Raw genomic sequence first — 61727 nt, 5'->3', positions numbered from 1 at the left:
CCAAGATTCTTCAGCTATTAGGATGAATCTGAGAACGGAGAGCTTGTGAAACCAAAGAACCTCCATGAAAAAGAGGTCTAAAGGAAAACAGAGATCTGCCTTCAACTGCTCCTCAAAAACCATGATGGTGTCACTAGCAGAAATAAAGTTGTTAGCATGGATGTGGGGAGGAGGAGCAAAGATTCAGAAAGGATCCCAAGGAATGTGATAAGTGTCATACAAACGATCCACATTGCTATCTGAAAGGATGAACAGGATATCACTAAAGGAGCCACCCTTGTTCTCGGAGATCTCCTTCAAGGGAAAAATGGGGGTTGGCACTTAGATGGAGCCGTCCGAGGAAGAGCTGGAAACCCCGCCAAGAGAGGAAGAGATGTTCTTATCCATATCAAAAGGACAACATAGATTAACGTAAATTAAAAAAGGGCTTAAATTGAAAGGGGAGTCACAGAATTAATTTATTTGAAAAAAGAAGTTGCAGAAAAACGCAAAAAGTAATGCTTAAAAAAGATAATGGACTCTTATAAAAGTGGTTTTGATAGCAGGCGATAAATATGACACGACAAACTGTGCAACAATGCCAAAAGGTTCCGTAGACGAAGTGACGTAAATAGTAAGAGCCAATCTTGAAGAGCCACGTGTCTCAGACCTCGATAAAAGATGTCCCCTTCAAATCTGAAGAGTCGAAAACTAGCGGGGGACTTCTGATGTTACATAACATTCGCCAAAAAAAAGTTATGAACTGTCACCATAAGATAAGGGTCATGTGGTAAGGATCTTATAAGTGGAAAACTCGATCTCACTATAAGAGAAGGAGACTCGAACACTTTGACACCTGGAATATCATCAAGACTCACCCCCGATAAGTCGAGTCTTGGTACAGAGTTACATTATTAGACATATTTCCATTTCACCAGAGATCGTGGGACTATCAACTTAATTCACTGACGATGTCCATTATCGAGCAGTTGACAACATCACTATTGAATTTTCAAAAAATATTATATTTATTTTCATTCTTTTACAGTATAAAAAGAGAACGATCTCAAAAATAAAAGTACGCTATTCTTTTACATAAAAACCGTAAGCAATTTATTGTATTCTCTTCTATTCATGATACCAACTTAAGCGTTAAAGTGACTAACGTGGGCACCCACCACCACCTCACACTACCTACCACCTCACACTACCTACCACCTCACACTTCCTTCCTTACAGGTTCTAGCAAATCACAAAACAATTCTATTTTAATTACATCATCAATCTAATCTCAGCAACATCATAAAGTTATTATTTTTAAAATAGTTTTTTAATTAAAAAAATATATTTTTTTGTTAACTATTTTTTTAAATATTTTAAATATAAAAATTTATTAAAAAAATTTCAATAAAATATTTTCTATAAAATAAATGAAGTGGAAAGATCTTTGATCTTAAAATGTGGATGTATACTTTCAAAGGCCCTTAATTTAATTTTTATTTTATTATTTTAATATTAAATATAATATATTAAAATTTAATAAATATAAAAATATTAATTTATAGCACTCTCAGACTTAGTCTGATGGTAAGTGCATCCGGTTAAATCTGATAGATCTCAGGTTTGAATCCCCATCCCCATTTCAAAAAAAAAAAAATATTAATTTATAAAAAAATTAAATATTTATTTATAAAGAATTGTAATATATAAAGATTAATTTTTGAAAACATATGGGTGAATTATAATCAAAAAGCTATTTAAATAATAAAATCAAACTTTGAAATCAAACTTAGAAATATAAGAATTAAATTATATGTTTTATTAAATTTTAATAATTAAAATATAATTTATTTTAATTAAAAATTATTTTTAATTAATTTGTAAATGCCGTATTATTAATGATATTTGAGAGTAAATCTTATTTTACCAATAGAGTAAATCTTATTAAATGTGTAATTACGACGAACTACTTAGAATTTATTTTCAGTTATTAGGTTTTATATGTATAAATTTATACAAAAAGTCTGAATAGTAATTCGTCGATGGATTTTTATTTTTAAATAATAAAATTTATATTATGAAATATATAATAATTAAAATATAATTATATATAAAAATTTAATAAATTTTTTTAAATCAATTAAAAAAATTATAATTTGATATTATCACTTGTATATTTATATCAAATCAATAGAATTCGATTATTATAGATTTTTTTATTGATATTAATTCAAATTGGTTAATTTTATAGCGTGTGCCAATTAAAATGTTAGTTAATGGAAATTTTAATTATGTTGGGTTAACTAAATGCATATGCCTTCCTCAATTAAAATTTTTTAAATACAATAAATCTCAAATTCGAATATCTCCGAAATATTCGCTTTAAAAATAAAGAAATTTGTTAATTATATTTGACTTTTATATTAATTATATAAAAAAATAATAAATTAATAAATAAAATACTTATAAAAACCTAATAAGTTTCCTATTATATATTTGAACATAATTGGATTAGGGTATGGCTCAATCCGCGTGGATTTTCAAATAGATAAGCTTATTAAATTCAAATAAAGAAACACAAATTGGGTGCAAAATTCCAAAAGCAAGAACCAAGAGGTAACTAAAGGTCAGTAGGCCACAGCCAGTATCGGACGCGGTTTGATCTCAAGGTCTCGAAATCAAACTCCACGGTTGGATTGATTTCGATTGCATCTTGTTTTGAGTGAATTTAATGAATGAATTTTCTCCAATTTTTTTAATGAAAAAAGTCTAATTATAAATTTTTAAAAACATAAATTTAATAATAAAAAATTTGATCGAGTACATTTTAAATAAATTTTAATCGTTTTTGAATTTGATTCATGTATCGAAAATATGAATCAGGTCTGGATTGAGACAAGGCGTCCACTTTGCACACAGCTGTGATCTCGATTCTGCCCACACTACCGTTACCCATCAATTTGTTTTCTTTAAATATTTAAAACGTTTGGCTGAAACAACTTGCTTCATGTCGTATCAGAGAGGTAGACGAAGGAAAAATTTCGAGAACTTAACTCTTCAGAAAATAAGGACGTAATTATATAATAATAATAATAATAATAATAATAACAACAATAACAATAATAATAATAATTTGTTATTATTATTACTTTTTACATCAACCAAACCATGATTATTTTTATCCACAATCATCAGGCTTTCTTCACCCTTATGACAAAAAAAAAAAAGATTTCTTCACCCGATCCTCAAAGTTTACCATCTAAGCTTTGCAGGGAAATACTGAAACAGAAATTTTAAGTATTTCAATTCAATGAATGAAAACTGAAGAAGAACCAGGAAATGAACAAAGGGTATGCAGAAACTAATTAAAGCTCACCTTCTCGATGAGAGATTGATAATATGGCTTCACTGCATCAACATCTACGAGAACCTTACTCTTGCTGTAGAGGTCGTACTTGCTGCAAATCATTTCATTTTTTTACATAAGAATGTTAGTTAATGAAAATTATTAAATCACAAATAAAATAAGAAAAGGTTTAAGGAAAAGAAATCAAGTGAAGTGGGGAAGAAAATTAAGTTTACTTGAAGACATGGAGCCACTTCAAATTCTCCTCATCACCCTTGTTCATCAGGTGTGTGTATGCTCCTGCCTTGTGCAAAGCTGGATTATCACAGGCAATGAAATTTTTAGTATTTTAAATAATAGTTAGAATTCAATGTAATTGTGATCTAAAAGAAATCAAAGCAACAGTGCTTACGATAGAAAGAATGATATCGGACAATGAACAATGCAGCTGGTGGTAGAGTGGTTCCATTTTCCTTGGCCACCTGCAGATATGAAAAGATATTTTTAATTATTTTCTAATCAATAATTTCATATTTTGTAACCCAAAAAAAAAAAAAACATATTTAAGTCTCATATATTTGTGTAAAAATAGTACCAAGTACATATAGTCATCATGCCCCCATGAGATCATCACATTGTCCAGCCCACACCCTTCCTTGTAAATTCCATTCTTGGTGCCGTAAGCAGGATTTTTTGCATCTGGATTCTCCTTGAAATACTGCAAAAGTTTCAAGATTTTTTCTAACATTGTTTACAGAATAATTATATCAAATTAACTAAAGTTTGATCCGAAGATATACCTTGTGATGAACATTGGACTCATCAAAAGCACAGCCAAGAGGGAATGTATCTCCTGCAATATAGAAATTAATTGAATATCAAACAACTACCCAGATAAAAAAAGCCAGAGCAGTCACAAGTTTTTACAGCCAATCTACAGTACTCACCTACAACAGCCCATTGAGGAAGTTCTCCAAACTTGGGAAGAAGAAGAACCTTTCCAAGATCTGATACCCCATGAAAAAAATCAAACTTAATTAATTATATTTGATTCCACTGTCAGAATCAAAGACCAAATACAATTTGTTTCTTTGCATATATTTGCACTAACGTGTAATATCAATATACCGTGAATAAGAGCAGTCAAGTGCAGCCAATCTTCGTCAGGATAATCTTTTCTAATAGCTTCAGCTGATTGCAATAAATGCTGAATTTGAGGCTCATCAAGATCAGGGTCACTATCGTCTACAACTTCGTTAAGGAGCTCACAGCATTCCCAAATGCTCATAACAGCTTTATCAAGCTTACTGTATTCCTCTCTCATCTTCTTGACCTGCATTACAAATATTAACAACGTTTCACAAATTAGTGATTTGAAAACTGAATGAGTCCATAACTCTACCCAAACAATCACGTTTCTTGAAATTTTGCTTACAAAATCATAGGTTTGGTTGATGTGTTGTTGTCTATAGAATTCTTCGACGGTCTTTTGCCTTTCACTTTCAGCATGATAATCCCTGCAAAGCGTTTTTGCACCATTCAAAGTCAGATTTCCCTCGATGAGAACAAATCCATCTAATATTATCAAAGAAATTCCAGGAAAATTTAGGACCTGAAAGATTTTCCAAAGGAATTGATTTCTGGTGCATCAAATCTATCAGGAACCTGAAATCCACCATCTAAAACCAACTCCTTCACATCATGCTGGTGTTTCTGGTCCTCCACTCGTATTCCTAATCATCACAGAAATCAAACACTAATTTAAACGAACAATAAAGAAAAACAAAAGTGATTAACAATGAGAAATTATGAGAAAAAGATCAAATTACCAAGCTCAGGCTGGTTGATGAGAATCGTCATCCTGAAGAAGCAAAAGAATGAGGAGACAGAGGAACCCAAAAATAATAATAAAAAAAAAAAAGATCGACGAAGAATAGCAAAGAATGGCTGTGGCAAGAATCCTTGTAGGACAGCCTTATTTATATTCCCCTAGAACAAGTCCTTCCTTGAGAATTGGAAGGTTTTGAGTCCTTATCAGAAAATTTTAAGGTTTTCAATTTCCTTTTCCAATCAAAATTTAATCCGAAAGACGCGCTCCATTCTTAATATCCAAACACGTGACGCTATGTGCCTCTCTCTTCAGCCAATCATCTATTTCCACGTACGAAATTGATCAATCAATAATCACAAAGTGAAATGATTATCTTAAACTAGTAGTAATTATACAGTAAACCGATTGTAATATGTTAGAGATAAACAATTACATAAATATAGCACAGTAATATATTAGTAAATTTTAAAAAAATGATAATTAATTAATTAATTTTTTTAAAAAAATAACCACTTTTATATAATTATCTATTTTTTATTAATAGATAATTTTACCTGATACCACTATTTTACCCTATAATTTTTTCTATATTAGATAAGCCATTGGCTGATTATATGGTATTATGATGGAATTTTACTAAAATTGAAAAATTTACTAAATTTTCTCCAAACTTTCAGAATTTTGCATGTGAGGCTATGGGTTTGTACTTAATTGTACTCGAAACACATGAAAAGGGCTAAACCCTAAATCTGAAAGAGCACTGAGTCAGCTTTACGTGGATATCATATCTAAATTTTCTGCATACAACTGGGCTTCAGGTCCTACTCATGACGCAGCATCTAGTCATGACCAACCAGCACTTTGACTTTCCATTATTGGCTCGTTTTGCAAACACACAGCTGACATGTGATCTTTAATCCATCAACCCTTCAGATTAAATCACACAACAAAAACTTGGGTTAAGGGGGATGATAATGGACGGTTAGATGTTGCCACGTCATCAGCTTGGTAAATTTTTGTAGTTGGATAGATATGAGCAAGTTGGTGACTTGAGAGGGATCCAGCGCAGATATTTTGTTTGTATAATGTTAATATTTGAAGCCGCCGGCAAGAGTGATAGTGTTTTAAATATATAGGAAAGTAAAAAAGAAGAAAAAAAATTTATTTGGTTATATTTATTTTCATTTAAAAGTTTATGGTTAAATTTATATTATTAATCGTCATAATTTTCAGATATGGTTAAAAATATTATCATAATAAATAAAATATAATTATTAATTAAAAATATATAAAATAATTTTATTTATTTTATAATTAGTGTATAAAAATTATATTTCGTAATATAATTTTTATACATAATTTTTAAAAATTATTATTATTTATTAATAATTGATATTATAAAATATTATTTTATATAAATTGAATTATAATTTTAAAATAAAAAATTAATATAATACTTTTTTTCTTATATGTAAATAATCAAATTTGCTCTCGCTTTATAATGCAATTAAAAATATTAAAATTTATTTTTTATTTAATTATTTTTAAATTATTATTAAAAATTAAATAAATTAAATAAATTAAATAAAATATAACTCATTTGTATTTTACCATTTAAAATTTTGATAAATAATAATTTTATTTAAAATTTAATAATAATTTAGGAAGTAAATTTAAAATAATTATAATATTAATTTTAAATCTATGTTCAGAATAAATTTGACCTTGGGGAGTTAATATTCTTGGTGGCAACCGACAATTGTTGTCTACTTTAAGTTATAGGATATTCTTTTTCGTGATAACAGCCAATAAAAACGGAAGAAACACTGAGAAAACGTGGAATTGAAGAGTTTGTCATTTAAAAGACGTGATTTAAAAATGAATTCTTGAGTATTTTATGAAGTTATTTTTTAACAATTTAAATATTTTATTAAGATGTGTTCAAAATTAACTTAATTTATTAAAATAAAGTGAATTATGTTTTTATGTTATTAAAAAATTATTTTATTTATAACTTTTAACATATTTAAAATTTATTAATTTATAAGCAAATCCATTATTCTATTTATAATATTTAATTATAAATAAGTTTAAATGTCAAATCAAATAATCTCATGTGTCGCTAAATTTTGTTTTTCTTTTTTAGCTCTAATCGAAAAATCAAACTAAATTTTGTATAGTTGAAATTAATTTGAATATCATGAATGGGCTTTTATTGATTATGGGTCCTTGCCATGAAAACTAATTGCATATGTACACCTTACAATTATGCAAATTGCTATGTAGCTACCTAATTAATATCAGGGCATGAATAATCTCGACGAGGTCCAATATTTAAAAAATTTGCCGTTAATTTTCCATATAATTACTAAAGATATTTGAATTCATTATATTTAATTTATAATAAAATTTGGATATGTATGTATTTTATATTTTTAGTAAAATTAGTTTATATAGCATGATTAAATTGTTTCAAGAAAAAAGAAAATTCATATAAATAATTAAATTTATATTTAGGCAATTATTATCTAAACATGTAAAATTATATGAATTCAATATAATCATACACTATAATTTTATATATACTATAATAAATATTAAAATTAGTGGTAAATATTTTTAAATTAAAATAATTGAAAATTTAAATTAAAAAGAATATATTAACAGAAAGTATGGTTGAATTGAGCAAAACAGATTGAGTTGGATTTATTAACAACATTTCTAGAATTATAATCTCTATTCATATTTCTATTAAAAACTAATAAAAACACCCATTTAAATATAAAAATTTTAAATTAATAAAAAAATATTTTAATTAAAATAATATTTAAATTAAAAACAGATATAGAAATTTAAAAAAATATATTTTTTTTCTTCTTGTGATTAACCTTCAGCATCCGATCCAGACAAGTACTGTACAAGTAGATGGGTGTGATAACTCTATTTAAAATTTTTGTTCATTAATATGGAGTTTCTATGCTAAAATTACTTTTTGTGTTAATTTTTTAAAGTTTAATATTTTTTGTGATTAAATTTTATAAATTTTTTAGGAAAGGTGTAATTTTATAATTTTAAGAATGTTAAATTTTCATTATTAATTGTATTTTAAAATTATTTTTATTAATATATTAAGAATAAGATTTATTTTGATCCTATAATCATATTCAATAATTTTTAAAATTTATTTTATAGGTTTATTATTTGTTATTATTTTCAAGAAAAGATCTTTATTATATATATTAGTTACAAAATATTAAAAATTAATTTAAAATTATATTTCACATCATTTAATTTTAAGAATATAAAATAATAAAATGGTTATAATTATTACTTTCAATATGCATTTTCTAAATGGCTTTTTTTTTATAAAATTTTTAATCATATAGTTAATTGTACACTTTTTAAATAAAATAACAATTAGATAAATTTTAGAAAGTAAATTAATTTGAAATTAAATTAAAATAAAATAAATTAATACACATAACCTATTAATAAAACTAAAAAAAAAAAAATACTTTTTAACATTATAAATTTTAAATAGGAAATAATATCATATATATGGAATGTTGCATACAACACGGATTTGACCTTATCCATTTAATTTGTGATTCATATATTTAGATAGGAATTATTTAATATTAATAGGTCCAAAAATAAATATTACCTTTTTTAAATAACAATAAAAATATATTAAAATTACTCATTTTTATGTATAAATTTAATTAGTGATTCATATGCTAATACAATACAAATTTTATATTTCTATATAATTTTTTATTACTATAATTATATTCTTAAAATGTCAATCATTCAAAAAGTCATATTTTAATTTTATTTTTTAAATATATAAAATACTTATTTTATTTACTTAGTTTTTACTGTAGAGTGTAAAAAAAAAAAAAATTTCTCCCAACGGATATTTACTCAATTCAAGATAATCAATCTAGCTTAAATTTAAGGCAATGAGAAAATATATTATAATTTAAATAAGACAGAAAATAAGCAAATAAGGATGCTATGAGCTAGGGCGAGCAGTATTCGGTTCAAATTGAAAAAATCAATTGAATCGAATCGATTTTATATATTTCGGTTCGGTTCGATTTTTAATTTCAAAAATTTTGGTTATTTCGGTTCGGTTCGATTTTGATCAGAAAAAACTAAAAAAACCGAACCGATTAGTAATAATAATATGTTTTTTCAATAATATATAGAAATTAAATCATATTAAAATTAAAATATTTTAATTAAATTTTAAAATATTAAAAATAAAGTGTAAAAAATAAAAAAATTATTAAAAATCGAAACCGATCAAACCGAACCGAACCGAATCAGACCGGTTCGGTTCGATTCGGTTTCTGACCAAAATCGGTTCGGTTCGGTTTTCATAAACACTCAAATTTCGATTTTCGGTTTATTCGATTCGGTTCGGTTTTGAACCGAACCGACCGAATGCTCACCCTAGTATGAGCTATCTTGTGGGCCTGTGGTTTTCATATTGGAGCAGTGGACTCATTATTTCATCAACCTGGGCCCAGCCCACTACACTCTCCGTGTAGACTATCTGGTGAGGAAACCATAGAGCCTTTAGCAAAAAGTTCAGAGAAAAGTTTATATTTTAATATTAATAGGAGTTTAAGACTTCGTTGGATATGGTTTTGTGGTTGAAAATTTTGAAGGCATCTTCTAGTAAGCTGTTTCCGGCTTCTTGAAATGTGGTGGCTCGCCTACACTTGTAGAAGCTCTTGCTTTGCATTAGTATTTACTTTTTGCGACGAAATACTCACCCTTTAATGATTGTATTATGTTAGACTCTCTTTTTATGGTTCAAACTCTCTGTTATCTATTTTTTATTTTTCTAAATTGAGTGTAGTATTACAGATTGTAAACTTTTGTTAGATCGTAAAACTGATGTTTTTGTTCTTTGAATTTATCGATAGACAATTTTAGTTGCTTATATTTTAACTTGAGACTCTACTTACCATATTCGATTGTCTATTTGAAACACTATTTCATATAGTTTACTGCTATTTTATTAATATAAGCTTCTTTTCTTACTTTTAAAAAAAAATATTTAATAGTATAATTATTAAGAAAAATATATTAGATAAAATTATTATAAGGTCACAAAAATAATTTTATATCACTAACATGTGGATTCCTCCTCTTCTAACCGCCATAAGGTGTGGAATATAGCTAACATAGTGAATGATGCTAAACACTCATTTGCAGTACCAATATTGAAAATAGAAAATAAACTTTGATACCGAACATAATAACTCAGAAAATAATTAGTTAAAACAGAAAATAACTAGCTAAAAATAAGAATAATAACTCAGAAAAATAGAATATATGATTCTGCATAAAAATATCAAATCTGCAGTTATAAAAACAAAGATCAATAATTGTATTCTTGAACAAATCCATCCCAAAAGTTTCAAAATAACACAATAAAAAAGAGAAAATCAAACTTCATACTTCATATTGATAAAATACAGAGCTCTTTTTCTTCTTTTTTTTCTAATTTTATAGCAACACTTTTACAGAAATACACAGAGTCTCTTTTTCTGATAGCTAATTCTTCCTTTTCACACGCAAAGAAGAAATCTTTACACAGTAAGAAATCCCATCAGCAAATCTTCCTTAAGTCATGAAAATCTCGTCAACTCCAACAACCAAGAATCGTCATGTTTAGCAACGATTCATTATTTACATATGCAACTTTAACTAGTTTCACATTCAGAAGCAAACTTGGCTTGGACTGCACATCCATAACCAGATACTTCTATGCATGCCTATGTAAATAAGACAGCAATCGGACTTCCGACACTATATCCATCAGTCACCCACTTCAGGTATCCCTCGGCAAAAGATATACTAACGTTCCCTCTTTTGCTGAATGTTACAGAGTATGTAGCCTTCTGGTTCAGCCTACTGAAACGAATCGTACGAGGTGTTACCTTAACAAGTACACCTTCAGGAGAAGAGATATCAATGGAGTAAACTGAGTTGGGCCGGCCAACATTCGTAACCTTTCTTGTATATTTCTGCAGAGTAGATCCCAATAAGATAGAAAATGAAGGGTAATTCAGCTGAGATTCAGGAATGCTTGATTTATTTGAGCACTTCACTTTTTGCTGCACTATAATTCTCACTTGTTTGTCTGAATAACCAAGACCACATAAGTAAGGAATGTAATCATTTGGTTTGAGATCATAAACAAGGCCAGGATCATTTGCTCTTGATGGGTTCACATGGCCTGCACCCATGTCAAAGAAATTAGCTGGACGAAGCTTGATTGGTTCAGAAATGGGCTCGCCTCCAAGGTTACGCAAATTAGCAGTAGTCATGATGGCAGATTTTACAGCAGCAGGTGACCAGTTTGGATGGGCACTTTTGAGAAGAGCTGCAATGCCGCTAAGATGAGGACAAGACATTGAGGTACCAGAGATCATACCAAATTTGGTAATAAGATCAACTGAAACTGGATAAGCAGCTAAAATGTTCTGACCAGGTCCTATAATGTCAGGTTTTAAGATCCCAGGACTTGCAATGCTAGGACCTCTGGACGAAAACCAGGCTACTTGAGGAGCAGTTGGTACGCCAGTTACAGTTCCTTTAAACAGGATTGTAGCAGTTGGCGACGATGTTGAGTTTATATAAGCTTTAATTGCTGATCCTGCTGCGTAACTCACATGAGATGCAGGAAGTACATGATGATCAGGTTGGATATAAAAGCCTTCAATCTCATCATTCATTATGATTATGGCAGCGCCTCTATTTCTTTTGACCTCTTTGCCTTTTGAAATTGTTTCAGATCCTCCTTCACACAACACTACCTTTCCTTTAACATCAACTTTTCTCAGTGATCCTTTTTCGCAGGATGCAGATGAAGCATTACCACTTGCTCCCGCATAAACAAGTGGCAGCTGTGATGAATGAAAATCTTTTGGCTGAAAAAGGGATTCACCATTTAGTTCTTTATTGTTTCCAAGCAACACAGTTGCTCTTATTTCTCTGTCATGAGTGCTTGCTCCTACAGTTAGAATCCATGGTGCTTCATTCGATAAAGTACGATAAACAGGCCCATCGTTGCCTGCTGAACAGCTGACAAATATCCCTTTTTGAATGGCTGCATAGGCTCCAATTGCAATTGCATCATCATAGAAAGGATGAGAATTATAACCAATAGATAGTGAAAGTACATCAACTCCATCATCGATGGCAGCGTCCATTGCAGCCAATACCTCAGCTTCGCCGGTCTTATTGTCTCTGCCGGAAACTTTGTACATTGCCAAGTGGGCCAACGGTGCCATGCCAATTGCAGTGCCATTAGCTTGCCCAAACAAACTGGCACCTTTAACAGGACTCCCAGCTGCTGTGCCTGAAGTGTGGGTTCCATGCTTGTCTCTGTCAAACATGTCATTACTGGTGCCATCGAAGTTTCTCAGACCAATGAGCTTGTTGTTGCACAGAGTTGCATTGAACTCACATTTCCCTTTCCATTTTGCTGGTGGAGGAGGCATTCCTTCACCACTAAATGAAGGATGATCAGGAGCTATTCCACTGTCCACAACTCCAATAATTACTCCTTCGCCATAATTTGAAGATTTCCAAAATCCTAAATTTTGCTGAAGACCCAAGAAGCTAGGCGTACGAGTTGTGTGCAGAGGCACCATCCTTTGAGGCCGAAATAACAGCAACTCTTCCCTCATTTCCATTGCCTTTGCTTCATCTGCTGTAAGTTTTGCAGCAAACCCAGTAGCCACATGACGATAATGGTGAATCAAACGTGGTTTATCTGAAGTGTCAGCTGCCAAAAATGATCGATACCAGCTTTCTAAATCTTTGGACTCTGTGAACAAATTTCCTTCTGGTTTCTTTAAGAGGACAATATAAGTCTCCAAGTCACCTTCTTCATTCACATATGCAGTACTGGTTGAAGAGGAGCTAAACATGAAAGTTAGAATAAAGAGAGACATGAACAACATGGTTGGCAACATTTTGCATCTTCTGTTTTCCATATTAATGGAAGGAGTAGAAATGCTGGAGATTTTGGTGAGCTTCGACAACCATGTCCAAGTATAATATATAGCCAACTTGGACACAAATTAAAGAGAAAGAGCACTTCTGCAGAAGTCGTAATGGGTTGTTAGATTTCTCTTTCACGCGTTTCTCTAATACTGCCAGTCCATATCAAAGATGAGCAGAAATTGAAATTTCTTTGGAAATTGTCGATCACTATGTTGTCTCTATAGTGCGAAGTTCTTTTCATATGGTGTGATCGCTTTAATTTGTTCAAATTTAATAAATTAAAATTACATTTTTATTAAATCTAATTCCACTTAAATTATAATTAATTTAATATAATTATTAAATTTAAATTTATTAAATATATACTTTGCTCTTAATATATATATATATTGTGTTAGTAAATACTTTAATCTTTTAAATGTAAATATTGCATTCACACCCTAAGTGTAATCTGTGGCAGCTGAATTATGGAACTCGATAACCAGTAACCACTCAATGGACAAAAATAATTAATAATGATACTCAGCCATCAGCCTCAATCTCATTTCCAAAACGCAAGTGCTTTATATCTTAACTTTAAAACTTGCTCCACAACTTTTTTTTAATTCTCTGAAGGAGAAGAATTCAAAAAAAAAAAAAAAGGTTAAACTCTTGACTTTATCATTCTAGGATATACAATGCTAACTTCTCAAAAACGCTCTAACAGACACCTGCATTATCGAAAAAGATGACTCAAGCTCAAATTAGCTATCTTTCCTTCATTCAAAAAATCAACGACGACTTTAGAATCCATCTCAAGCAAGCCGCAACTCATTACCCGGAGCTTGTACTTCATCGACCATAGAACTAAAAATACCCAATCTGACATAATAACCCTTCTTCCAATGTTAAGATCATATTAAGGAAAACTCTCTTATACAACATCTATAAGAAGATAAGTGTTAAGATTGTTCAGTAATATTATCGGAGTTCCGGTTAAAAAAATATTTTTATATTAACCATGATTTTATAAAGATATATTTAATAATTAATAATAAAACTTTTTAAAAAAATACATTTATATAATTTGAGAGATTCCATATTATATCTCCCATAAAAGTTCACTGAGGAAAGCATTTTATATCGACCACTAAGCTCGATTTTTCAAAAAGTGAAACACAGTAAGTGCGCACGAGAAAATTCATAGCACTAACATTTTAAAAGGGCAGAACAGTTAAAAGCACAGAACCACATAAAGAATATCTTCTTCTTCTTTCTTTTCATTTGCAAATTTATTTAATGAAGTATACATAAATCTTGATAAAAATATTTAATTTACAATTATTTATAATTTTAAAGTGTTACTATTAGTAATTTGATATTTTTATTTTTTAAGCGAGATTAAGAGTTGATTTCTATAAATATAATAAATATATTTATTGAAAATATTTTACTTTTAACAAATTGATAAAAAAAAATGCATAAACTTTTTGTTCAGTGTTGGATTGGTGGGACCACAAATGTGAGGACACTAGCCCTTCAAAAAACATGCCTCAAATTCCTTGCGGCCTGTCAGTTTTGTTGTTGAAATAATGCAAATAGGGTTTGCGAGTCTAGTTAATTTTAAGGAAGAGGCTTCCCACTTTCTCAAAGGAAACCATCTTCTGTGGACAAGTTGAATCACTCAAGGTCTCAAGCTCAAGCTGCTCCACTCCCCACTTAAACTTCCATCATCACTAGTATAGATTGCTCAACAAATTGGTTGAGTTTGGAAGTTGACAGAACCCAAAAATGCACACAATTCATAAGCAATTTCATCCTTCTTTCATGAATATAAATTTTGATGCTGCAATGAATAAGAGCAAGAAAATGGGAGAAGTGACAGCCTTTGCATGAGACCGTAAGCCCAATCCTCTGGGCTGGTGCTGCAGATGCTGTTAGGGTATGGATGAATAAGCAAATTGGATGATGGCCACCTCCCATGCAGCATGCAGGGGAAGAGAATTACTCCCACGTACTGCAGCCAGCAGCCCAAGGGCAGGTACCTTCCCACAACGGCAGCCGCTGGATAGACTCTTACATGAGGCTTGGGCCTCGACCCAATCTAGTTGGACCGGATGGGACATTCTAAATCTAAAGTGTTATTTCTCCTTTTTGAATAACTGTGTTTTGGATAGTCCATTTTGATGAATTATTGTTTATTAAAAATTAAATTATATTTAAATTTATTAAGTTTAAAATTTTTTATTGATTTATTGTAAAACAGCCGTGTAGATTTTTGTCATACATATAATTAATATGGATGAATACATGGTTTCTAATATTTGATTGTCAATCTATAGTTTGAATATGCAAATATTTGAAAATTCTAATGTAGATTTTTCAATTTTATTATATTGGTTTGGAACCATGAATTAGTTATGAAATAATTTTTTTTTCTGAAAATAGATATTCCCAACTTAAATTGTGAGCATAATGAATATTTAAATACTTAATCAATATAGTAATAGGGAAGGTCTTAAAAAACTTTTATCTTGAAAAAATTGCAGAAATAAAACTGAGAGGCAGCTAAGGATAATTTGTTACATGAAAAAAAAAAAAAAAAAAAAAAAACAAACATGAGATTCCATTTAATGAACTTGAACGTACAGAAATTATAATCGAAACGCTAAACTTTCCATTTAATATAATTTATTTTATAAAAAATAATTTTGATAAATTTTAATAAAATCAGCATAATTTTATTATTTTAAAAATAAAAATTTATAAATTAAAAAATATTTTTTTTTCATTCTAAATAAAAATTTTAATATAAAAAAATTAAATTAATTAAATTCTTATGAAATTTTTTATTTTAAATAAACAAAGGTAACATTCTGCTTAATTATAAATTTAAAAAAAATTACAATAATATATATATATAATAAATTTTCATTATAATATATATATATATATATTATAATGAAAATTTTACAATAATATATATAATATTTTATTATAATTAGGGCTGTGCAATCGGTCGGTTCGGTTTCAAATCGAACCAAACCGATAAAATCGAAAATCGAAATGTTAAAATTTTAAGAATCGAAAAAACTGATTATGAAGATATAATCGAATCGAATCGAACCGATAAAAATCGGTTCGATTCGATTCGATTCAAACCGAAATCTACTGGGTTGGGCTTGGGGCCGAAAGAGATGGAGGGTTGGGGTGCTGGGTTAGGTACGAGAGGCTTGAGGGGCTTGGGCCTAGCCACTAAATCAATTTTTCGATTTGATCAGTTATTTAACATGTTTAAACCGAACCGAACCGAAAATTGAATAATTTTAAATATAATAACCGAACTAAATCGATTATTTCAAAAAATTAAAATCAACCGGTTCGATTCGATTTTTCGATTTAGACCAAAATATGCTATCCCCTAAATATAATTATTGACGTTAATGGGTTTCATATAATTAGAGTATCAGATAAAATATCGGAGACTGCAGTCTGTAGGTTGGCACGTTTTAGAATGTTGAAAATGAAAACTGAGAAAATGGGAGAGAGTGAGAATTCAAACTGACCATTCAACGAAGGCAAATTAATTATAAATTAAAGCATGTGGATGAACTTCAATGAACCATCATGCATTGGAAGTTTCTTTTTGACCATCGAATGCCCAAAAATTCTTTGCAACACGATTATTCTTTGCAAAACCCACAGTAAGTTGTAAAAAAATTTAACTATTATTATAAAGAGTATATATTTTATATTTATTTAATTATTTCTATAAACAAATTTAAATTATAGAAATCCAATAATACATACGAAACACATGGATAAACAAATTCTATTCTCCAAAGTAATAATACTGCCTGTCGTCCATAACTTTGTAAAAAAATCAAAACTCCCATCCTTCAAAGTTTGGCCATTATTATATTATTCAATATTTTCCTAGTAAATTAATTAAAGTTTCATTAGTCTACGATTTGAATTCAATCTACTTTAAAATTTTAATATTTTTTATAAAACACCTCAATTCAAACTAATTCAAATAATTTTTAAATTTATTTTTTATTTGATCTAAAATAATTAACGTAATTTTTAAATTCATTTTTTATTTAATCTAAAATAGTTAATGCAAGTTATTTAGTTGTTTCGTGTCAGTTATTATATACAATTTCGATTTACCGTAAATTGTCGATATGGATCCTTTCCTGAAGAGACAACCGAATATTACATTCTTCACTGTTAAATTTGCGATATTCTCATCGCAACTAAATTAGATACAACTGAATCGGATATCATTATTAAATCAAAACTGAATTTTTGGGTATTGTGATTCACTAGTACCTCGAGCGTCTCTATCTTCAGTTATCATTATTAAATCAAAACTGAATTTTTGGGTATTGTGATTCACTAGTATCTCGAGCGTCTCTATCTCATTTCACACGGATAGTGCTCTTTTTTTGCAAGTCCACTAACTCTGTATAATTTTTCTGATATAAGGTGATTCTAATACTAATTGAAATAATTCGATCTAAACTGATCCAAATAATTTTTTGAGCAACTTTTCACTTAATCCAAAATAATTAGTTCAAATTATTTAATAATTTAGTGTTAACTATTACAGATAATTTCGATTCGTGTGGATGTTATATCCTTTCCCATTTATTCACTTAATATACTAAGTTACGAGATTTTACTAATTTGAATTTTACATATAGACTATTCATTATAAATGTGAAATTTGAACCTGCTCACTTCCACTTATGACAACCTCATGATATTAAAAAATGAATTAAAAAAATAAATCATTATGATTAATATTAAAATAAAAAAAATTACAACACAATTATTATATATATAATGATTTTATTATAAATATTATGATAAATAATCAATATTTAATAGTTATATAAAATGAATCTTAAGGCTTTCTACATAAATTGGCAAAACATTTTATATAGTCATGTTAATGATTTAACCTTCATGTGTTATGCATGGGACTTCACGTCCACTTACAAAATGAGGTTAATTTCAAATTAATGTGACATCAACCTAATTAATTAGCCATACAAATTTGAAACTTTTTTATCAAAGTATACAGTGGAAATCTATATTAACGGATAAAAAATTATGAGTCCCACTCATCAAAGCTTCCAAATTAAGGAAGCTTTATCAACATTCAACGTACAAAATGAGATGATAGATCTCTTCACTTTTAATAAGGTTGTTTCCCACTCAAATTCTAAATATAAATATAAAACGTTTTAAAAGGAAGTGTTTTAGCCTAAATCAAATTAAATATTCAATCAATTTATTATTTAGTTTTTGAATTTAATTGATATGTTAGATCGTATTAATCTACTAAATACTGAGTAAGAATATCAATTCACTCAAATAACTTTATAGTAAATGTGATTTTTAATTAAAAATCAATTAAGGTTAGAGCGAAGAAAATAATAAAGGACATCAGCTCGTTCGTCGAATCTTATATTGCTATATAGATATTATGAGATCAATTCTATCAACAAGTCTAAATACTGAATAAATGTTAAAAATTCAATTCTTAAATATCAAAAAGATTAGACTAGTAAAAAATAAATCTTATATACTCTTGAATTTAAATTCTATCAAAACTAAATCCATTGAGTAACATATATAATTCTATTAATATTTCGAACAGCAAACCCATCCAACTTATTATTTCAAAGTATTGCGTTTACAAAGAAAAATTTTATGCATTAGTGTTTAGAACTGTTAGCTAGCTAGCCAGATGATTAGCTAAGGGATGGAAGATGATCATTAGTTGTTACCTAAAAATGGAGCAACTTCAGGACTAAATTTTCCTTGAAAACCAAGATCATTAAGCAGCTCATCATAAAGAAACTCAAATCCATTGTCTTTTACTAGGCTTCCATTGCCTGAGCTTATGGAGTAACGGTTGCTGTCCGAAGGCACTAGGCTTGAAGCTTCCTGATGAGACGATGATACGCTGTAACTGTCACACCCAGATGTCCCAAAACTTGGAACTTCCATAAAACTTGAAATAGGAAATTGGGTCTGGTTCAGAATCAGCCCTTGAAATTGTGGATCGCAACATTGTTGGAAACTGCCCATCTCCATGAGAGGTGGCAAGGTGGTAGAATATGCACTGAAGCAAGGTGATGAATTTCCAGGATTATAAGTTTCAGATTCTGGAACGGAGAAAGCTGAAAATTGTACCACAGGATCATTACAGTTGTTAATGGATATATCAATTTTGTTTCTGATTTTGCTGCTTTTCTTTGCATCAAGCTTTCCTTCCAACATCTTTTTCTTTAACTTGGTGTTCCAGTAGTTCTTAACATCGTTGTCTGTCCTTCCCGGCAGCCGCGAGGCTATAACAGACCACCTAATTAATCCACGTTGTATGCATAAATTATTAGTCTATCGACAAGATCAACTATATATTTATATATATATAGAGAGAGAGAGAGAGAGAGACTTGCCTACTTCCCATGCTACTATAGAGGGAACAGATAAGGTCATCTTCTTCTTCTGTAAAGCCTCCATGCTTGATGTCTGGTCTCAGATAATTCAACCATCTTAAACGACAACTCTTGCCACATCTTTTAAGGCCTGAACCATAAAACAACCTTCAAGCTATCAACCTAAAAATTGCGAGATTTACAGAGGAAAAAGAATGAAAAGAATAAACAATTATACAGGTTTCTGTTTAAAGCTTGGTTTCGAAAGATGAGAATTAAAAGCGGAAGAGAGGGGACCTGCTTTGCGAGGCAAAGAAATCCAATTGCCACCAGTGCCATGTTTTTGAAGATAGTTCTTGAGAGTGGCGTCTTCCTCAGCAGACCATGGTCCTCTCTTCACGTTAGCTTTATCACAACATGGGGCTCTTCCCATGGCTAACTACTCACTGATGACTGAACTCGAACGACACTTCACCTCAAAGAGGATATAGAGGCAGAATTGTTTTTTTTTCTCTGAATCAAACCAACTGGTATGCTTTATGGTCTTTATAGATCAACACAGGACTTTAGAAAGCTTGGCTTCGTCTGACGGCCAATTTTATCTTTAAAATTTTTTATTAGCTACGAAAAATCACACAATCAGCCTAGAGTACCACCTCACACGGATAATTTAGTAGTCTCCGCAATTTAAATTATTACAGGTCAATAAAAATAAATAAGTGATTAGGTAGTTATTCTCTTTTAAATTGATTCACTCAAAATATTTTAATAATAATAAAATAATAAAACATATTAACCAATGAAACTACATTATTTTTAAATTAATAATTTAATTAATTAATTTATAGAAATTTAAGAAAGAGAAAGAATTTCTAATTAATCAACTACCTTGCATTAAATAGTTTAAACTAAATGAAGCTTATTGTCAGATTGGAAAAATGCAAGGAAGTTTACTTAGTACGAAGTATTTCATTTAAAAGCGTGTATTAATAAAGTAGCTCACAGACTCATGAGCATTGATAAATCAAATATCAATAAATTCAAATTTAGATAATAATAAATGAGCCTATTAAACTTAATTTTAGTTATTTATTTAAATAAATTTTAAATGATTTCTGAATTATTTAATTTATTTACTGTAGGAAGTCAATGTCAATGTCAGTGTGATTGAGGAAGCAAAAACATGGAGATGATGTCAAATTGTAGACTGAAAATTGCAGACTTTCGTGCATAAGCAAAGTGTGAAATAAGGTTAAATATTACGTGGGGTTGGTTTAAAATTAATAGAATTAAATAAATTAAAATTAAATTTTTAATATTTATAAAAATTAAATTAATTAAAATTTAATTGAATTTATTCGGTTGAATTCGATGAATTTAAATTTTTAATAATTTTTTTATTTTTTATATTTTATTTTTAATATTTTAAATTTTAATTAAAATATTTTAATTTTAATTATGATTTAATTTTTATATTATTAAAAAATAATATATTCAGTTTTATTTTTTTATTTTTTTATTAAAATCGAATTAAATTAAATAATTGAAATTTTTAAAATTAAAATTAAAAATTAAATTAAAAAATTAAATTAAAATTTTAAATTAATTTGATTCAATTAATTTTTTTAATTTAAATTAAATTAAAACTTTTTACCTATTTTTCATGAAATTTTAACCGCGTTAGTTTCTGATTCTGAATTTTCTTTTACGCGTTTTCCACTTTGAAATTTGCTGTGGTCTAAGCATATGCATCTTTGAGGAAGCAACCACGCAGGCTTTTTCACTTTTCCCTTGTCCTTTGTTGATTTTTATTCACTTCCCTGTCTCAGTGTTGAAATCCAACTTAAAAATTATAGTATAAAAAATAAAAAAGAAAACGAAATTGTATTCACTGTTTGTTTCAAGAAATTTTTAGTCATAAATAAGTACATAATTCAATTATAGCTTATTTTATTAAAAAAAAAAAGAAAATAAGAAGTCTTTTTTCCCTTTATATTTAAACATTAGAAAAGATAATACGATAAATAATTGTTTTATAAATATTGTAATCTCTAATCAATTTTTTTATATATTCGAATAAAGTGAAACAAAAAATAAATGTAAACATTAAAATATAATTTAATTAACTTTTTTTTATTTTATCCTGAATTGAATGGGAAAATAAATTTAATAATGTTATTGTTCATATTTTATTTTCTCTTAATTTTAATATTTTTCAAATGTGATAGGGAAGGAAAATATTTGTATTTTAAGGCTCAACGTTTGAGACATAAAATTAGTTAATAAAATATATTATTTTATTAAAAAAATTAAACTAATTTTTTTATATTTTAAAAATTTTATTAATACTTTATAATATATAAATTTATTAATATATTTTATGAAAGTTTAGACCAGTGCAGCGTGCTTCTTCTAGTCCCTCTACGTGGAAAAGGCAAATATATTAGAGTAATTTGTGGATAATAATCAATACACCATTGGGGTGAAAAAGCTGATAAATGCAATACGACTCGAAAGGCCAAAAGTGAATACGTGGTTTTTTTTTTTTTTTTTTTTTTTTAATCAGCAATGAACTTATCAAAATATTTTTAAAAAATTTCTTAATTTATTTTCATCAAGTTGGATAAGTTGACTGCACAGTTGGGCCACTTAAGAGAGAACCACTGTCTGTGGGCCTGTGGCCTTGGGGAGACAATATTTACTAAAATGGGTAAATAAGTACAATGGAGCCAGACCCCTGCTTTTTTTTATTTGTCTTTTTTTTTTATATGAATTAAGCCATCAATTCGACGGATTAGCTGTTCGACCGCGCAACTAGTCACGTGGGGCCTTCCAGCCTCTAAAGGCTTTGAGCACCCTCTACTATGAGAATGATTTCTAAACCTCTAGAATATGGATAAAAGAAGCAAAGGTAGTTTTCTTAATCCTTAGTCTAGTCTTGGGTGGTTCAGTGAATAGGAAAATTCAGTGAGTCTTCTTCCCTATCACCAAGTTTCGGATTCAAGCTGCTTTCCTCTGCGTGATTTACTGAGAATAAAAAACTTCTGCTGGTTGGATTTGGGTTTTGCACGGTTGTGATTTTTTTATTACTGTTATTTCTTCTAGTCTTGTGGGTTTTGTATGTCCTTTGTCTTTTTCGGTCGTTGCTTTTCTGGACATATGTATTGTGGGTATGAATTTGATAGCTTCCACAGTGGTCAGGATGGAAATTGCATTTCTTTCCTCCATTAACATAACAATGGTGACGGTAGTTACCTCGCTGCTTTTCAAAAAATATTGGGTGGACTGAATTGAAATGAAATATTTGTTGTGTTAAGTTTTCACGTATAAAATCTTTGATTCTTTTCTCCGGATTTACTAGCCCTATAAATTTTACTGGAAAGGATCTCGACTACTGGTGTGAATTAGAGGGAGATTCATTTACTGTCCAATTAATTATATATTAAGGGGAACGAGCCGTCTGATATTCTTAAGGTAGGTAAATGGTCAAAATGGAGTTATACTGTGATTGATTAAACCTACGAGAAAGACAATATGACTCTGACATTCAAATAAGTGAACTGGAGAAAATAGTAAATGAAAAACTTGAGAATATTTGTGTGGGATAATAAAATACCTTTGTCCCCATAGTCGTTCCCCCTTTATATATTAAGAAGTCGTGGATAAATATAATATTTCTTAATAATCCGAAAATAATGTGGCTGACTTTTTTGTAAGGGATTTTTATCGGCTTTTTGGTAAGGGATCTTTACTGGCTAATTGGTAAGAATTTCATGATCATAGGCGTAAAGGGAATATGCTGGATTATAGCTGTTAATAATAACTTTTTTATGGAGTCTTGCCCTAAAGTTAAGAGGGCGAGTTTGTCCGATTTGAGACCAACCTTTTCTGAAGCGCTCGGGACTTCCTTTCTATAGGTGGAACTCCGTACTGGTTTATCATATTCTTGCCACATGGCGTTGTCTTATAATGACAGCTCATTACCTGCTTTGCACGATTGTTATATAACATCAGAGGTCTCCCGTTGATATTTGATTCTTTATATTCGAAGGTTACAGTTTCCTTCATGATCTGGGGCATGTCACTAAGCATATGATGTCCTTGCTTGCCCTACTGCCTAGTCAGGTTCGAGGTCTTGTTTGGCAAAAATTGGTCCGAGTGATATAATAATGCCTTGACGGGATTTCGTGTATTTTCTAGTCGTTGCAAGCTCATTTCGCTCAAGCTTCCGGACATTTTTCCAATCCTGATGGGCTTTCAGGTATTCTCTAGCTCTGATGGCCTTCCAGATATTTTTTCAACCCTTGCGAGCTCCTTGGCCTTTTCCAACCGTGTCATGCTTCTGAGCATTTTCTAACCCTAACGAGCTTCTGGATGTTTTTCTAGCCCTTGCGAGCTCCTTGACATTTTTCCAAGCTTAGTGGGCTTCTAGGTAGTTTCCAACCCTTATGAGCTCATTGGCCTCTTTCAATCTTGATGGGCTTCTGACTATTTTCCAGCCTGACGAGCTTTCAGGTATTTTTCTAACTTTGATGAGCTTCCATGTATTTTTCTAGCCTTGATATGCTTCTGCGCATTTTTTAGCCCTTGCGAGCTCCTTGGCCTTTTCCAGCCTTGTCGTTTTTCTGAGCATTTTCTTGCCCTGACGAGCTTTCAAGCATCAAATGCCTTAGAATCTTTTTGTGAAGTGGGGTTAACGGGTCAGTCGGCCTGGCGTATATCCAACTTGGAGTTTGGCATGAAATGCCTTAGAATCTTCTTGTGAAGCAGGACTAACACCCGGTTAGTCGGCTTAAAGTATACCCACCTTACGACCTGGCATTAAACTCATTGTTCCTTTTTGTGAAGCGATACTAACATCCGGTCAATCAGCCTAACATATATCCGCCTTGCTGCCTGATATGAAATGCCTTAGAATCTTCTTGTGAAGCAAAACTAACATCCGATTAGTTGGCCTGATGAATACCCGCCTTGCAGCCTGGCGTTAAATGCCTTATTCCTTTTTGTAAAGTGGGACTAACACCCGATCAACTGGCCTGGCGTATACTCGCCTTGCGGTCTGACATAAAATGCCTTATTGTAACAGCCCGGACGTGATTCCCGGCACTGTTACCGCTCACAACCCGTGACCTTCCTCTGGGCCCAGCCACTGTGAGCAGCTCTTAACATCCCTTCACCCTCACGGGTTCCAGGCAGGATTTGTCCCTCGGGGGAGCCATTACGGCCCGCCCTAGCCCGAGTGGATTTGGCCCAATTCCTTCCTCTGGGAATTAGGTCGCCTCCCCCACTGCTCGAACCCTTGACCTCCCACTTTAAGGGAATAGTCTGGTGAGAGTGAGTACCAGACTATTCCCTTAAAGTGGGAGGTCAAGGGTTCGAGCAGTGGGGGAGGCGACCTAATTCCCAGAGGAAGGAATTGGGCCAAATCCACTCGGGCTAGGGCGGGCTGTAATGGCTCCCCCGAGGGACAAATCCTGCCTGAAACCCGTGAGGGTGAAGGGATGTTAAGAGCTGCTCACAGTGGCTGGGCCCAGAGGAAGGTCACGGGCTGTGAGCGGTAACAGTGCCGGGGATCACGTCCGGACTGTTACACTTATAATCTTTTTTGTGAAGTGAGATTAACACCCGGTTAGTCTGCCTAGCGTATACCCGACTTGCAGTCTGACATTAAATGCCTTAGAATCTTTTTATTAAGCGAGACTAACACCTAGTCAGTCGGCCTAACATATAACCACCTTGCGGCCTGGCATGAAATGCCTTGTTATGCGGGACCCATGCGCAGATGGCTTTATGGCCTTTTATCAATGTTTGTTTGTTTCCACAATCCAACGCTCATATTATATGTGGGACCTATGCTCGAATGGCTTTATGGCCTTTTATGAATTTGTTTGTTTCTACAGTCCAACGCCCAAATTATGTGCGAGACCCATGCCTGGATGGCCTGGCGATTGCCTTATGGCCTTTGTTCATGTCATCATGCTTCATTCATCCAACGATTCTGATTTTCCTATCAAAAAAGAAGTTTGAAGAACATTTCTATAAATCACAAATATTTCACTAAAGATAAAATAATAAACTCGGTCATCTGACTTGACTAATTTCAAAATCCAGAGTTTGACTCAGGCGCTGTACATCTATGATATTCTCCTTATTGTCACTCTCATTAGCACTTGGTCCTCTTGTAGTCACATAAATATAATCCCCTTCAGGTTCACTATCAGGGGTGATTTCGAAAATTATGACCTCGAGCTTGGGCCTCCTATCTTTTCTACTTTTTCTGATGAACTTCCGGTGTGTTATTCCCTACTAACCTTTTGATCTCGTCTTTCAATTGCTGACACTCCTCTGTTACATGTCTGTGGTCTTTATGAAAATGGCAGTACCTGGTCATGTCTTATTCTATGGCATTCTTATGGTTGAGTTTGAGGTGTCACCTGATCTTTTTGTCATTTTTCCTAATCCACATTATTTACTTCTCTGACTTTTAGCTTTGCTTCTGACCCGTCCTTTTGTCATCTTTCCATCCTTCCTAGTACCTTTGGACAGTCCATACTAGCTTCCAGCCAGCATCCTTGGGAATATCATCTGATGGCTCTCTCTCTCAGACTTGTCCTTTCCTTTGGATTGAGTCTAAATTCCCTTTGTTCGAGTCCTTGAGGTCTCTATAGAAACTTCCTCCCTCCCTCTGGAAGCCATGAGTGATGCCTCCTCCCGAGTTTTGTATTCTTGAAAATAATCTGCAACCTTCTGACATACTAGAGTATTTGCTTGATGCTCAGATTGTTGAAATCTACCTCATTGAACATAGAGAGTGTGTTCTGTCCACTGCCAGGAGTAGAGAAAATGATAGCATCCTATTCAGTAGCATCCTTAGCAGGAACTCGTGAATTATCGACCATTTCTAAAGATAAAAGGGGGATTTCTTTTTTTAAGAGAAAAAAAGATAAGAGACCGATTTTAATCCAAATGAATAGAGATAACTCAATGGATTTCTTGATAATGGAACCAAATGATGTTGCTGAAACCAAATTAATAACATGGCCGAAAAAAAATTGTGATGTGATTGGCTAAACCTATGTGAAAAATAATATGAGGTAGTGGTGCCCACAGTAGCCACTCCGATGCTCATGTCAGTGAACTGGAGAAAATGGTGAATGAAAAATTTAAGAGTATTTATGAGGGAGAATAGCGTACCTTTGCCTTTATGGTCATTTCCCCTTTATACTATAAAAAGGTTGGGATAAATAGCATTTTCTGATAATTTGACAATGATATAGTTGACTTGTTAGCAAGAGATTTTTATCGGCTAATTGATCAGAAATCTCATAATTGCAGGCATAAAGAGAATCTGCTGGATTATAGCTGTTAATGTCAACTTTCTTATGGAGGCTGACCCTGAAGTTAAGAAGGGGAGTGACCTGAGGCCAATCTTTCTTGAAGCGACCGGGACATTCTTTATACAGGTGAGACCATATCTTAATTTATGAAATCATTATCATGTATCTCTGTCTAATAGTGATAGCTGACTGCCTATTTTAGCCAATTCTTGTATAATATTTTAGCCAATTCTTGTATAATATTATATATGTACCATTTTTTATGATTATGTAAATTTCATTTTTTTTAATTATAAAAATAATTAATTTTTACTGTAAAATATATTAGAAAAACAAAAACTTTTTCCAATTTTTATAGATTATTCATTTAAACTTGTTGAATTTAAAGTCAAATATATATGTTCTTTTAGTAACAATAGAAATTGAGTGAAGGGAGTGAAGAGAGGAAGATTCAGGAATGAGACTAGTTTCTGATTTTGACGTTGTTGTTTTGTTTGGTGGTTCTGTGATCTTGTTGGAAGGCAAAGGAAGGGAGTTTTACATGTATAGTTTTGGTCAGCTTTTGGAGGATGGTCTCCCTCGCCGTCTCTCATTGTCAGCTCCGGTGAATTTATTTGGTTTTGTTTCATCCCGTCTCTAGGTTGTTATTAGTGAAAGGGTGATGATTTTTTTTCAATCTGGTGTTGATGGGTTTGTTGGAGTTGTGAGAACTATCGCTCTGTTTGCCGAGGGACTTTGTATGCTGTTGACAATGGAATCTCAAGGAGTCGCCGCTGTGTCTGGTGATTCAACTCCCTCAGGCCAGTGATGCCGCGAGATCTTCCTCGTCTCCTCTTGATAATGTTCTCTCTGTCCTTTGCACGATTTTGGCATCTAGATACTGTGGATGTTTGGCGATTTATTGCTGTTTTATTCTCAATTGCGATAAGATTTTTGTCCAATTTTCTATATTGTGGATGGTGATGCACAGTTTTCGCTGGATCTCTAGTCGGTTTAGTCAATCCAATGTATTGAATTAATTGGATAATTTTGATTGTGATTTCTTATGTTGGTTTTATTGCATTGCTTTAGGTTGGTTTAATTTTTTTTTCTTTTTGTTGGACTTTACAATGGTTACCATTTCCTGTTATAAATTTTTTTCTAAAAAGTCTTGCAAAATACAATACACTTTGCATTGTGAAAAAAAAAAAAAAACAATTGCAATCGAGTATTATTTAGAATTGGGAATTTTCATAATAATAATAATAATAATAAAACATATAAAGTTAGAGAAAATTATTCCTTTCCATTCCTATATTTCCTATTATAATCATTTTTCCATTTTGTGAATTAAAACACTAAACTTAAAATTAAATTAACATTTTAATATTTCAGTCCAATCTTTTTGCCAAATAATAAATTAAACAAGACCTAAGTTTATATACATAACCAATTAAAAGATATTGTATCTAAATAGTAATAAGTTCTATTTAAGTTCAAGGTTGAACTATTGCAATATATTAATTTTTATAATTATATATATACATTTTTAAAAAAATAAAAATTAAAAATTAAAAATTAAAGAGTAAAAACTGAAATTTCTCAAATTTACTCAAATTCACATACTATTATATTAATCTTACAACTTACGAGTACAATTACAGTAATATCATTTTATTATTTAGTTTGATTGTACATAATAAATAAACAAAATCATTTCCTTTCTTATCACACTTTGCTCGCTTCGATGACGTGTATTATTACTAACCTTTTCTTTTGAAGCTCGTGACCTCAATGAAAATGAAATTTTTTTTTTTTGTTCAGCTCTCATTTCTCTCTTCAAAAGTGGAAAATAGTACTAAAGTTCAAAAAATATTACCCAAAGTTGAAGATTTCCCATGGATAAATATAGCTTTTATGTTCACATATTTTATGATATTAAAGAGATTTAGTCAAAGAAAAGACAGCAGACAATTTGTGTAGCAAATGGGTTTCACTTAATGTGATAATGTAATTAGTAATACATCTTGTCTAAGATGTGATAAGTGATGGCCATATGCCTTTCTTTCTTATCTCTTATCTTCTTTACAAATAGCAAGAAAAAAGTTTTCACTTTTTTTAATCGCAACAAGCATGAATACCCATTTGATAAATGTTATTTTACATTCAAAAAATAATTAAAACATAAATATTGATAAATAAAGAGAAAGAAATATAGAGTTATGTATAATTAGCGATTAAATTGAGTTGCTCTTTGTATAGATATTATGAAGTTTATTTTGATGGGGAGTTTATCTTCAATGAATAACTTAGGTTATATATATATAACGTTATTGAATGCTGTGAATACAATTTGGAGAACCTATATTGGTATATTCAGTTATTTCTTCAGTAGACTCGATAATGGTATACGAGGGTTTCTGAGTTTTTTTAGACTAATGTAAATTTAGTCTTTGAATGTTGTCATTATTAATAAGTTAATCCCTATATTTTTAGAAATCTATTAAAACGTCCTTATATTTTTTTTATCCGTCAACAAAATAGTCATTTCATCATTTTCTTCATTAAAAATAAATAAAGGATGAGATTGAAAATTTTTAAAATTTAATTTTACACTCAAATAAAATTTCTTATTTAATTCTTAAATATTGCTATTATTAATAAGTCAGTCTCTACATTTTTTTATAAATTTATTAAAACATTTTTATCTTTTCTCATATGTTTTTAAAATGTTCTTATCTTTTTTTTATATCTATTAAAATATTTTTATCGTTTTTTCCTCCTCCTCCTCCTCCTCTTCAAAAACAGAAGAAAAAGAAGAAGAAGCTCCTTAAAAAAAACAGAAAAAGAAGATGATAATGATGATGAAGGAGAAGAAGAAAAAAAAATAAGTAGAAAATGATGATGAAGAAAAAATCATGATGAAGAAAAATATCCTCTTTTTTCTCTTTAAAGAAAAAAAATAAAAAAAATTTAAAAATAATCATAAAAAAATAAAAATAAAAAGAAAAATTGAAGAATAATTAATTAATTAAGAAGAAGAGAAAGAAGAAGAATCAAAGAAAGAAGAAGAAGAATGAGGAGGAGAAAGAAAAAAAGGAAAAGAAGAGAAATAATTTAATTTTTTATTATATTTTTAATGATAAAAATAGATAAAATTATTATTTTATTGATAAAAAAAATATAAATATATTTTAATAAATTTTTAAAATTATAACTAGCGATTGATTAATAATAATAATAATATTTAAAGATTAAATTATAAATTAAAAAAAATTATCGGCACCCGTATAACTTTAGATATCTATGTCCAATTTTAAAAAAAAAAAAAACAAGGGGTTAATGAAGCGGAAGAAGGAGGAGATAATGTTGCGTGTAGGAAGGGGTTAATGAAGCGATTCTTTAGATTATGATCATGACCTGAGCGTTGTTTGGTTTTGTCAGAGATACTTCCCCCCTTTAGCGTATACCAACCCAAGGCCAAGGGGTCGACTACCCCACCTCTGCATTTATGGCCTATGAAAAAACACAAGTCGCTGGAAGCTGGGAGATATCTACCTCTTTTTCAATTTCCTTTTTTTAAAGGAAAAATGGAGATCGTCAACAAAGACGACAGGACCTCAAAGTGAAAGCAACTTATCATAATGGGAAATGACCAAAGGAAAAAGATAAAAAGAAATAAATAAAAATAGAAAAAGGTAAGATCTGCTGATATTCTCTACAGTAGTACCTACCTATATTGTAGACTACAAGCTTTCACTCTCTACACTACACTAAACCTAACCTACTCTGTTTTTGTCCCTTCAAACATACCCATTTCTAACGTTGACTACTCTCAATTTAGCCTTGCTTCTTTTTTTTCCCATTAATTAACCTTCTTTTATGCAACAGTCACTCATTATTGTTACTTTCATTATCAGAATGTATTTTTATTTAATATGAATTTAAGAAATAAAATTTTTAAAATACACCTAATAGAAATACATTCTGATAATACATTAATATACATAAATACAATTAAATAATGTACAATATTTTATTACATTAATTATGAATAAAAATAATTTTTCAAAAAAAATTGAATAAAGGTGAGACAACGAAATTAATAATTTCTTTAATAAAAAAATTATTAAATCACAATTAAAATTTACAATATCAAACATATAATATTAGCTTTTGGGTTGATTGAAATCTTTGTTTATTAGACTCTCTCGTATCTATTTATACCACAATTATATCAAAAATAAAATAAATTTTTATTCTGATAAAATTTTTTTATAATATCAGAGTCTGATTCGAAAAATCTCTTTATTTTTTTTTATTTCAATTATGGCGTCTAGTCATACCTTCAATTGTCCTCTTATATCTATCAACGGTACTCAGTTTCTATTAAAACTTACGGTTATAAACTACCTGACATGAAGAACTCAAGTTTCTCATCTACTTAAAAGTCACAGTCTTATAGGGTATATTTTGAGTATTGTCCAAATTTCTCCAGCATCTATTACTCAAGAAAGAAAATAGATTTTCAATTCAGATTAGAATATTAGCAATGTCAGTATCAATTAATTCTTGCTGCTCTTCGATCTTCACTCTTGTTTTATGTTATAAATGTGGTTGCTAATGCTGAGACTTTTGCAGAAGCGTGAAAAAAACTGCAGATTAGTTATGCAAATAAGTCGGCTACAAGAATTTTATCACTGCATAATAAATTATCTCATACGAAATGAGATTGTCGTTCGGTTTTTTATTATCTTAATAATGTGGAAAACATAGTTGAGAAATTGTCTTTGTGTGGTAGTCCGGTTAGTGATGTTGATTTGATTGTTCAAATTTTAGAAGGTGTTGGATTTGAGTTTTGCGATATCGTTGCTGTCATCCATACGCACGATGTTGTAATTTCTTTTGATGAGCTTCAAGACAAACTTTAAGCTCATAAATTGTATCTGAAGCAGATTGATCCGTTCTATAAGATTGCTCCGATTACTGCTAATCATGTTTGAAAGTCGAACTATAGCAACTCTTCATTCAAACAAGGCTCCTATGGTCGACAATATATTAGTACTGCATCTGTTCCTGCTTTTAATCAATCGGACGGATATTCGGATGGTAAATCTAAATCTGGTGGGTTCATTCGTAATCAAGGCTCTCAGTCAAAAGTTTAATGTCAGTTTTGTGAACGATCTAGCCAGTGTTTCAAAGTTAAGAATTTTTTTAGTCTTTGTTGACTCAACAGCCGCAAACAAATTGTGAGAGTACACAGCAGAATAGTGATTCTCCATGGTTGCTCTATATTGCAGCTTCACACCATGTGACTTATGACTTGCGCAATCTCTCACTTCATGCTCCATACGAGGGGAATGATAAATTGCAGCTCATAGACAATTCAGATTTGTCTATTATTCATGTTGATTTTGATATATTTTCTTTACCTTTCAAGCTTTGTTATCTTTCCAATATGCTGTTTGTACCAAAAGCCAAAATAAATTATATATCTATTCCTCAATTCTATTATTCTAATCAAGTTTCGATTAAATTTTTTTCTTAGTTTTATCTCATAAAGGATCAATCCACGGGGAGACTTTAGCCAAAGGCCTGCTTGACTAATCTTTTTATAAGCTCAAGCCGTTTCAAAATTTGGTGTCTTCTGGCTATCATCATGTTCGTCTTTCGTCTGTGTTGTGACATCAACGTCTTAGTCATCCCAATTCAAAGATCTTTAATTTTATTTTATCGAAATTTTCTCTTCATGTATTTGTTGTTAAGGAGAGCGTGTGCGATCCTTGTTGTTGTAATAACAACCAAAAAGCCCTATTTGATGTTTCTTCTTTAACTAGTGTTCATCCTCTTGAACTTCTTTATTCGAATTTATAGAGACCTAATCCAATTTATTCTGTCAATGGTTTTCGCTATTATATAATATTTGTGGACCATTACACAAAATATATTTGGTTATATCCTTTAAAGGAAAAAAAATGAGATTTATGAAATTTTTTCGGTATTTCAAAAACTTATCGAAAATACCATTAATTCTAAAATAAAAAAAAACTATTATACAGATGGGGTGGTGAGTATATTGCTCTTTAAAAATACTTTCAAAAATATGGTATAAATCATTTATAAATCCCGCCACACACACCACAATATAATGATGCAGCCGAATGCCGCCAGACATTTGGTTGAAACTAGTCTTACATTATTGCAAACATCTAGTTTACCATCCTTCTTTTTGACTTTTACTTTTAAAACGACAACTTACCTAATCAACCATATGCCTACACCAGTTCTTAATTATGTGTCTCTCTATTACAAATTGTTTGGTCGATCATCAAATTATCAATCTCTACGTGTGTTTGAGTGTCTGTGTTATCCATGTTTAAGACCCTACATACACTCTAAGTTTGATACTAAGTCTATTCCATGTGTCTTTTTTGGTTAATCTACAAATAAAAGTATGTACATTTGTTATGATATCAATTAAAATAGTTATATTGAGTCCCATTATGTTTTATTTTTAGAGAAAACTTTTCCTTTTTAAACTCAACAATCTCCAGAGTCCTTATCTTCATCATGTTAGTATAATGTTCCATCTTCTTATCCTATTTTAATGACTATTCGTTTACACCCATGATAATTTTGTCTCTCTCTTCTACTGTTACTACAAACTCACAGATCACCATGTCAATAAATAATCAACTAGCCTCATCTCTTTCGCAGCCCTCATCGAATTCCACTTCTTTTTATTCTTCAACTAAGCCTGTTACTCCTCCACTACTGAATATCGTTCTCCCAACCATGAATAATTATCTCATAATTACACGTTCCAAGAACAATATTCGAAAACCTTAAATTTTAAATCATGTCTCCAAACACCCGTTATCTGAAGTACCAGAACCAACAACAGTTAAACAGGCTTTAGCTGTTCCTGAGGTGCGTAATACTATGTCGGATGAATTTAACGTCTTGCTTGATAATAAAATTTAGATTCTTATTCCATCTGAGTCTCATCATAATTTGATTGGTTGTAAGTGGATTTACAGGATTAAAAGAAATGTGGATGGCTATATACAATAATATAAGGCTAGATTGGTAACTCGTAGATATAATCAAAGGCTGTGACTTGATTATAATGATACATTCAGCCCAGTAGTGAAACCGGTTACAATTCAAATAGTGTTAATCTTGACACTTTCAAATTCTGGGCCATTAATATAACTTGATGTTAACAATGCATTTCTACATGGTCCTTTACAAGAGAAGATCTTTATGCAACAACCATCTAGATATAAAGATCCTTCGAAGCCTCATTATGTGTGTAAGCTACTTAAAACTCTTTATGGTTTGAAGCAAGCGCCTAGAACATGATATCAATTTCTTCGATCTTTCACTATACAATATGGGATTCAATTATCTCAGTGTGATTATTCTTTTTTTTTTTATCGAAAAGAAAACATTTGTTGTTATTTTCTTGTGGATGTGAATGATTTCATTATAATAGCGAATGATTCATCGTTTACATCTCTATTTGTTTAAACTCTAGAAAATAAATTTTTGTTGAAAGACCCTCAACTCCTATCATTGTTTCTTATTGAAGAAGTATTGTTTCTTATTGAAGAACAAATTTTTACTGACATATATATCGTGGATATATTATCACAATAAAAGACTGACTGTAAAATATATCCACAATATATATGTATTTTAAAATAAATGTTCACTTTATTCGTGATTTGATTCAACAAAAAACTTTCTATATTTCATCTGATGATCAATTAGCTGATTTATTAACAAAAGTATTAATAAAAATAAAATTCAATATTAACGGATGCAAAATTAATCTCCATAATAAACTTTTAATCTCATTCAATAATCAGTTGATTTATTAATAAAAGTATTGATAAAAATAAAATTTAATATTAACATATCTAAAATTAATCTCTATAATAAATTTTTAATTTTGCCAGAGAATGTTAAAAGATGATATTAGTTCAATTTTAAAATTATAATTAAAATTAATCACTTAAATTTATTTTTTATTATTTTTTATTCAATTTTAAAATTATAATCAAAATCAACCATGATAGTTGATTAAAGTTTTTATATATTAGCTTGCATCTATTTATACCCAACTAATATAAAAAATAACACAAATTTACATTCTTACAAAATTTCTTTATATAACAAGTTCAACCACATAAACAACAAAGGCAGGAATTCAGAAGCAAATGAACAGAATTAATTATACAATGCATTAATTTGCATATCGTTACATGGCTCGGACAATTTGTACAGTCATAATAAAAAGATCAGCACCTTCAACGCTTACTAATAACAAGATAACAAACCTCTTAAACAAAAAGGACATATGGGAATAATCCATTTTCTGCCCCAGCCCGTATACAATTTCTCCTTCCACCTTCGATTGCCTTGTGAATTCTCATTCTGCTCTTCGATAATTCTCCAAGGAATTCTCGTCGCCCAGAGGTTAGATTCTTCTTCTTCAATAATTTCTTTTAATTAAATATATACATTTAACAGAATTTTCAATTTGCTGACACAGAAGCCTAATTAATTCCCAGCTTACCTCAGTTCTTTTAACCACTATTTACAATGAGAGGGGAAACCAAAATAGACTTTGCCGAATAAATAATTAAACAATTATACGAGCCACTTGGCTCACCTCACTTCAACAGCTCCGAGACCCATCCAACATCCGGAGCTTTGGAAGACTGGTCTGGATCTGGGTCGACCCGTCCCAGCGAGTTCTCTTTGCTCAATTTCTCAAACATCTTTGTCCGCAGGTCCCTTCCAGACTCCACTCTCTCCATAGCTGGCTCCTCCTCGCAAACATTTTCCCAGACATCACGGTAACGGAGTCCAGAACGAGTAGGACCACCGCTTGGAGTGGATGGAAGACTACAGAATCCGGATCGGATCATCGACCCTCTTGGAGACCCGAACCCGGATCCACCAACATGCACATTACAAGATGGCGGCATAGAGTTAACCTTACCTAGTTGCAAGTTTCTTAGTGAAACCACAATTTCGTTGATCGAGTTGGACCCAAGAGACCGACTTAAGGACTGTGTGATCGGCGACATGGGAGGAGATTCCAACGGCGGCGTAGCAGGAGGAGAAATCGAGCCAGGGCTAGCCAAAAACGGAACACTTTTTGCACAATAAGCTTCCCTAGCCTGTCTGAGGGGTGATCCATCGTATGAGTCGACCGAGTTGAGGCTCCTGGGACTCTGTTGAGGCAGAACCCTGAGTTGGTCTGCCGTGTGAGCAAAAAAGCACACTCTTCTCCTACAGTTAGTACCATCCTTACATGGCTGAGTTCTGTAACGGGCAGGGTGCAGCCAGCACTCGAACACACCATGGGCGAACTCACACGCATCGCCTTTTTTGCAATTTCCCTTTCGAAAATCAGGACATGCAGTACCCGAATAATGATACTTTCTCGGGTCTCTTCTCCTCGCCTTCTCCCCTGGATGAGCATAAGGACACTCGGTCCAGTCATGTGACCTGCCACGTGCACACCGCCTCACTTTGAACTCGAACATCCTGAAATGATCGCAAGAATAGGCGTCCACCGGAGAGCCCGGTTCCAGGCCTAACAACTCGGAATCAGAGTCCAAATCCGGTTCATTCGACGGCAGATAACGCTGCAGCGCGGCCAGCGCTTCTTGAAGATAGCACGGGTTATAGTCAGATGCTATAGCAGCATTGCCGGAGTGAGAGGTCAACGGCGACGAGGGATTAGCGTCGGAATTCGTATCATCAAGCAGGGCCCACGGCGGAACGTGGATTGTTGGATTAGGACGGTGTCGTTCACCCAGCATCATCTTTTTGGCAGTGAGGATAGGTAGCTTCGGGATTTTGTATGCAGAATCACCGGCAGTGTTTGCTTCGCTATATAAACTGCTTTGCGGAACACTTGTTGAGTTAAGCCAACCTTGGTCAGGTTAAATTCCTAGGAGCTATATTACTATTGCGGTTAAAAATATTGGAAAAGTTTCAGTTACGGGGCATTGGACGTAGAGTATTACAAAGCGGAATGGCTTTGTTACACGTGTCCTGATACCGGTTTTATTACTAGCGCAGACCAGAACAAGACCTAGACATCGTGTAACATTTATGTTTAACACTTACACATATGTTTAAAATATGTTAAACGTATGTTTAATATGTACTCCTATAATTAATTATGTAATTAGATCAATTTAAATTTTTTAAAAAACATATATTAAAATTTAATATGCATAAAAAATAAATAAAATACACTTTAATTTTTTTTAAATTTACTGCAAATCAGATCCAACTAAAAATTTAAATACTAATATAAAATTATACATAAAATGACAGACAGTGTTTCAATTTGCATACTTTGTTTAAGGCTTTGCTTAGCATCAAGTTGTTGCTTTTACTTACATATCTTTAATTTTGAACCACAAAAACATAAATGTTTTGATTACACACCAAGGAAAGAATAAGTTATGCCTCTTTCCTCCCGATATTTATATTAATCTGCCTGTAATCTCATGAAATATTGACAGGATTTATTCTTTAGAGATATTTGAAGAGACTACAACAAAAATATTTATTGTGAAAAAAATTGTCAAATATTAAAAATTAATCCTTAAAAATTATTAATGATCATTTTATCTAATCATTAAGTTAAAAAATTTTAACAATCGGTAATACTAATTATAACGATGCTATAATCGATCATTAAAATTATAAAAATAATGATAAGTTTTTTTTTGTTAATAAAATAAATAATTAATATAGTTATAAAAAATTCATTGATGATAATGAAATTTATCGTTCAATTTTTAATAAAAATTTATTATTTTTTATATAATATTTTTAAAATAATATAATAATTAAAAATAATTACATATCGATAATAATTCAGTATACAATATTTTTTATAAAAAGGAAAAGTTTAGTTTAAACTTATTATGAGTTTACATGATGTAAATGTTATATTATTTGTTAATTTGTAGTAATTTTATGTGATATTTCATTTTTTTCGATTTAAAAAAATATGAAATGTCATTAAAGTTTAATATAATAACGATTAATTATATTATTGACCATTATATATATATACCAAAATAAATTAAAAATAATATGTCACTCTATAAAATAGAAAAAATTAAAGTGGTTGATATTTATGAATAATTATTTTAACGATCAAATTAATAAATTATTTAAGATGATGAATTTAAATAGATTGTTTAAATTTAAAAAAAATGTATAAGAATATATATGTTGAATTTCGTATGTATTTTAATTTTATATCATAAAAAATAGGATTAATCAATAATTTTATTAAAACATTTATTAATATTGATCTGTACATTGAGAGATTATGTAATTATAAATATAATTTATTATATAATATTTTTTAATAATAATGAGATGTTACACAGAATAAGTCTTTTATTATTTAAATACTGATCATATAATAAAAATTAAATAATTGAATGTTATAATCTATTAAAATTCTATACCCCATTGTACGACAACCAACAAACGCATGATACTCTATCACTTATTAATTATATTTAAAATCGATTCAAATAAGGAATAATTCAATATCTCATATCATGTGGAATTTAGTGATAGTTGATGTATGCAACTTTATACGTTTTTCGTCAAAGAAAATTAATTATATTGACTATAAATAATAATTATTTATATTTTTTTATGTTAATAGATTAATGAAAAAAATTATAAAATATTAAAATAAGTAAGATAATTTTAATTAAATTAACAACTACTTTATCATAATTTAGGTAATATAATTACTTTTTTTCAATTATCATGATAAATTAGTTGGATAAAGTGTAAAACTTTGATGAAATTAAATCCATTCCAGTCTAATTTCACATCCGAATCCATTGCTTAATGCTTAATACTATGTTTGGAATTTTGGACAACTTTAGGGTGGAAAAGGAAAATAATTATATTTTTTTTTCTCCATTCTAAAATTTTACTTATTTTTACCATTCATTTTCTCTCCTTTCTACTTTTTCTATATGCGGACAAGGAATAAAACGTGGATGAACAATGACGTCAGCAAATCTACTGTGTCCTATTGCTTATCCACTATTATTGTGATTTTTTTTTAAGGGTGATGGATGGATATATGATTGTCCACATTGAAGCAGGGGCTTAAAATGGTAATAAAATTTGCAGCCATGACAATGTTCCCCTGGTGGAATCAAACCCATATTTGTGGTTACATGTCTCTATTTTGCAGTCCACGTCTTTTCCGCTGCGCCACTCTAGTTTGCCTTGTTATGGAAGGTTGTTATTTCAATGGCTTCCATTATTACTTCCCTTTTTTATGGAAGTTTATCTCCATTTTCATTGACCGTGCTAAAATACTTTTAGATATTTGTTTTGATTAAATTTTATTATATAAATAAATTTATATATTTAAAAGAATTCAAAAATTAAAATTAAAAATTCATAAATTTACTCAGATTCATTTATTATTATAAAATAAAAAATTTATTAATTATTTTTTAATTTTATAAAAATAATCAATATTTAGAGATATTTTATATTTTTATATAATATTTAACGATTTTAATGAAAAAATTAATTAGTAATTTTTTAAAAATTTTAAGAATTAATAATATATAATATCGTCTAAAATAAGCTATAAACTGTTATCATAAAATAATTCATAATAATTTGATAGGTGAATAAATTAGTTCCACTCGAAAAAAAAAATTTGAACACTTTAATACCCGATTTATCATAAAGACTCGCCCTCCTCTGTTATTAAACACAGGACAATGTATTCTCATTACGCCTGTAATCGCAAGATAACTTATCTATTAACTGAAAATATTATATTTACTTATATTCTCTTACAGTATAAAATGAGAATGATTATATAGGTAAAGAAATCGGAAGGCTATTGAAATTCTCTAACTATTGGGGTGCAATTGGGCATCCGAAAGCTTATAGAGTCGGAGGACATCAATAAAAAATGAGTACATTGAGAACCGAAGGCTCGCTCTCAGCTGCTCCTCGAAAACCATAATAATGTCCTCCACAAGAATCAAGTCATTCACACGAATGCGTGGAGAAAGGCAAAGATGCGAAAGGTCTCTAAGGGATTTCGTATGTACCATAAAAGTGTTATACATCTTATTCTGATACGATAGAGGGGATGTCATTAATAGAGATACTCCGCTCTCTGGAGCCTCTCTCAAGGGAACGCTAGGAGTCGGGACACGGATGGGGTTGTTGTTGGAAGAGTTTGAAGCAGAACCTCGACTAAAGACAAGGGAAGAGGAAATATTTCTATTCATTCCAAGAGGAAAAAGAAAACATAAATTACTACGAAAGTAAAGGAGTGTAATAAAAAAAAATGAACGGTGAGTATTTCTAAAGACAAAAATTGCAGCCAAGAGCAGAAGTGATATTTGAGGACGAAGAAGAGTTTTTATAACACGATTTTGATGGCATACTTTAAATGCGTTTCAGGCAACAGGACAACCAAAGGCAGAAAAAGTGGCGTGAGTCAATAAAAAATAAATATTCGTAAGCCACATGTTCCAAATCGTGAGAATAACTTTCATTTTCGAACCACGTGTCTCAGATCGTGAAAATAATATTACCTTCAAATCTAAAGAATAAAAAATCAATGGGATCCTCTAATACTATATTAGAATCGTCTAAAGTCATGTATTGTCACTACAAAACAGGTTTACATGGAAAAAATTTGATAAGTAAATAAATTAGTTACGTCCGAAAAAAAAAAGTTTTGAACACTTTAACACTCGGATCAAGACTCGCCATTCTCTGAATAGAGCGAGTATCAATACAAAATTATTATTATCAGGCACAATCTGACGTATTCTTATTACGCTTATAATCGCGAAATAACCTATCTATTAGTTAGTTATATTTTTTATCAAACACCCAATTATATTATACTTACTTTTATCTTTTTACAATATAAAAAAATCATAAAATTAAAAAGTATCAAAATAATTATCATAAATATTTATCACCTCACAATAAATCTAATTTACCTAAACATAATTTTATTTTTTAATTAAATTATCTATTAAAAAAAAATTTATTGAATCCTCTCCATTTAAATTGCGGTTATATAATATAATTATCATTTACATATTTTTAAAAAAAAAAAAAGAGTGTAATGATTCTAATATCCATGCTTATCCACATTGGTGATCGAAGGGATATGTTTCTTGGTAAGACGGTACAAAAGAAGAGCATAATTATTTGACTGAATTATTACGTGTACGATGTGCATGATTTGGCATACACGTGGATATTGATCTAGGGTTACAAATGAAGTAGCCCATGTGCTGCAGAAAGAAAGAGTGGATTTCAGGCCAAGCATCTACCAACTTTTGCAGCAAAAAATCAAAGCCAAAATAAGAAATAAAAAAAATCTTCCCATAATAATAAATAAAGTAAATAAAATCCAACAACTGGCTGGCTGTCCTTTTATCCGCCCTCCAAGCATGCTTCGCCCTACACTTGGCGGGTTCTAGACCTTCCGAGTCCCTTCACGTCCTGCGCATTCTAAAAAAAAAAACATTGCCCGATTTAACGTGTGCTCCATCATTTTATTTTTTATTTTCTATTTATTTTTCACAAACTCCTTGATAGAACTATACATTATTTTTCTCGAGATTATGATATTAAAACACATGATTACAAAAAAATAAAGATTACTTACTAAATTCACATCATTAATAAAAATTATACATATAAATAAAAATTTATTTATTATAATAACTCTCTTATCAATATATAAAATTTAATATTTAAATAAATATTATAGTAAAATTATGTTTAAGAAGACTGTTATTGCTAGATTAAACTGTTATCGTTAGATTAAATTTATATAATTTATCTTCAATATTTACAGTATTTAAATTTTTTATTTTTTTTAAATAAAAATTAAAAACTAAAAAAATAAATTTAAAATTTTCCATATTTATTTAATATTCTTATTAATATGTAAATTCTGTAACTGTACAGTATTTGTAATTTTAAAATATATATTTCTTGCATGAAAAAAATAAAATAAAAATTACTAATGAAAAAACTTATTAAAAGGCAATGAAAGAAATCTGAGCATTAAATGAGATGAGTTTCAGTTGTTGAGTCACGTGAAGGATGTGGTAAGGGCAGGTGGGGAGCCAAACGTTTGTTCATGGGACGGGTGATTTTATTTATTTATTTATTTATTTTCCATAGAGGCAATTCCATGGCATATTTGCTTAACAAACACAAGCCGACAAAACAGAACCAGCACACCGTACGAGAATAATAAATCTTTCGTTTCCTTCCCTCCACTCACTGGTCAATGCCACACTTGTACGGACTCGCTCTACGTGTCCCCTTTCTTTCCATTTGACCGTACACGTGTCCTCGTCTTTTCCTTCTTGACATTACACATCTCTGTTTCTGTGCAACGTGGCCTTATCTGCTACTCTCGTCATTGAGAGATTATTCGGTCCGCCATAGGAACTAATTCATCGGATTAAATTGGTATATTAAATCAATAATATTAAAATATATACAAAAATAAAAATTACCTGCCAAATTATACCATTATCAAAAAATATTAATGAAATAAAAATTTTAAAATAATGAATTATATTTAAAATAGATTATTTAGAATTTTATTCAAATTTAAAACTGATAATATTTCTATTTATTAGATTAATTGTAAGAGTTAGTTTGAGAAATTAAACTATTAAAATATTTTTAGGATTTAAAATTTTTAAGTTGAATAGATGATTCTTTATTCAAATATTAAATTTAAAATATATTATATTATTATATTTTAATATATATACACATATTAAAATTATATTATTAATTGTAAAAAGAAGTTTTAGGGATTGAAATTTTGATAAATTTATAAATTATTTATTTCAAAATTTTGACAAAATGATTAGTTACAAAAATTTATAGTAAATTACTTTAAAATTTTTAATTATAAATATATATTATATAATTTACATCTATCTAACTATTTACAAGCATTTAACTAAACATAAATTTTAAAATAAATAATAATTTTATTATTTAATTAATTTAAAGTTAATAAAATTATAGTTTTATATATTTAAACTTATAAGTGAATAATGATTTTATAATTAAATTTAATTTTTAAAACTATAATGATTTTATTATTTAAATTAATTTATCATTAATATAAATTTAAATTTTGACTTATATATAATAAAGCACGTTCTGGACTTTTTTATTTTATTTTTTTTCCGGCACCTCCACATTAGCATTATTAGAATGTTGACTTTCCCCTGCATTGCATGTGATGCAGGGCAATAACATGGAAAAATGTCGACGTTTCCATGTGATTATTATTATTATTATTATTATTATTATTATTATTATTATTTTGCCAAAGATGTGATCATTAAATGACTAAGCCTTCATTGGTTTGAGATCGAAATGTAAAATAAATAAATAAATGAGATTTTATTTATTTAAATTTATTAGAAAAGTTAGTTTTTTATTTATAATAATAAGAATATTTAATCTAAATCAAAGTTTATAAAATAGCACTATACATGAATATTATAATTAAAGAAAATCTTAATAATATTTTCTATATTTTTTTATAAAAATAATAAAATAATAAAATATTTAAACCGAATAAATTTAAAATAGAAATCTAACTAATAAAAATTTTAAATTAGGTAAGTTTATTTAATTTTTTAAGAGAAAGAAAAGGGCATGGGGTGGAGGAAACTGAAAGAGACTGACGCAAGTGGAGGGTACTATCAGAGCTCATGCGCAAAGACCTCTGAATAGAAGAGGCCCAACCCAGATGGCAAGTCCAAGATGGAGGGTTTAAAAATGACTTGATTGAAAGGGAAAAGCAAGAAAATAATAATTTTGCACTCCTAAATTTTTATTATTTGAAATTAGCTTACTTAATATTTTAATTAAAGTTAAAATTTATTAAATACTCAAAATTGTAAAAAATATAATAATTAAATGTAAATTATCTATTAATCAATGTTTTGCTTATAAAAAAATAAAAAAAATAATTTTATTTAGAGATAATGCCAAGAAATATATATTTTTAATTTTATTATAATTATACTCTATATTTTTTATTACCAATTAAAATTTAATATTTTAAAGTTATTTCAATTATATTCTACCATAATTTATACCGTTAAAAATTAATAAATTTATTACATCACTCGCCATCACAATCACATACTAGCATTTCAGCAAAATTTCAAAATAAAATTGATAATAATTTAAAAATTTAGGATAAAATTATAATAAAGCTAAAAATATAGAATATTTTTAAAAATAATTTATTTTATAATTTTTTTAAAAATCACTTTAAAGTTTAATTAAAAAAAATGGTAGATTAATATTATACTTAAGAGTTAAAAGAATAACTTTTAAAAAATATCTTAAAAAATTATTTTATTATTTTTAATATTTTTAACTGAATCATGACAAATATTATTTTAAAATTTTTTAATACTTTATAAATAAAATATTTAATAAAATTATTTTTTAATGGTAATTTTAAAAATAATACTAAATAATAAGTATATTAGTCAAAATAAAATCTAGATAAATTATTATTATTATTATAAAATTATTGATAAAAATTAAAAAAATTAAATAATAATAATAATTTTTAAATATATTAATTTTGTAAGTTTACAACTGCATTTGACCACATATTAAAAAAATAAAATTTAATTAATAAAAAATATAAATATAAAGTAAAAGTATATTAAAAATAAAGTATTTGGTGTTTATATGATTAATTTTAAATTTTATTAATATGATGTGGTGACAATGGTAAATGACGTAATAATTTTATTAATTTTTTAATAATGTAAATAACCATATGATATAATTAAAATAATTTTAAAAATTATATTTTAATTAATAAAAAAATATAATAATTATAAGTTAAATTTTAATTGATAAAAGAAATATAATAATTATAACAAAATCAAAAGTATAATTTTTTTGTGGTTAATTCTTTTATTTATTATGAATTATACTTTAAATTTTTTAAATTGTTCTCTATAATTTATATAAACTAATAAAAATTGAATTTATTATTTTATGAAAAATTAAAGCATAATCAATATTATATAAGGTACAGTCAGTAATGTAATGTAATGTGATTATTTTTTATTTTTTAACAAATTTAAAATCATTTAATAAATTTGTATTTAGTTTTATTCATCCTTTTTAATAAGCTAATTATAAAAAACTAAAATTTAAATATATATAAAAATTATAAATAAATCTAATTAAATTCTTATTTAACAATTAAATAAAAAATATATAAACTTAATTAATAACAAAAATTAAATTGAATTTATTTAATTGATAATATCTACAATGTAGCCTATTATACTCGATACTTGTGCCAGTTTCATATATAATATTACAAACAAATTGAAATGATTGAAGCAATCTATACCTAATCAACCACCCAACCAATTAATAGAAAGTTTTTAGGTGGAATTGTGAATTATCACTAAAGAAAAATTCAAGTGGATTCTATTTATTTTTTAATGAAAGAATTATTTATTTTTTGATGGTGTCTTAATTGAGAATAGATCAAATCCTGATAAACAAAACTCCATCCACTTGATAAAGTCATACAAAATGGCTTAAATTAGTAGCAGCAGAATGGATATGAGAGGGAGCATAATCAGGATCAAAAGATGTATGAGATGTGTAGACCACCTCTCTTGACTGATGCCTTGATACAGCCACCGCGTTGGAGCTGAACTCAATTTGCTGCGCCGCTGCCCAGTTCGAGACAGAGAGCTTGGCTCCTCCCATATTTGCCTCGTTGAAGAAATCCTTTGGTTTCACAATAAATTGTTCCTGAATGCCCATATTTTCCATTCACAGGTCATAGCAAGGGCCATAAAGTCTTTGTTTTGAGACATGAGAACCTGGAGTAAAAAATCATAAAAATTAATATCAGGCTACACAACCATTTCATCTCCTAACCTTCATACATTTCTTTGCCAATGAGCAATGTAAAAGATCGTGATCCACATTCTCGTTTCCATGGTACCATAAGCAACAAGTATCTATTTCCACCCCTTTATGCTTCAGGTTATCCTTAGTTAGCAAGATATTCCTACACGCCCTCCAACAAAAGTCCTTTACCTTATGAGGAACCAAAACCTTCCACAAACGAGCCCATAAATCACCTCCCAAATCAGTATGCTGCCCTCCATGCCCAAACATATATGGTAAGATGACTTGACCGTACACAAACCTTTCTTGTCAAAATGCCACATCATGGAGTCTTCCCTAGAGTTAAGACTAATGAAAATAATAATGATTGCTCGGATATCCCTAATAGAAAACAAATCCAAGAGAAGAGCAGTATTCCATTTCCTTCCATTATCTTCTAAAGATCACAAATTTTCATGTGGGTCAATAAAAACTGTCCCATCATCCGCATAAAAGGAATTCTCCTTCGGTTATCAAGGATCCGTAGCAACTAACACCTTCTACACACATTGCCAATTCTCCATCTAGTGTCATGCCTAAGCAAATCTCTAAAAGCCATAACACTCCTCCAAACAAAACTAGCAGTATTGCTAACATTGGCAGAGAATAAGTCACCATTAAAGAAGTACTTAGATTTGAACACTCTATAATAAAGAGTGTTAAGAATCTCCATGGTTGTTTGCCAAGTAAAACCAGATTGAAACTCCTAAAGTCTCTAAATTCCATATAAACCTTTCTCTTGCTACTACACATCCTAAGCCAATTAATGCCCTTTTACCCTCACGTTGACCGCCTCACCAATACTTATTAAGCATTTTTTGCAACTTATTTAAAATAAAAATAAAAATAAAAAAGATATTCATGCAGGAAGTAGGAATAACCTACGCCATTGATTTAATAAACACCTCTCTACGAGCTCTAGAGAGACTCTAAAATAAAATTAAAAACAAAGTAATAAAAATAAAATCGAAATGAAATCCAGAACAAACAATGATAGATATCTCCTTCCGACCGTGAACTTCCCTCTCCATGTCCTTTTCTCTATTTATTTTCTTCCTCTTCCTCTCTCTCTCTCCATGTCCTTTTCTCTATTTATTTTCTTCCTCTTCCTCTTCCTCTCTCTATTTTCGTTCTTATTCAGTTACCATTTGATGCAAATTCCAGAAAAAAAAAAATGAATTGAAAAAAATTTGAAAAAATTGCACCAGGTGATCTAGGGGTTCCATCATAATTTAGCTTGTCGCCTCGCACAAAGGGAGACCATCTTGAGCTAATGAGGCTTTTCCCTCGTCCAAAATTAACAAAGTACAAGACCAACAACAATACTGTACAGTATTACATACCCTAACACTATAACACTATATTTGAGACGAGATTTTTTAAGATCTAAAAAAAATTTAAATTTTGTGTTTGAAAGAGAGTAAGGATTCTAAAATAAGGTTATTTCAACCCCTCCAATTGGGCGAATTAAGAAGATTTTTCCTTGAGAACATTCAAATACTTTAAAATTTTTTATTTTCTACTCAAATAATTTATTTTATTAAAATTTGAAAAATATAAAATACCTTATCTTATAAAACTAAATCTTAAAAACCTCACTTTACTCCATCCCAAACAAAGTGTAAATCAACAGGAACTGGTTACATCATCCAAGAAATCATTTTCATACCAAATAACAAGTTGCTCCAGGGGATAAAAACATCCTGCTTCACAGACTTCCCAAATATAATTTTCCCATACACCGCTTAGAAAACTACTCCAGCATGCCAAACAGTAAATGCATACAACAGAAATAAATATTCCAAGTAATGGCTAATGTTATTCGTCCACAAAGACTATCATATTACGTACATTTCCTTGCTCTGTACTATTGCCTAATAGACAATGCAAGGATAACAAGGTGACATGATGAAAGTTTAAACTTGCAAGAAAAAAAAAGTTGTTCGCATTGAGAGCGCGGACAGACGGAGAAATAACTGAATAAACTCTCAGAACACAGGTTACATAATCAAGACAGTTTCTTTAGCCATCTTTATATACATTCTGCTCAAGCCACTAAATGCACGTATGATGCGTAAAGCAGCATAAATTCCTATTCACCAATCTTTAAATAAGCTCTTCAACATTCTGGTAAAAAATATCTGCAATCATCCAACAAACGTATATCAACTTTGATGCGTAAAGCAAGTATAAGAGACAACATTGAGAAATCCGAGTCAGTAGGTAAATCCAGCATACTATCATTTTTTTAAGGTAATGGGCTCACCAAATTAAGCTTTCAAATGAATTAATAAGAACGAAGATCAGTGAATCACAAACTACCAAGTCTATAACAAAACAAATGAAAACCTGCTCAAAGTGCCATCTCAGCCTGTAAGGCGGCAAGTTCATCTTCCTCAGCTGTGCGCTTTTGAGCAACTGGGCGGGCTGGTTGCCTTCCTGCCGGAACCTGCACTGGAGCTGCTGGAGCTGTGGTTGCAGGCTGAAGGAGTTGTTCTTCCAATTCAGCACCTTCTAATTCTTCAAGTTCCGCCTCCAATTCATCCTGAAAGATCAAACAATAAATGCTTCCCCAATGTATTTATGCACAACTTGATGCAAATCTTCTTGCAACAAGTGCTCAACTCAAAAGAAATTTAAAATGGTTAAATATAAAACTAACCTCATCAAAATCAGCTGCAGCACCAATGGGAGTGGACAGTGCCTCCTGTATCTGTTTCATATTTTCTGTCTGTTCGTTGATCTCATCCATTGTCTTGTCCACATCATCAATATTTCTGTAAAAATATCAACCATTTTAACACACTGAGTAAACTAATTACACTACTACTAAAACTGGGACAAACCCAGAGCCCATGTTTCACATATATTTTACAAATCCACCCCTTTAATAAAGTGAAGAAAAGTGAGCAATCACAGATGTTGTTCCCAGGCCAATAACACTTCAGAAAGCAACATGGCAATAAGAAATGACATCCATAAATTGCCAAGTTAAAAAAAAAAACTTAAGAACAGCAACAAAGAAAAGAATATATTACACCTAAATGAGATGTGAATCAAGAATATAAAAATTCTAGTCAGACAAGGAATGTAATAAATTGGACATACGTTGCCTTCTGCATTGCCTTCATTGCAGATGCCCCAGTTCTCAATGCATCTACAGTTTCTGTAGTGGCTTTTGCACCTTCTAACATTATCATCTTTGACATTGAGATTCACGGCACAAGAGTTTGATATTAGCAATAAACTACAAATCAATTATGACAATTTGAAACGATAGCAATTTTCATACAAAATCTCACCTGATCATGAATTCGCAGTTGGAAATTTCCAAGCTGCTCTATTTGCTGTTCATAAAGCCTCTTCCTCTTCAAACATTGAATAGCCGCTGCACAACAATTGTATCAGTCAACACCAACCAGTAAGCAACCTAAATTATATTATAGTACTTCACATCTTCATGAAATTTTGAGTTATCATATTTTACCCCGATGATAAAGTTATCATATATGTTACATGGACTCTGGTGGATATCAAATAATGGATGGTGGAATTGAGTTTGGCCATGTTCAAAAGCATTTAAAAAAATTTTCCTCACTAATTTAAAGGGTTAATTCCCATGTCCAAGTATCATTAACCAACCTAGCTATTAAAGGCACAACTCAGGCTCAAGGCTCACCAAGCTCTAACCTAATGCCTTAAATGCTTAAATGCCTAGGTGTATGCCTTGTTCCAAGCACAAGTCTCTAATAAGACGCACCTTTATTTCACCTTTGGCAAGTACTTCCATTGAAGGACAAAAAGAAAAACTAAAACTTTGACTTGAAATTTGCTAATACAACCCAACAATGATGACTAAGAAGTTTCAAAGTTAGCATCACTAGTGACAACTAGTTGCTTTTATTCTCCATCATCATACATTTTTTCAATATTCTCTCATTATCTCTCATCTTAACTGCCTTTCATACTCCTTTTTCTCTATTTTATTTGAACTTATCCTTTTAAGTTTTTATATATCACTGACAATGCTATGCGAGTCATTTATTATATTTTTGTGAAGTAATATATCTCTTGATTATATACCATATATATCTAAAGAAAATAAATATTTAGATGTTATTTATGCCCTCTTTTTCCTTGGTTATCAAAATTGGTATTTTATTAATTTAATTTTTTGGGCCTCACTTCATTCAAGCACACGCCTACACCTTGTGCCTTGTGCCTTGCTCTTAGGCCTAAAGATCCCTTTGCGTCTTTGTATGCTTTGAGCCTTTAATAACTGTTATTCAACAAACATACTTTGAAGAGAGTGAAGGGTCAAAACGACCTGTATTTGCCATAAGAAAATCCTCTCCATAGCTGGTTTCAGTTTTGCCCGAGCATCAATGGAATTTATAACATCCAGATAGCCTATTAAACATGGCCCCATCAAGATGGATTTTAAAAAGGGAATTTTCTCCCTGCGCCTTGCTATCACAGCCTACATTAACTTGTGGCTAGATATATTTTGTTACTCTTTTTTTTTTCCAAGCAACTATTATCATTGTTGGAGTTTCAACTGTGATATAAAGGACACTGGAAGGAACTTTTTTCCAAAATCAGAATATTGCAAAGAAAGACTGTCCATGATGAGACTCGCAACATCCTATTATTGATTTCCAACAGAGCAAAACTAAATTAAAAAAAATTGAATACAGCAAAATCATACCCTTTTTGTTCCTTGTCCGGGTGAATTCTCTGGCCTTTTCAACTTCAGCAGCAGCCTTTTTAACAAGTACCTTCTCCTTTTTCTCTAGCATTTCAAGTGTCTATTCAATGCAAAAGAATTTACACCTTTGTTAGAACAAAAACGCGACAGCAAAATAGGAAATCGGAGTCAATAAGAAAAAGGGTCAACATCAATATCATACATCCTATAAAAAACAAATATACGAAATAATTGTTTTATATCAACTGCTATGTGATGTTGTACCCATGAATGCTAGTCATTGTTGTTAGGAAGACCATAGCAGTATGACACTGTAGGCTGTACATGATGGTTTCAAAAATAAAGGATTTAAATATCAACATATGAAGTTGAAAATTTGTTAATAATGAACATCGTCTCAAACTGCCAAGGATTTGCTGGGAATCCAAGAATCCATAAGATCAATTTTCTCAAGTCACCTCATAATCAATAAACCCCCTCCCCCAAGTACCAAAAAACCAAAATTGAAGATTATGAAATGAAAATATGTAAAATAGAAAAATTCAATTGTGAACATACCTCATTTAGTTTGTCTAACGTAGCTAGAGCACTCGTTTCCTGCTTAGGTTTTCCAAACAGCCGGTTAAACATGGTTTACTCCTACCCGAAATTTAAAACGCTGCTGCGATTTTCTGAGTCACAAACAGAATCAACGATATTAGATCGAACAAAACCGGATTCCAAAAATCGATACCGATCAAGCGAAAAAAATTATAATTAATAATTTGGGGCCATTAAGAGACTAAATTCCCCAATTTTAAGATAACCGAGAGAGAGAGAGAGAGATTATCATCAAAAGCACAGACCTCTGAAATTGGTTATACGGATTTTCAGTAGAAATCTAATTGACTAATAAGAGTTTTTTATTAGAGCAGAGATCGAGGAGGGAGGGGGAGGGGGAAGGGGAAGGGGAAGGGGAAGGAGAAAGGGGGCAGGTTTTGTCCCGGCTTTTCTTAAGCGTGTTGTATGATCAACGACGGAGAGGGAAGCCGCTTTCCCTTTCCTTCACGCCGTTGACGTCGTATTATTTCCACGTGGCATACACTTAGCTGGTTGTTGATGCCTGGGTCCCATATACTTCTGCTACTATCTGACTTTAAAACGTCATCGTCTAGGCCTCCATTTTTGTTTAAAAGAAAATAATTGAAAATTTTCCCCAGATTTTAGTTTTTTTTTCCTGTGATGAAAAAGAGAGATTTTAGTTAATGACGTCCAAAATGTAGAAAATAATTCTAAATAAATGTCTTTATTATTATTTTGATCATATGGAGATAAAAGAAATCACAAAAAAATGTTGTATCTTATTTTATTATTTCGTTAAATTTCACTTTATTTCAAGTAAAACTTAACATGTAATAGTTTTCTTTCTTAATATTAAAAATATATTATTTACAACAGCTATCATATTTTTTATGTTTAATTTCTTTTCTATCTTTAAAATATATTAGTCTTTTTTTTTACTTGCATAAAAAAAAAAAATTTGATAGTCCAAACTGAATATATACACATACAGAATAGGATCCAAATGACAAGCCCATAAATTTTTTACAATCTATTTGCTTCTATCAAAATACGTAGCTATATCCGGCACAAAAGAGGAAGAAAGCGCAACCCAAGACAAAGCACAGAGCGAAATTGATGGACCAACGCAACCACCAAACAATGCAGAAGCAATCGACACCCAACCAGTACCAACCACGACATTGCCACTGCAATCAGCAAGTTTCGCCACCTCAATCAGCAAAGAACCATTAGCACAAGGCATAAGGCACCAAAAATAGAGGACAAGTAGATGAAAAACTCCGAGAAAGGATCGATGGGATGATGGAGTCAAACTCATAGGCACTTTAAGAAAAATCTGTGGAAAAACATAGAGGCCGACAGTCAGTCTGATAAAATTATCATTGTAGCTGCTACCACTATCACACATGCAAATTGCAGTCCATTGACACAAACCTCCAAACTCCATTCAAACAGGACCCAGAGTGCAAATCCCTCCAATAGAACAACACAATACTTTAAATTGAAGTAATCCACAAAATTAAAGAAAAGACAACATCAACCAAAGGAGGGGAGGAACATGCACTGTTATTTCTTCTCTCTTTTATATATTTATTGTTTGATAGCAAACATTATTTTTATATCACATTGACGACAATTATTTATTATTAATTAAAAAATTAAAGTATTTGTATTTTTATCATTTCTTATAATATCTAATTCACTTGGACGCCCAAAGTCAAAAAAAGGTATGATGCAAGTAGATTAAAATGTGTTTTTCTTTTACGAAATAAAAAAATCAAAGGAACTTACAATAGATTTTCTTCAAATTATTTTAATATAAAATTAAATTTAAGTGCAATTAATATTTTAATTTTAAACTGAAGGTTCTAATAACAATGTAGTTTCAATTGCAGGAGGCAGTGGAATGGGAGCACAACAGTCAAGTTCCTTGGTAAAGTGCATGCTTGTAGCACAAAGCCCACGTTGCCTATTGTAAACCCGTCCACGGGCTGATTTCCGATATGATTTATTTATCCAAAGTGGGTTGTTCCTTCAGCTTCATTGTTTGAATTGAGTTTAGTTCGAAACAAGTGTAGATTAAAAGATTATTACAGTCTAGACTGTTTCAATTCGTTCGGTTTTGATTCTAATTTATCTTGAATTTTAAATTTTTTAAAATTAAAATGAAATTAACATTCTATATATTAGAATTCATAAACTTATAAAGCTTAGATTTAGTAAAAGAATTATATGGAACCTTTGTCAACCAATCTAATTAACGAGAAAAAAAATTAAATCAAACCAGTTTCCATTTAAAACCAGACTATTCCAAGCTGATTCTGGTCATAGTTCAACGAAGGATGCACGTAAGCGAGCACTGTTAAACGGTTACAATTAGAATCCTGTATTAAAACCATTCGACCTATCCAATTTCAAATTTGATGCATCATTTCCGGTTCTTCACAGGTCTAGCTTCTTGGTGACACACGTATGCTGCTGGTTTAATCTTCTTATAAATGATTTTCTTTCACCGGAACATCCAGCTTGTGACTCCATGGATTTAGACGGCTGGCTTCACACATTTTTATAGAATAATATAACATTGCGGCTCAATTTTCTTTTATGGGATGTGTTGTTCACACAGTACTGAAAAATGCCAGTTATATTCCATTGCGGTTAATCCCAGCCACGTTTTCAATCCACCACCTCTCGGCAATAGTGTTTGCTAAATGTGTTTGCTATTTTAGCAAAGTCAGAAATCTAATATATTGAAAAAGTAGATTATGATAAGAATTTAGAACAGCTAACAGTTATCCGCTCTCCTAAAACATCTAACCACTACTAAAACTGCCAGCATTGCCAGACAGAACCTTTAGTCTAGTTTTCCGAGAACCACACAATTAGTGAAGAATGCCAAATCAACTTAAGCCAACTACCTCATCTTCTCGTTCAAAACTCCTTAAGTTGCTGACAGAATAAAAACCAAACAAATACAGCACACCTACATTCCCACAGCTGGTGCGTTAATTCCATTGGAGCAAGTGATAAAATTCTTCTTTTACTTCATTAGGGGAGAGAAGGCAATAGATAAAAATGGCGATGATGCAAAAAAATTTACCGATCACTCATGGACACTTGTGAGATTAATCGAGCTTTTGACAGTTATGAAAGCTAATCCACGGAAATTAGAGGTGATAAGAAAGTATCCACAAGAAACAAGGCTGTGACAAAATGAAATATAACTTGGAAACAAAATCACATTATCCTAATTATAACAAAAAAAGAGCATATGATCGGCATAGTTTTGGGACTGAATATCACAAATACTTAAAAACACAAGAAAAATCATCCAAAAACCCAACATCAGCCTTCACCTACATCAGTAATAACTTTAATAACTTGTCATCCGGCCACTTTACTTCTCAGATGAGTTGGGTCCTCTCTTCTTGCCAAATCCCACAACTGTAATACAATAAAGAAAGAAACCAAACTTAGATCCTAGAAACACTCAACGCAGTTGAAGCTTTTATTCAAATTTGGCAACTTTGTTCAACTTCTCCTTGTAAGAAATAGTGAATATACCCATCTCAATTCAAACGGAAGACCAAAATAAAGCTTCCAAAAGATATCATCATTCTAAAGATTGTTGCTTTATACTCAGAATTCTAATTTCTATGAACCGTTAAACAGAATCCAAACTGTTACCGCCATGGTTTGCCAATACTAGTTTTATAACAAAAAAAACTGTTATGACGACATACAGAGATCCATAAAAAAAAACAAAATCCATTTTCCAGTTTGTAACAGTTCAGAATAAACATCAATAAGTCTATAACTTCAATCGAAGTTTTGCAAGGGAAAATATTCAGATCTAAAACGAATAAAGATGAGCACAGAAGACATTACCTGCGGTGACAAAGCGGCGGTTGTATTGCATTCTCTTATAGGCACGACCTCGTGGCCTCTTCTTCTTGTCTTGCTTTGCAACTTTAGGTGTTTGGCCTCTCACCTTACCAGCACGAGCCAAAGATCCGTGAACCTTACCTGCAAATCAAATATCCACCGTTCAAAAAAGAGATTGTTAGCTTCAACGACAAATAAGCGCTCACAATCAGAGGAACTGCGAGTGAGTATCTCGAGCTTTACCCATGGCGTCTTCTTCAGTTGCTGCTGCTGCGCGGGGACTGTAGCTTCAAGCTCGATCGAAGCGGTAACAACTATATGCAGCAACGAATGGAAAATTTAGGGTTAGGGTTTTGGCAGGATAATATAGCGAGATAGTGGGGGTCGCGGGCCGACTTAAGGATCAAAATGATAGTGAGTTGGCCAGGCGGCCCATAAAAAGACTACTGATGTTGGAGAGGCCAGGCCTCGTACAGCCTCGACGAGCTAAGCTACTTTCAACTCTCAAATAATAATTTTCTTTATTAACATTGAAACAACACAAAATTTGGATGAAAATATGAAGTCGTGACTGACCCAAAAAATCGATCCAACTGAATTAATTTGAAAATTCAGTTCGGTTTTTTATTTATTTTAATTTGATTCAATTTTTAATTTTAAAATTTTCGGTTATTTCAATTCGGTTCGGTTTTGATAAAAAAAAATCAAAAAAACCAAACTGAACCGATTTAGTGATAATAACATGTTATTTTCAATAATATAAAAAAATTAAATCATATTAAAATTAAAATATTTTAATTAAATTTTAAAATATTAAAAATAAAGGGTAAAATATAAAAAAATTATTAAAAATCGAAACCGATCAAACCGAACCGAATCGAACCGAATCAGACCGGTTCGGTTCGATTCGGTTTTTATAAATACTAAAATTTCGATTTTCAATTTATTCGATTCGATTCAATTTTAAACCGAACCGACCGAATGCTCAGTAATTATGATAATAATTAATATAATCAACCCTAAAAGCAAACAACCATGGCCCAACCCATAAAATGACCTAACCCAATTTTCATAGTATTAGCAACCAAATCAACAACATCCAAAAAAAGACATTGAAATCGAAAAAGTATTGTTAAGAAATCACTACACATGAACGGATAAATTATAAAGATAAAATGCAATAAAAAGATTTATAATTTTATAATTGATGATTCTTATACAATATTAAAAAAGTCTTAAAATAACAACTGAATCAAACAGAAAAAAATTTATTTTGAATATACTAAAATAAATCCATAAACAACCTAAATACTATAGTTGCAATCTCATATAGTTATGGAGAGATCATTTTAACCTAGCTATTGATTTGTCTATTCTACCGAACTCTATAATCCACCATTAATAACTGAAGCAAATCCTAAATTAAATAAGATAACAAGAAGATATCAAATAAAAACATAATTCCAAAGAAAACCTCACCATAGCAAGTACCAAATTAAACCCACCACTAAAAAAACAACTACAGACAACCCAAATGAGATGACTATGTAGGTCATTGTTGCTCTTTAAAAACTAAATACACACCTCCCAACTGTCCCGAAGGCATATTGTAATACCCGGCTAGAGTCTGGCGTCAGAAGTCCTGTAGTCCGGTGGAATTTCTGATGTCGGAAGCCTCTGAAAGGGTACGGATTATGTTTTCCTATGTTTTGAAAGCGTTTTCATGTGTTAAAGTGTTTAAAGAAGTAAGGTTTTGCAAGAAAAGCACCAAGGCAGAAAAGCCAAGGTTCGGCCACCGAAGGTGACTTTCGGCCGCCGAACATGCATGGCATTCGGGTTCTCATTCGGCCGCCGTAGTTGGTCTGGCCAGCCAACTATAAAAGGCCCTAGGTCAGTCAAATGGATAAGGTTTTCTTTCCATTTGCACGAGCTGAGGTGAGACTTGATCTTCCTTGAGTGATTTATGTGTTTTCTCAAATCTTTCATGGTTTTGAGGGATTTTCATGTGGTTTTGAAGTTTTTGAGCAAAAGAGCAAGTTTGGAAGCTTGGAGAGTTTGAGAGAGGATTTCTCCATATCTCCACGTAGGGATCGTTCAATCTCTTGTTTGGAAGAGGTAAGTGAAGATCCTGAACTTCCTTTCTTGATTTTGAAGGTTTTATGGGAGTTGTATGGGTAGTTATGCATGTTTAGGTTAAGGGAGGTTTTTGAGGATTTTGGTGTATCAGCATGGTTAAGTGTTGTTTGATGTGTTTGTTAGAGGTGTTAGGATAGGTTTAGACCTCTATATGCATGTTATATGGTATATGCTAGTTGGGAGTAGTTGCTATGTGTAATATCCGGCTAGAGTCTGGCATCGGAATTCCTGTCGTCCGGTGGAATCCAGGATGTCAGAATGCTCTAAGAGGGTAAGAGTTATGTTTTTTTAAAGTAATGTAGGATGTTTTCATGTTTTAAGTTAACAAGAACCGAAAAATTGAAAGAAAAGAACCAAGGCAGAAAAGTCAGGTTCGGCCGCCGAAGGTGAGGTTCGGCCGCCGAACATGCATGGCTTTCGGTTTCACGATAGGCCGCCGAAGGTGGTCTGGCCAGCCACCTATAAAAGGCCCTCAGTCGGTTGAACGGATAAGTATTGCCGTTTCTTTCACTTTCTGAGGTGAAACCCTGTCCTTCTTACGTTTTCTTCATGTTTTCATCAAATCATGCCAAGAGTTGATTGATTTTTATGGTTTTTTGAAGGTTTTGAGCTAAAAATACAAAGTTGTGAAGTTTGAAGAGTTTGAAAGAGAGTTACTCCAAAACTCCACGTTGGGATCGTTCATCTTCTTGGTTTCAAGAGGTAAGTGAAGATCCTAAGCTTGTTTTCATGTTTTCTGAAGGTTTTAAAAGGGTTTTGGGTAGAGTTGCATGAATAGGGTAAAAAGTGAGGGTTTGGGTGTTTGGTTGATAACAGCATGTTTATGTGTTATATGTGTTGTGTTGTTGGGGTTGTAGGTAGTTTCTGACCCCTTTGAGCATATACTTGGGTGTATGCAAGTTGCGGACTTGAGGTAGTTGAGATTGGGAGAGGTTTGTGCATTTTGGCGAGAGGCAGAGCAAGTTTCTGCCTTGCTGATGAACCCAGCTTCGGCCGCCGAAGAAAGGTTCGGCCGCCGAACCCCTGAGGAGGTGGCTTCGGCTGCCCAAGCTTGCCCCCGAGTTTTTGGACTTTCGGCTCTGGAGGGGAGTTTCGGCCGCCGAAGGTTAGAGACTTTCGTCTCTAGAGTGCCTTTCAGCCCCCGAAACTTGCCCCCGAAAGGGTTCGGCTGCCGAAAGTTGAGATTCGGCCGCCGAAGGTGCATGAGTTTCGGCTCTGGAGAAGACTTTCGACCGCCGAACCTGCCACGGAAAGTGTTCTGTCCAACCTTCCTTTGCATGCTTTGTATGGATGTTTGAGTGAGTTGAAGGGGATTCTTGGGGAGTTTAATAGAGTTGTTCATAAGCTAGTTTGGTCCCTCATTTGAGTTTATCTGTGCCTACACAGACCAGAGGAACTAGAGAGAGCAGCAGTGAGTACTGCTCCAGAGTGTACAGCGCCTGCAAAGTCAGTCCAGATAGCCAGAGGTGAGTGGAACTAAACGAATTCTTTTAATTGAGAAATGGAATGTTTTTAGCATATGTCATGCATCATGGGTATGCAGTAGGTTGATTGCATTAGAATTCATGAATATGTTGCATTGCATAGTTATTTGGTGATGTGGGTGAATGCTGAATGATTCAATAGTCACTGAGATAAGTCCAGGAGCCTTTGACTACGCCCTGGCAGGTATAGTAAAGTCCAGGAGCCTTTGACTACGCCCTTGCAATGGTAAGTACAGGTGTTATATACACATATACATATATGAGACAGGAAATCCAGGTGCCTTTGACTACGCCCTGGTATGAGATACTGGGACTATTTGGTGACAGGTTTACCCTTGATGTGGATTGTCTGTGTTATGATGCATTCCATAAGGTCATGTTTTAATGATATGTTTTACTGTTCTACTCACTGGGCTATAGAGCTCATCCCACTCCCTTAACCCCAGTCTTGTAGGTTCAATGTACAATGTACAGGGGAGATCAGCAGAGTACAGAAAGAATAACGAGAGTTGTAATAGCTTAGAATGGACATGTAATACTAAAGAGATGTACGAGTTGTGTATACAGTTACAGTCGTGCTTGACTTAGCTATGTTTGTGTTGTAAATCTTTGTATACATGGTTTGTTGATATAACTGTTGTACAGAGTATGTGAAAACCAAGGCTTAACAGGTATGAGTTAACCCATCTAGAGCAAGCTCTAGTCAGGGGTACAGAGTACAGAGTACAGAGATAGTGCATGCACAGGTTAAGCCTTGGTTCAGAAAAGAGTTTTATTTTTTTCACAGAAAATGTATGAACATGTATGAGATTTACAGGTACACAGAGAGTATAGCAGGCTTGCTACGGGTTCTGGCGGCCTTAAGCCGACCTGACTCCTAGCGCCGATGACGGTCCGTTTTGGGGTCGTTACACTATGCATGTTGGATAGGTTTTGGGTGAAGTTTGCATGAAACAGAGCAGGTTTCTGCCCAACGGGCAAAGCCAGGTTCGGCCGCCGAAGGAAGGTTCAGCCACCGAACCCCTTGTGGAGGCAGTTTCGGCTGCCAAAGCTTGCCCCCGAACATGTGGACTTTCGTCTCTGGAGGCAAGGTTCGGCCGCCGAAAGTGCTGCCGAAGGTTGAGTTTCGTCTTTGGATGAAACTTTCGGCTGCCGAAGGTGCCGCCGAACATGCATGAGTTTCATCTCTGGAGGGGAGTTTCGGCCGCCGAAAGTGCCCTGTCCAGCTTCCTTTTGCATGTTTTATGTGCTTGTTCTAGGATGCTTTAGAGGGTTTTTGGGGAGTTTCTTAGAGATGTTCTTGAGTTAGTTTGATCCCTCATTTCAGTCCACCTGTGTAGGAACGGACCAGAGGAACCAAGGAGTTCAGCAGTGAGCACTGCTTCAGAACCTGCAGAGTCAGTACAAAGTCAGCCAGAGGTGAGTGAAACTGAACTAAATCTTTTAAGATGAGAACTCAAACATTGTTAGCATGTTTCATGCATCATTTATGCCATGTTTATAGTATTGCATTAGTGAGCACGAAGATGTTGCATTAATCAGTGCATGTACAGATCGGGCGTAGCTTGGATTCATTAGCCCCCTAAATGAAGACCTGAGGAGCCCTGAAAGGGCCGGGCATACGGTACCATAGGGTGCTGAATGAAGACTTGAGGAGCTCCTTCGCGGGCTGGGCAATGTGGGGGAATTTTGAATTAGTCCGTTTGAGATTATGTGCTTTACTTGTGTTGTGATGCATTCCATGAGATCATGTGTTCTAACATGTTTTATATGTACTACTCACTGGGCTAGTATAGCTCACCCTCTCCCTTAACCCCAGTCTTGCAGGTTCAGAGTCCAGAGAGATCAGCAGGGTACAGATAAAGAGAAGAGTTATGTAATAGCTAGTGTGAACATGTAATTGTCAAAGATAGTGTATGTTGTATAGATGATGCTTGACCTTATGAGTTGTAATCCCTTTTGTATATACATGGTCGGTTATGAAAATGATTTTATTGTATATGAAAAACCAGGCTTAACAGTATATGAGTGGACCCGCCTAGAGCAAAGATGAGAGCTCTAGTAGGGGTTTTACAGTACAGAGATAGTGTATGCACAGGTTAAGCCTTGGAACAGAGAAAAGTTTTAATGTTTACAGAAAATGTATGATCATGTATGGGTTTTCACAGGTACTTCGAGTTCACAGCAGGCTTGCTACGGGTCCCGGCGGCCTTAAGCCGATCTGGATCTTAGCGCCGGTAGCAGTTCGGTTTCCGAGCTGTTATAGATTGGTATCAGAGCCCTAGGTTCATATGGTTGGACCTATAGAGAGAGAGTCGGGCTCCTAGAGGTCATAGATGGTCAAGCACCATAGGAAAGCATGTCCATTAGGATAGGATGTCAGTCCTGTCTATCTGATGTGTGAAATGCCATGATTCATGCATGTGCTATATGTTGCTTATGTGCTATGTTATGTGTGTTGTGTTCCAGAGAGTGAAGATGCGAGGAACTCGTCGATCCGCGAGATTGACTGGAGTCCCACTAGGAAGTGAGGGTACAGCTGCTCGTCCTCCTGTATTGCCAAGGGCAAGATCTCACAGGTCAAGCAGGGAAGGAACGTCACGAGACCCTAGAAGGTCTTCTGACGAGAGCAGAAGAGGAATAGACAGAGGAGGAAGATCAGAGGAAGAGAGAGAGGCTATGGATGTTGGTCAGAGCAGAGATGAAAGTATGGGTATAGGAAGGTCTGAAGAAGGTATGGGAGAGTCCCAAGGAGGCGCACAGGCCTCAGGGTTTAGCTATCCACCCTTTCCACAGGGCCCGGGGTATCCGATGGGAGGTACGTCGGATTTCTCCAGCTTTACCCCATATCCACCTTATATGCCATATATGCCTTATCCTTCTTTTTACCCACCATATCACATGTATCCACCCCCACCTTCTCATACAAGTCCAGCACAACCTGAACCTAGAGA

At 31.7% G+C, this 61727-nt stretch overlaps 6 protein-coding genes across 7 annotated transcripts; all 6 read right to left on the bottom strand.

Moving 5' to 3' along the window:
* Positions 1-3095: 3095 nt before the first annotated feature.
* On the bottom strand, positions 3096-5384 carry LOC110603432 (inositol oxygenase 4). Its single transcript, XM_021741163.2, has 11 exons — positions 5155-5384; positions 4938-5058; positions 4761-4842; positions 4454-4658; positions 4273-4332; positions 4126-4178; positions 3921-4043; positions 3738-3807; positions 3562-3640; positions 3356-3437; positions 3096-3258 (listed from the first exon to the last, which is right to left on the bottom strand). The coding sequence occupies exons 1-11, from the start codon at positions 5183-5185 to the stop codon at positions 3232-3234; spliced, it is 933 nt and encodes a 310-aa protein (XP_021596855.1). The 5' UTR covers positions 5186-5384; the 3' UTR covers positions 3096-3231.
* Positions 5385-10596: 5212 nt separating this feature from the next.
* LOC110604259 (subtilisin-like protease) lies at positions 10597-13269 on the bottom strand. Its single transcript, XM_021742410.2, has one exon. It carries the CDS (start codon positions 13175-13177, stop codon positions 10949-10951), a length of 2229 nt encoding a protein of 742 aa, XP_021598102.1. The 5' UTR covers positions 13178-13269; the 3' UTR covers positions 10597-10948.
* A 5578-nt stretch (positions 13270-18847) lies between these two features.
* On the bottom strand, positions 18848-20211 carry LOC110602900 (transcription factor MYB87). Its single transcript, XM_021740492.2, has 3 exons — positions 19919-20211; positions 19643-19772; positions 18848-19545 (listed from the first exon to the last, which is right to left on the bottom strand). The coding sequence occupies exons 1-3, from the start codon at positions 20052-20054 to the stop codon at positions 18957-18959; spliced, it is 855 nt and encodes a 284-aa protein (XP_021596184.1). The 5' UTR covers positions 20055-20211; the 3' UTR covers positions 18848-18956.
* A 14940-nt stretch (positions 20212-35151) lies between these two features.
* LOC110604104 (zinc finger CCCH domain-containing protein 20) lies at positions 35152-36867 on the bottom strand. Its single transcript, XM_021742202.2, has one exon. The coding sequence runs from the start codon at positions 36780-36782 to the stop codon at positions 35619-35621; it is 1164 nt and encodes a 387-aa protein (XP_021597894.1). The 5' UTR covers positions 36783-36867; the 3' UTR covers positions 35152-35618.
* Positions 36868-47796: 10929 nt separating this feature from the next.
* LOC110602810 (vacuolar protein sorting-associated protein 32 homolog 2) lies at positions 47797-51712 on the bottom strand. 2 transcript variants are annotated; one of them, XM_021740373.2, is made up of 8 exons: positions 51553-51712; positions 51266-51378; positions 50708-50807; positions 49302-49387; positions 49108-49199; positions 48662-48776; positions 48322-48544; positions 47797-48140 (listed from the first exon to the last, which is right to left on the bottom strand). In XM_021740373.2, exons 2-7 carry the CDS (start codon positions 51335-51337, stop codon positions 48353-48355), a joined length of 657 nt encoding a protein of 218 aa, XP_021596065.1. In that variant the 5' UTR covers positions 51338-51378; positions 51553-51712; the 3' UTR covers positions 47797-48140; positions 48322-48352. The 2 variants fall into 2 exon arrangements, with proteins under 2 accessions (XP_021596065.1, XP_021596064.1); XM_021740372.2 differs by having other exon boundaries at positions 48349-48544.
* A 2743-nt stretch (positions 51713-54455) lies between these two features.
* LOC122722056 (40S ribosomal protein S30) lies at positions 54456-55555 on the bottom strand. The gene is made up of 3 exons (XM_043951649.1): positions 55397-55555; positions 55157-55294; positions 54456-54712 (listed from the first exon to the last, which is right to left on the bottom strand). Exons 1-3 carry the CDS (start codon positions 55398-55400, stop codon positions 54666-54668), a joined length of 189 nt encoding a protein of 62 aa, XP_043807584.1. The 5' UTR covers positions 55401-55555; the 3' UTR covers positions 54456-54665.
* Between the last annotated feature and the right edge of the window lie 6172 nt (positions 55556-61727).

This window comes from Manihot esculenta, chromosome 16, assembly GCF_001659605.2.
Source record: "Manihot esculenta cultivar AM560-2 chromosome 16, M.esculenta_v8, whole genome shotgun sequence".
Classification (NCBI taxonomy): domain Eukaryota; kingdom Viridiplantae; phylum Streptophyta; class Magnoliopsida; order Malpighiales; family Euphorbiaceae; genus Manihot; species Manihot esculenta.
Note: the sequence above shows the minus strand (reverse complement) of the source record. Positions and strands in the feature narration are given on the sequence as shown.

Coding starts and splice junctions, on each gene's coding strand:
- LOC110603432 (XM_021741163.2), bottom strand. CDS start 5,185: ATGACGATTCTCATCAACCAGCCTGAGCTTG. Junction 4,333..4,453: donor CTTGACTGCTCTTATTCACG/GTATATTGATAT, acceptor ATGGGGTATCAG/ATCTTGGAAAGGTTCTTCTT. Junction 3,641..3,737: donor CCGATATCATTCTTTCTATC/GTAAGCACTGTT, acceptor GTGATAATCCAG/CTTTGCACAAGGCAGGAGCA.
- LOC110604259 (XM_021742410.2), bottom strand. CDS start 13,177: ATGGAAAACAGAAGATGCAAAATGTTGCCAACCATGTTGTTCATGTCT.
- LOC110602900 (XM_021740492.2), bottom strand. CDS start 20,054: ATGGGAAGAGCCCCATGTTGTGATAAAGCTAACGTGAAGAGAGGACCA. Junction 19,773..19,918: donor TTCTTTGCCTCGCAAAGCAG/GTCCCCTCTCTT, acceptor TTTATGGTTCAG/GCCTTAAAAGATGTGGCAAG. Junction 19,546..19,642: donor TATAGTAGCATGGGAAGTAG/GCAAGTCTCTCT, acceptor TGGATTAATTAG/GTGGTCTGTTATAGCCTCGC.
- LOC110604104 (XM_021742202.2), bottom strand. CDS start 36,782: ATGATGCTGGGTGAACGACACCGTCCTAATCCAACAATCCACGTTCCG.
- LOC110602810 (XM_021740373.2), bottom strand. CDS start 51,337: ATGTTTAACCGGCTGTTTGGAAAACCTAAGCAGGAAACGAGTGCTCTA. Junction 49,388..50,707: donor CCGGACAAGGAACAAAAAGG/GTATGATTTTGC, acceptor ATTGTTGTGCAG/CGGCTATTCAATGTTTGAAG. Junction 48,545..48,661: donor CTGCAGCTGATTTTGATGAG/GTTAGTTTTATA, acceptor TTGATCTTTCAG/GATGAATTGGAGGCGGAACT.
- LOC122722056 (XM_043951649.1), bottom strand. Junction 54,713..55,156: donor CCGCCGCTTTGTCACCGCAG/GTAATGTCTTCT, acceptor ATTGTATTACAG/TTGTGGGATTTGGCAAGAAG.